Raw genomic sequence first — 72,089 nt, 5'->3', positions numbered from 1 at the left:
AACTTCAATAGGTGGAAGCTCCCTCTTAGTTTACTAGGGCTGCTAAAAGTGCCACAGACTACACAACAGAAATTAATTTTCTCCCAGATTTGGAGGCTAGAAGTCTACCATCAAGTTGTGGCAGGTTTGGTTTCTCTGGAGGCCCCTCTCCTTGCCTGGCAGATGGCTGCTTTCTCACTATGTCCTCACATGACATGGTCTTTCCTTTGTTGGTGCACATCTCTGGGGTCTTCCTGTCCATCCAGATGTCTCCAGTAGGATTGGATTAGGGCCCACCTAATGGCCTCATTCTAACTTTATTGCCCCTTTAAAGGTTCCGTCTTTAATACAGTCACATCCGAGGTACTAGACGTTAGGGCTTCAACATCTGAATTGGAGAGGGGTCAAGGGAGAAGATACAATTCAGCTCATAACAGGACTCATGAAATATTCTTGGTGGGAGGCATGGTTAAACACATGGGCCCAGAGGCCATATTACTTGGGTTTAAATATTGAATTCTGTCCTTAGGTAAGTTACTTGACCTCTCTGCTCCTCAGTTTCCTCACCTGTCAAATGAGGATGTTCAGAATAGTCCCTACCTTATATGGTGAGGGGTAAACAAAATAATATATACGAAGTGTTCAGAACAGTGCCTGGTACCCAGCAAACTCTATATGAGGGCTTTCTTCAATTACCATGACTGTGGGCAGCGTGCTGGCAGCTCTGAAAGTCAATCCCACCCTGGGCTCAGGTGGATACTGGCCAGTGAGTTGCATGGCCTGAACTTCTGTCCGAAGCATTCCTGCTGCTTCCACAAAGTCAGTCTCTTAAATCAGTGGTCCTCAGTCTTGGCTGCACATTAGAAATCAGAATCTGAGGAGATGGGGCCCAGCCCTCAGTGAATTTTTACACTTTCAGGTGATTCTTCCATGTAGCCAGGATTGGAAATTGTTGCCTTACATCCTTTGTTCCTTGGGGAAACTTGGAAACTAGGCTTAATGAGGTGGTTGCATAATCTTACTTCTCACCACTAGCACCAGCATCACTGTGAGCACGTGTCTCAGGCTGCAGTTTAATAATTGCCCAGGTAGTTTGCATGCACAGGAAGGTTTGAGGATTCTGGGAAGTACTTTGGTATTCACAGGTGCTTTTTAGGGCCCTTTCTTCTGTGGAAGGAGGTCAAAATGTGGCTGCTAACACTCATCGCAATGGAGGATTTTTAGTGATGCACCTGTTTGTGAAGGTAATAATATATGTAAGCACAGGAGGTGGAAAGACCAGTGCCTTTAGAGTTAGTATATTCAAACTGAGGTCTCACAGCAGTCTGAAGTAGCTTGGCAACCTTGGGCAAGCCATCTAGCCCCTCTGAGCCTCTGCTTCTTCAAGCAGCATTTAATGCTGCTTACACACTAAGTCTGTGCGAGGTGCCCAAAACAGAATGAAACAAACCAAATACTACTCCTGCTACTACTACTACACACACATGCACATTCACACAGCCAACAGCAATCAAGGCTCTCAGGGACTTCACAATTTAGGAGAAATGACACAAAAATTGTTATACACAATAGACAAGCAACATCAAAGGCCCTTGGGATCCAAAAGGAGGGGAAAAAAATTCTGTCTGAACTTCACAAAGAACATGACATTGGAGTTGCATCTTAATTAGTAGGTGGATTCATTTTCAGAAAGGACAAAAGTCTGCATGGGCAAAGGCAAGAGTGGGAGAAGGTTAAGGGCATATTTGAGGGAGCAGAGGGATAGGTTTTAACTGAAAATTAGGTACTTAGGAATAAAAGGGTGGGAAATTAATAAATTCATTTGACATTCTTATTATTGAACATCAATTATGTACCAGGTACTCTTCTAGGTACACTCCGGCAGCTGTGAAAATATAACCCCAAATACTAGTCAGGGAGACATTATAAACAGCATAAGTAAGTAAATATTAAAGTATAATAAAACAGAATCCAACAGAAGAGCAGCCCAGGCAGAGAGAATAGCAAGTCAAATCCTCCAGGCACAAGCAAGCTGTAGTACTCAGAGCAGGAAGGTGGACACTGACTATGGTGAAGTTGCAGGTTAGGAGATTAGTTACAGATTGAATCAGAGATGTGTTATCAGGCCCCCCCCCCCCCCCCCCGTGCTATAAGGATTGTTGGCTTCTACTAGTATTCTGAGTGAGAAGGGAGTGACTGGAGGGTTTTGAGCAGAAGAGTGATATGATCTGCCTTAAGTTTTAGTGGATTACTCTGGCTGCTGTGCAGAGAAGAGGCATTAGGAAGATCAGGGTGGAAGCATAGAGACCAGTTAGGAGACTACTGTAATAATTCAACAACCAATAATGGTGGGTTGGACCTGGTCACATGCTAAAGCTCTGATAGGATGTATTGCATATCAGAAAAGGAGTGAACCATGGCAGAATCCAGTTGGAAGGAGTCTGAGCATTTGGAAGGAAGGTCCTACCATTAACTGAGATGGGAAAGATGACAGGTGGGTTAGATTAGGCATCCAGATTTGAAAATGTTAAGTTTCAGATGCCTTTCTTTAGGACAGCCAAGAGGAGCAATTGAGTAGGAATCTGGTGTCTGGAGATATGAATTTCAACATTTCAGACAAGATTCCCAAGGGAATATGTGTAGAGAAAAGAGGACTGAGCACTGAGCCCTAAGAGATTCCCATGAAAAGAGGTCAGTGAGACTAGGAGCAGCCAATGAGAGGCATGGCCAAAGAGGATGGAGGTGAACAAGGAGCTGTGGTGTCCGGGAAGCCAAATGAACAAAGTGAAGGTGATGGGGAAAATAAGACATTTTTGGGGGAGCTAGCAATCTGAATCTGTGCCAGTAACCTGCCTTCTAAGGCACACTCTTGCTTGCTGATAATTAACTCCATTTGTGAAAAAATGTAGAAGGCTAGCAGCCTGACTCTGTACCTAGTTAGTCAGTATCCCTAATGCACATCTTGTTAGCCTATAGTCAAGTGACTGCCCCTTCCTTAATTATCTGGTCTTGCAAGACCTATTTACCTAAATACTCCCATTTTTCAGAGGCCTTAAACCATGAACCATACACAATCCCTGGAGGGGGTTATCCATGCTGGCACCAGGCCAGGCCTTTAGGTGTGATCTCACAGCCCCCATCCAAACACACAGGGATTTTTGAAAAGCCTGTGAAAGGTCCGGAAGTCTAATCCATATTTGGGGGACAAAGAAACCAGAGTATAAAGAGAAAGCTTCCTCCATATTCGGTTACTCAGGATTTGGAAACAGGCTCCCCTGAGTCACTGTACCAATACATGTGAAACATCTAAAAATAAATGGGTTTATCCTGAATCTCCGAGTACTCTTGTGTATTGTTTGGTCGCCTGGTAAATTCTGTAACAAAGGAGGAAGCAGAAGACAAGTTACACGCTCCTAATTGGCCAACTACAATGAGGCCTGAGATCAAAAAACTGGATTTAGCAACATGGGAGCTATGGTTGCCTTCAAGGGGCAGCTTCAGTAGGATGTGGGTTGAAAGCCTGGTTGTAGTGGATTTCAGAGAGAGTGGGAGAAGAGGAATTGTACACAGCAGCTAAAGATGATTCTTCTGAAGAGCTTTGTTGGAAAGGGGAACAGAAAATTGGAGTAGTACTTGGAGGTGAAGTGTTGTTTTGGTTCCCCCAGAAGCTGATCTTGAGATAAGCATTAAGTGGAAGCAGTTTAATTGGGAGGCTTAAGGAACATCAGCAGGGGAATGAGAAGTTAGAGGAGGAGGAAGCCCAGAAGGATGACTTCTCAAGCCAGCTTTCAGTGTGGGATAGAACTCAGTCCTGTGGGGAAGCTTTGGGATACACACATATAAGCCAGAATTAGCCCACCTGAGGGCTAATGGAGATGCAGTATTTATATACCAACTCTTACCAATCATTAGTTGAAAACTGTCCCAGGGAGTGTTAATTTACTGGCACTTCTGTTTGGTATAGGTAAGTGGGGGGCAAAACTGAGGCAGGAGAAAGCAAGGCCTTAGTTGAAGAACAGGTGCTGACAGGTGAAGTAGGGCCTGTGTATCTTGGAAAGGTAATGGCAGATATAACAGAAATGGGGAGAGGGACAAGCGTCAGCGGTTTCAAGCCCAGAGACATTTTAAAAAAAGATGGGATGAGTAAAAGATACTTTGTTGATGTGAATGATTGTGTGTGTGTGTGTGTGCCCAGGGACTGGCTCTGGATAGCAGCATGGAGAGTCCACCTGCAGGAAGAAAGCAGGAAGGCAGCACATGTGTGTGCAGACAGAGCTGGGGATTTGTGCTCACCCTCCCTGATTACTGCAATTTTCTGAGTGAATAGTTAAGAAGGCCATGAGTGGAGAGTGAAGATGGACTAGGATGAGTTGGAGGGTTCTAGAGAAAGGAGAAGGGGTACAATTCCATGTAGCAGAGTGGGCAGGGAATGGACTTGGGTCTGTAGTATGATTCATTGGCAAGCTCAAAGGGGCCACCTTCTAGACTGTAGCCTCTTAGCAGATTGCAGAGGTCCTTGGATATGTGTTAGAAGGCGAAGTGTCATTGGTTTTCTGAGTGCTTTAGTCAAACAGGGAAGTGCTTGCTCAGAGTCAAGCTTCAAAGCTGGGTTTTAGAAATGGAGTTGAGCTGGGGAAGATGTGAGAGCAGAAATCAGTTAGGGTGCTTCCTCATTAGCCTGATGAAAGATGGGGAGCTCTTGTACTGGGGATGGAAAATGAGGAGCAGATCGGGCCTGTCCCAGCCTTAGGCCTCAAGTGTAGTGAAATGTTAATGTTACATCTTATTAGTTGCATGTGCTTGCCTGATTAAAATTATCTGTAATTCTTGGTTTCTTTTCAAGTATTTTTAAGCTTCATTATGTGTGTGAATTCATTTAGCTACAATTAAATAATAAGGTGTATTAAACCACTTAACTGGGCACTAAAATGCTAAAAGCAAAGAAGTGGTGTGAATTCCACTCTTCTCTCAAGAGACTCAGGGTCTTTTCTGACATATGGAGCCAGCATCAACCCACATACTAAGTATTAGTAAAGCAAAATTATCTCTTCATTTTTCCAAACACATTTTTCGTAAAACAAACAAACAACAGAAACCCTCACTCTATTCCTAAGCCACTGGCATTACAAAAACTTCTTTGGAAGTGGAAGGGGGCAGCAACAGAATGATGGGGAACCAGCTACTATTGTGAGAAATATGAATCATGCTCTGTGTAGCATGATAGTTTTATTCTGATTAAAGAAGGCACATTCTACCCTGGCTGGAGCTGACCTGGAGATGCAGTCCTTCCTCCCCATTTGGAGCTGCCTGTTATCATGGAAAGATTACAAAGATTTGTTACAGAAACCAGAATCGGCAGCCCTTTGAAGGTCCCCAGCCCTTTCTGCACACTTGCAGGCCTTTGCAGACCTCCAGCCTCCTTGCCTGTTAATTCTGGCACTCCCTTTGGCTATTTCCCCTGTAACCCCAGCCCTTGCTTATCACTAAGCCCTTTAAAGACCCCCAGTCCTTTTGCATATCTGTAAACTGCTCTTTTGCCTACTTTTCCTTTGTAGTTCTACCTATATAAACATGGTGGGCTGCAGAGCCGATTTTTGTGGATAACCTACTGCTCTCTCATACTGCCTGCAATATTGGAATAATCCCTCATATATGATTCAACCCTGTGTCTGCTTAATTGGCTCGACTAGTGACAGGCAGCATGGACCCATTGTTTGTCCAGTTACAAAAGGTTCATTGGCTTTGTACAGCTGTGGGCAAACTACGGCCCGCGGGCCGGATCCGGCCCATTCGGCTGTTCTATCCAGCCCGCGGAGCCGAAAGAGTGGAGGGTTCTCTTGCTCTCCCCTCCGCTCCTTCACCAGCAGCAGTGTTAACATGGCAACGTCGGGAAACACGGCCGCAGCTCCTTCTTCTGAGTGGGCGGATTTATATCCGCCCATTCAGTAGAAGGAACAACCTCTCAATCTTCCAGAGGCTCCTTGTAATGCCCGCAGACGCGTCCCCCGACATCACCCTGGGAATGCGTAGACACGTTATCGTGGTGTTGTAGGGAGACATGCCCCTGGAGAGCACAGTATCAGAGTATTAGCTAAAAAGGAGACCAACAACATTGTTCCCACTGAAGTTGATGTTTTAAAGACCAAAAACCTTTCAACCCAATCTACATTGCCATCTACATCTACGTCCCGGGCATAATTTGAAAGTTGCACTAAAGAAAATGTTTAATTTACTGTTTACACATTTTGTTCTTTTCTATTTGTTTTAGTTTTAAATTATTTTATTATATTTAAGTTTAATTTGAAAGGCTTTTGTACCTTTCCTTTGTTAGGCAATTTTATTTTGCCTTTGCCATCTTCAATATAAGGTATGTTATTGTGCTATGATTCCTCCATTTTTTGAAGTTTCAAATTATAATAGTGTTTACATTCTTCTTGTTAAAATGTTTGAAATGAATAAAACTATTGAAATAATAAAAAAAAAGACTGTACCCTTTTATGTAATGATGTTTACTTTGAATTTATATTAGTTCACACAAACACTCCATCCATGCTTTTGTTCCGGCCCTCCGGTCCAGTTTAAGAACCCATTGTGGCCCTCGAGTCAAAAAGTTTGCCCACCCCTGGCTTAGTATTAGGTTCTAATGTAGTAGCATCAGTCACAGTACTGGGCATCTTCCAAGACAATTATACCAGCAAAATGTGGTGCAAGACAGACATTAACAGCACAGAACTGGTGAAATTTTTCATTCTCACCCACTGTAATTATGCCAACATGTAAGAGTCAGGCTTCCACATGTAAAACAAAAAAAACATGCATATGGAAACTTCTTTTTCATTGAATATAATTGACATATATAATTACACTAGAGGCCCAGTACACGAAAATTCTTGCACTGGGGGGAGAGGGGAGGGTGTCCCTCAGCCCGGCCTGCCCCCTCTCACAGCCTGGGAGCCCTCAGGGAATGTCCTACTTCAGGGGGTGACTGGGCCTATCAGGGGATGGTGCCGCCCCCATCACCCCACTGCTGCTGCGGCTGCCAGTCACTATGGCTGCCTGCCCTCCACCTTCGCAGCTGCGGCAGCTTTGTCCTGAAGGATGTCTGGAAGGACGTTTAGCTGTTTGGTCTAATTAGCATAATATGCTTTTATTATTATAGATTATTCAGATGTATGACACAATAACTTGATATGTGTATATATTGTGAAATGGTGACTATAGGTCTAGTTAACATGCATCATCACACACAGGTACAATTCTTTTTTTCCTGTGATGAGAATTTTTAAGATCTGCTCCCTTCAAAACCACAACACAATATTATTAACTGCAGTCACCGTGGTACACAACAGCCAGGACTTATTTTATAATTGGAACTTTCTGATTTTGTGATAAGAATAAGTTCAGACATAAGTTCTGCTCTGTTGTTTCCATGGCACATTGGATTGCAAATCTTATGCCCTTTGGAGATTCACTGCTCTAGACCAGTGGTCTTCAAACTGGGATATGCATCCCTCTGGGATGTGCACAGACTTTTCATGAGATAGATTTAAGGAAATCAATTTCCCCATATTCAACTTCCATAGGTTCTAAAATTGATACCTGATATTTATTTGCAAGAAAAGATACTTCTGGTGGAGTGTCTGCTTTCCTACTTCCACTTTCATAATCACCCTTCTTCCCCTTGCAAAGATTCCATCCAGAATCTCACCATGGGGCATTGTTACAGCCTATAAATCTGCCTGGCAATCAAATGCAAAGACAATTCAGTAACTCCTTTGCAATTCAGTCACCATTCTCTCGACAACCCGTGAAAGCGTCCATTTGTCTTTGTGAGGGTGAACTATGGAGACAAGGTGTATTGAGGGAAGGGGGTGAGGGTGGGTATGCCTCAGTGTGGTCAACCCCTTCCATGGCCCTCTTCCTCCTGGAAGCCAAAGCAGGCACTCGGGAAGACCAAACCCCCGTCCCTTCTCTTCCCCCGCAGGGCACAGACAGAGGCCACCAGCTCTCATTGCAAAAATCATATATTTTGGAAACAAATTTGTGCTAGGAAGAAGGCATTAGTGCATAGAGCGTGTGCTAAGGAGAAAAAAAGCAGGTTTTCTCTCTATGAACTGAAATTTTTGAAATTTCTTTTTATCAGGAAAAGCATGAGAAGCACATTGCGGTTGACCAGAGGAGAGAAAGTTTTAAAAATTTTATTATCATTTTTCCCATCACTATTTATCTCTTCTATGTCCTCCACCTGCCCACCCCACCGTCACCACTGTTGTCCTTGTCCGTGAGAGGAGAAGCAATGATTCTGGTGTTGAGCGCACACAGGAGGAAAGGGTTTCCCTGTACAGAGCAAATGTGCTTTCTTGTACATAAGTCCCATCAGGAAAGACATGCGCAGCACGCTCCTGCCGACCCCAGGACTCAGATCTTGCCTTGGGACAGGGCCTTGGGCAGTGGCAGGGTCGGCCTGAGGGCCGTGCCACCCTCGGCCCATACTGGCAGTGTCTGCCTGGGGCCTCTGGCTCCCTGGGTCGGAAGGCCCTCTTGCTGTCCCTAGTTGTGCTCCACCCGCTCTTGTTGTGGCCACTGCGGGTGGCGCGGTGATCACGGGCCACCTCTCCGTGGCAGAGAACCCCGAGGCGGCAGAGATGGGGACCTGCTGGAGCCTGGAGTTCTCCTTTGCGCCCATGTACCTCTGGGGCATGAAGTCCCGGGTGAAGTGCTGTTCCCGCCTCTGGGCCAGCAGCTGTCTGGAGCACGTGAGCCTCCGCAGCTCCACTGTCCATCACTGATCTGCTTCTGGCTGGCCCCCAGCTGCGGGCAGTGGCTGCTGCAGGCGGGCCTCTGTGCAGGGGACCTCCCCGTCCTTTGCCTTTCCTGGGGAGCACCCCCTGCAGAAAGTACCTCATCCTCTTCTTGAACAGGCTTTCTGCAGGGGCCCGTCCCTCCCACAAGCCCTGGCAGGACTGGCTTCTGACTGGCTCTGCTGATTTCTGATCCTGGGCAGTGCTCATCCCACTGGCTTGTGAGGCCCTCGGTGCTGCCGACCCCCCTCTGTGCTTCCCCGTATTGGGCCTCCTGTTGCCCTCCCTCTCCTCAGTGGGGACACACTTCTTGCTCTGTCTGCGACATGGGTCCTGCGGTCTGTGGGGCTCCTGCTGGCAGCACCCTCCACTTGAACTGCGGTCATGGAGCTCCTGGGAAGCTGACTTGTCTTGATGGGAGCGCTGACGAAAGCCGCACTGGTCAGGGGGCCTCCCCAGGTGGCTGCAGGAGACAGAGGCACAGGCTGCAGCCAGGGAAAGGCAGACAGCTGGGCAGGGCAGGCACCTGGAGCCCAGGGTGGGCACCTGGAGCCCAGGGTCCTCCATGGCCCTGACACTGAGTACCCAGTGCTCCTGTAGTTCCTCACCCCAAGGCCATAGCCACACCCCACCCCATGGCTCCTCCCAGGTCAGCTTCCTGCAAGGCGGCCTGTAGCCCTGGGGTCACATCTAGATTTGGGACAAAAGAGAACCTAGGAGAGAAGGGCAAGATTCTTTACCTTCGCAGAAGACAAATCAATTCCCGAGCCTTTTCCAGTTCTTGCAGGCACTCTCTGTAGCCTGGAAATCAGGAGACTGCGTCACATGGTGGACCAGGGCCAGGGGGTCTTACAGGAGGCTGAGTGCCATGGCCCTTTAAGAGTGACACCCTGGAGAGCTGACTCAGGAGCCCAAGCATCAGGGTCAAGGCCACATGACCCCTGACAGTGATGGCAAGGCTCAGGACAGGTAGTGCTTTGACATTTACAAAGTGTTTCCACATCCACTACCCGCTGCGGCCCTCCCTACGTCCCTGTGGGGGAGAAAGGGCAGGGGCACCTGGGAGGAGTCTGAGGAAAGGTAAACAGCACACCCACAGCTGGACCTGGGGGTCCCAGCTCCCAGTCTGGCACTACTGGTCCACAACAGCCCATTGCCCCTCCTGGGACCCCCTGCTAGGGAAGCACCCACTTCCAGGCCCCGAGGCTTCGTTCCCAGCGCGGGATCTGGGAAGCATCTGCCTTCTGCCTCCTTCCAGGAGCCTCCCGAGGGCTCTGCTTCCTGAGAGACAGCTCTGCCGCTGGCATCCTCGGGGACCTGCCTGGCCTCAGGGACAGTGCAGATGGAGGCAAAGTCTCAGGCAGGGCTGAGTGAGGGCAGAAGCTCACCTTTCAAAGCTCCACTTTTCCTCCTGCTCCTGCTCCTGCTGCTCCTCCTGGGCTCCACTGAACGCTGAGACAAGAAAAACGAGGGGCTGGGACCCCATGTCACTATCCTCTCTAGACAAGCGGCAGACACTCAGGGTTCGTGAACAATATGACTTTCTACAGTTACCTACCAGGCTCTCTGGTTCTTCCCCTTTTATTTTTGAAGTGCATAAAAATTATTTCACATTTTTCTTCTTTGAAAAAGGTAAGGGAATATTTCTATTGGAGACCAACCAGAGATTTCTTCCATCACTGTTCCTCAGCTCGAGAAAAACACACACATCCTCAGACCTGCAGGCCCGCCTGGAGCTCCCTCAGGTAGGACTCTGCTTCCTGAGGCCACAGCCCACCCCAGCCCCTGCTCAGCGGCCCCCAGGAGCTCCCTCAGGCCACTGCCCTGGGGTCAGCCCCACAGAGGGAAGGCTCGCCTGAGACACCTGCCAAGGAAGGTGGTGGGGAACCAAGGCTCTGGGCCTGTCCCCCACAGAGGCCCAGCCCTTAGAATTCCGTCCTTGGCCACTGGTCACTGTGTTTGGGGCTGTGCCCTAGAGGCCCCACCACACCTGGCCTCCTGGTGAGAGAGCTCTGCATAGAAATCCTCTGGCCTGCTCTAACCCCTCCCCGCCTGGCTGGTTCCCAGCAGGATGAGGTTCTATCCTTTCCTGAGAGCAGCTGCTCTCTCCTCCCATCGCAGGAGTCTCCCTAGGTCATTCAGGGAAGTGGGAATAAGAATAGAAAAAGGATCATCTCTGTTGGGTCTGCGCCAATGGATCCTTACCTTCCTGGTGTTTCTATGCTCCCTCGGTGGTGGTGAGGGTCCAACACTCTCGGAGCAGTAGACAAACACAAGGAAGAGCAGCGCCCCACACACGATGCCCACGATGGCATTGATCGCCCAGCAAGGATTGGAGCACTGCCAGGGAGCAATAGCGCTTTTCAGAGGAAAGAGAGGGTTCTCTATCATCTGAATCGCACTGCTGCTGTCCTCAGGCAACGGAGCGCTGGCAGCCATGGAGGCCTAGAGGCCCAGGCTCACATCACAGCTGTGCTAGGTCACAAAGGGCTCCTGAGGCAAAGAGAGGGCAATGAGAGGGGAGGCTGAACACTGCCCCTCCCTCCCCGCCCAGCAGGCCCCATCCCTGTGCTCTCCTGGACCTTCTAGGCATTCATCAGTTTTCCATTGATTCCTCCTAGAAGCCAGGTATTACCTGGTGTCTGAATCTCTTGGAGATCTTGCCTTGAATCCACCAATCTCCAATGTTGTTGCTGTTGAAAGTCTGAAGTGCTCTCAGGGATTTTGGATATTTCACAGGGATTGATCCTCTCAGAATCTCCTCTGTCTTCAACTCTGTTTTTTTTGTGTGTGTGTGTGTGTGTGTTTTTCACCGCACTTATTTACTTTTATTTCTTTTCTTGTGGGAACATTTAAGTTCTACTGTAGCAAATTCAGGAATACCAAATTTCAATGTTATCAGCTGTTAGAGCCTCAGGCCTCGTCTTATAACTGGAAGTTGTCCCTGTGTTAGACCTGGCTCCACCATTTCTGCCAACCCCAGTCCTGGCAGACACCTTTGTTTCTCTTTAGAGTCCCATGTACGTGACAATATGCAGTCTCTGTCTTTCTCTGGCTTATTTCACTTAGCATAATGCCCTTCAGTTTCACCCATGTTGTTGCACATCTCAACCTATTTTCTGCATGCAGTAAGTTTTTTACTTTCATCAATGCAGAAGTAGAAGTTAATATTTATTTAAATTTTACTATTTAATTTGTTCTTGTTTTCATTAACCTTTGCTGTGTAAACTCAGAACAAGTGACACAAAACTTAAATTCATGATTTAATTTTGACATTTAACTAATAAAAATTAAAAACAGAACTGCCATTTGACCCAGTGATCCCACTTCTAGAAAGATACCCTAAGAAGCCTGAAACACCAATGAGAAAGCATACACGCACCCCTACGTTCACAGCAGCATAATTTACAATAGCAAGGATCTGGAAACAACTCAAAAGCCCATCAGTAGAGAAATGGATAAAAAAGCTGTGGCACATTTACACAATGGAATGCTACGCATCTGTAAAAAAGAAGAATCTCTTAACCTTTGAGACAGCATGGAGGAACCTGGGGAGTATTATACTAAGTGAAATAGGCCAGTCAGAGAAAGACAAGTATCACATGATCTCACTCCTATAAGAATCTAATCAACAGAATAATCTGACAAACAATAGATCCAGAGACATGGAAGCTTGCAACGGATTGAGGATTCTTAGAAGGAAGGGAGGGTGGGAAAGATCAACCAAAAAACTTATATGCCTTTATACATAACCCATGGACACAGAAAACACTGGGGTGAAGGCCTGGGAGCGGGTAAGAGTGGGGAGGAGAGGGTTAATGGAGGCGAAGGGGAAAGAAGGACATCTGTAATATTTTCAACAATAAATTGAAAAAATTAATTAATGATTTAATTTAAAATTCATCAGCTAGAGGGCTCTAACAAAAATACCATGGACTGGGTTGCTTATAAACAAGAGCAATTTGCCCTGACCGGTTTGGCTCAGTGGATAGAGCGTCGGCTTGCGGACTGAAGGGTCCCAGGTTCGATTCCGGTCAAGGGCATATACCTTGGTTGCGGGCACATCCCCAGTGGGGGCTGTGCAGGAGGCAGCTGATCGATGTTTCTCTCTCATCGATGTTTATAGCTCTCTATCCCTCTCCCTTCCTCTCTGTAAAAAATAAATAAAATATATTAAAAAAAAAAAAAAAAAAAAACAAGAGCAATTTGTTTATCACCATTCCAGAGGCTGGAAGTCCATGATAAGGGTGCCTGCATGGTCAGGTTCTGGTGTCTGGTAAAGGCCTCCTTCCTGGCTCATGGACAACCTTCTCCTTTGCATGTGTGCTCACATGGTGGAAGGGGTAAGAGAGGTCTTGTTTATAAGGGCATTAATCCCATTGGTAAGATAGTGAATGATCCACATGACTGAATGACTCTGATGTCCTAACTAGAGGCCTGATGCATGAAATTCGTGCAAGGGGCTCGGCCCTCGTAGCCGTGGCAGCTGCTTCAGCCCTCGCAGCCCCGGCTTCATCTGGAAGGTCATCCAGAAGGGCATCCAGAAGGTCGTTCGGCTGTCCAGTCTAATTAGCATATTATGCTTTTATTATTATAGATCATCCCAAAGGCCCCACCTCCAAATACCATAACATTGGAGATTAGAATCAACATATGAATTTTGCAAGGGATAGTCAGTCTATGACAGGGACCATGCTCACCGACTCAGCACTTTTACCTCCAGCCACCTGTCCTACAAAAATAACTGACACAGAAAACATTTATTGTGAAGCTACTGAAGCTTCAGGCTACTCACTTGTTTGGACCCCTGAAGCTTTATACTTTTTATTTCATAATCATATTTCTAAAGAGGTCTCCAATATTACATAAGCTGAAGCAACCACAGACTTGCACAGTGTACACAAAGATGTCAAGTACAGGTATGATAACTATTTAACAAAGTCTAAATACGTAGAAATAGTAGGAATTTTAAGTATCAGCCAAGGTTTTCTGGCCTCAGCACTATTAACTTTTGAGCTCAATAATGAGGTTCAAAGTTTTTGGAAGCAGGATCTGTGTTTTGCATTATAAGATGTTCAGTGGCATCCCTGGCCTCTACCAATTAAATGTCAGTAGCACACACACCCCTCCAGCTGTGACATTTATATATGTTTCTAGACATTCCTAGATACACCCCAGGGGGCAAAATGTCCCCTTTCCCTAGACTATAGCCATACTAAGACAGACTATGCAGCCATTTAAAAGGAATGCCATCATCATTTAAGTCTTGATGTGGAAAGAAAAACATAAACATACATATTAAGTGGAAAAGCAAGTTAAAGATTTATATAATGGTATGAGTCCACTCAATAAGAAGAATACATCCGTGTGTGAGCACACACATTTGCATGCATATGATTGACAAGCACTGGAAAGATGCACAACAAAAGGTTAACAGTGGGCACTTAGGAGAAGAGTGAGATGGGGCAGGGTGTGAGGACATGGTGGTGGAGAGAAAACTTTCATGTCTAAACACATCTCTAATGACATGGGTGCTCTTTCAGTCTTTTAAGCCAGTAAAGTCTTTAAGTCAATCCTTTACTCCTTATAAAATTAAAGCAACTTATTTCCAAAAATGAATAAAATTATGGTACATACTTTTTAATTTATGCTCCCACCAACAGAGTATAAGGGTTCCGGTTTCCACAATACTCACAAACATTGGCTGTCATCACTCTCCATCATCAAATACCTGAAAACAATTTTATTATTATTTGCTTTGTATTTCTTTAATAATCAGGTTGGTTAGAATTTCAAATAGCTATTCACTATCTGAATTTCTTCTAAAAGCTGCCTATTCAGTCCTTTGCCCATTTATATTGCCCATTGTTCTTTGTTTACTTATATTTTGCTGATTGACATTAACCTTTCATTGGTCACATATGTGACATACATATTGTCAACCAAAGGTCACAGTCACCAATTCAATGCCAACAGGAATCCCCAATTTGGAATGCAGTTGAACAAGTCTTGTAAACAAATGACATTTATATCAGAAAAATAATTTCAAGAAAGGCAATGAGCAATGGATCTTGTAATGAAAAATGATATATGCTCTAAGGGGAAAATCTAATAGAAGCAAAGAAATGAAAATAATAAGTTATCTGGATTTGAAAGAAGGATGTTTGTGGCTAGGGAGGAGAAAGCATTCGCAGTTCTTGTCTTGGTGGAGGAAGGGAGGGAATTGGCAAGGAAAAGGGCAGTGAGGGCTCCAAGTCAGTGGAGAAGGAGTGGGAGGAGGCAGTGATGCTTGAAAATGGCTGAGGAGAGCAAGCTGTGTATCTGATGCAGGGCCATATGTGGGCCCTGCCTCTACTACACACAGCTCTTCCTGTCGCTGTCCCACCTTCCAGCAGGAGGAGTCTTGCAGGGTCTCTGACCTGAGCACATAGTCTATGTATTTATTTATTTACTTACTTACTTACTTACTTACTTATTTGTTTTCCTTTCCCCCCTTCTTTATCAGTAGGGGAATGAATGGTGGGAGCACGTTGGGCTTAGGGCAGAGTCACACACTTCCTTGAAACTGAACATCTCTTTTGAGTAAGAGGTGAAGAGTTGAACAGTTTAGGTTCAAACCCAAATCTTCCACTTCCTAGCCATGTGACTTTACCTCTTCATGCCCCTATTCTCCCAATCCGGTTAAATAGAAAAGAAACACCAAAATTTAAACATCCAAATACTTTGAGATTAAAACTTCAGTAGAATTAAATTTGCACAATTAATGATTTGGGACACTTCAGCAAGTTATTAATTATGCAAAATTCCATGTTAGTAGCTTAAGTATTTATAGAATTGCTATACCAAGTAGCATAACACCATGTAAGAAGTATTTGGATAACCTTTCTCTTGTAATCTTGCTAATGGTTTAAACTAAGACTGAAGAATCCCATGTAACAGAAATAACCTTCAAGGCTTTGGGAATATCAGTGATAAACAGAGAGGGGAGGGAGGGAGAGGGGGAGAGAGAGGGATGGATCAGTGGGGGAAGGGGAGCTAAAAACAGAGGGGAGGGGTGAGGAGAGAGAAGAGGAGAAGGATAGGGAGGGGAGGGGAAAGAAAAGGAACTCTCATGTAGTAATCTGTCATCTGCTAGTTATTCAGTTTCACTCTATTTTCTTAGCAGGATACATGTGTATACTGTATATGAAATTTCACTTCTATTGCTTTTGTTGTAGGACATACCCTGCAATATGGTTTCAGAATTAATTCCTCCCTTTTGCTATAAAAAAGAAAAATTGTCGCCCTGGCCAGTGTGGCTCAGTCGGTCGGAGCATCATCCCATGCACCAAAAGGTGGCAGGTTCCATTCCTGGTCAGGGCACCTACCCAGGTGGCGTGTTCGGGTTCCATCCCTCATTGAGGCGCTTGTGGGAAGCAAGCAATTGATGTTTCTCTCTCATAACACACACGCACACTCTCTCACTCGCTCTTGCTCTCGCTCTTACTCTCGCTCTTACTCTCCCTCTCAAATCAAAGAAACATATATCCTATGATGAGGATAAAAGAAAATCTCATCTGTAGAATTTGGTTCTATTATTAAAGTAGGAATACAGTTTAAAGTGAACACGCTTATTAAACTACTTTTATACATTCAATATTAAATATTAACACTTCAACAAGATAAACTCTGAGCATTAATATTAGATGAGCTGTCATGTGTACCATAAGTTATAAACTTACAACCCACTAAACCAAGTGATGGGTATGCAACTAGCAGAATAGGAGAAGTATTTGATGAAAAGCAGAGCTATTGTTGTTATCAGAGGAGTGAGTATTCTAAGTGTTTTTCCTAAGAAGGAAATGTCCTCCTCTGCAATAGGGTAAGGGCCACTCTAAAATGAGAAGTTGATCTCACTTGGATGCATTTTATTGAAAACCACTCATTAAAGGCCAACGCCTGCTCCAGCTGGGAGAGGACTAAGCAGACCGTGATATGTCATCACCAGATCCCTTCAAGGATTAATGGCTCCAAAGAACAAGATGCCTTTCTAAGTCTCCCTGTAATGTTACACCCAAGAGTGACTTGTCCCACCATTCCAGTCCCACCAAGGGGCAGACAGTGGCTTTTCACAAGTGTCAGATGAGCAGGGCGCATGTATAATCCCGGCATGTTCTAAATCATCTCTCTTGTGTCAGGCCAAGTCATAGCACTCATGGGACCTGCCAAACAGAAGCTGGCCTGCCCTGGGGCAGGCGGGGCAGCAAAAGATGCTTAGAGCATCTCTCACCACCAGGGAAGGCTGCAATGTCCCTGGAAAGGTATTGTCTGATTCTGCTACTAATTTGGTTCAAATCACCTTGAAAGGTCGAGGGATTCCTGTGAGTCCTCCGCTCCGCATATAAAGGGCTGCCACAGTGAGATTTCAGGACGGCGCCAGTGGCCTTCACAAGTCAGAGCTGAGGAGTGAGGAGTGGGGCTGGGAGACGGGCCTCCTTTGCACCAAGCAGGATATTAGTTCACCTGCCAATTCATCTTTAAGGTACAGTCTGTTGAGTTTGTGTTGTCAGGAGTGTGAACAGCTCATTGGGGGCTGAACGCTGAGACACGCTTCTTATTCCTGTGCCTTTGGTGCCCACTTGGACTCATTTTCTCCTCCTTTGGAGCGGCCCAGCCTCACCAGTTTGGGAAGTGATTTCACAGGCCCAGAGAGCTTTTCCCTCTCTGACTTACAGGTGTCAGTAATGCATGAATTTCAAGTTGCAGAGTGTAACAAAACAGAAGTTAGTGTTGATCTCACTGAACAAGGCTCTCTTAAGATGAAATAAAACACAGAATGTATCTCATCTTGATTGATTAATAATTGAGTCCCAAGGAAACACTCACTAGTGGTGTCAGAATTATGGAGGCTTCTCAGAAAGCTGATGGTCAGGAGGTTTAAACGTTCATTGGGGATTTTACCTGACAGAGTAACCTGGAACTTGGCAATTTAAACTGGAATTTCCTTTTGTTTTAGTTTATACATTTAACCATTATCTAATCCCTTATTAGACATAAGTGCGTGAGCCAACACAAAGTCAATGTTCAACAAATGTTATTTGATTAATATTTATTAAAAGGGAGTTCTAGTACTCTTTAAGTGTTACTTAATCAGTAAAGTAAATTTAAGATTTGCCATTGGAATTGTGACTTTTCCAAATTAGTAATGAGTTACTGCAAATAAAACTCATTCTCTCAATAGATATAAAGGCTAGTAAACATGCCTTTGCTGTTGGGACTACAGAGAAATAGAATTGTTTATTTATCAAAGACCAGTCCCCTTTTCCTAAAAGCCTGTCTAATTACTGATATTGCCCTTCACATATGGGTAGGGCAACCAGATATTCTCATTTGGACTGAAATAACTAAAATACAAAGCCCCTCTCATCTTTAACTTGATGTTGATGGATTTACTGGCCTGTTAGAGCCAGGGGGCCTCGATGAACCTCTAAATCAAACACCTGAATTCACAGATGAGGACACTGAAGCGAAGAATCTGCCAAATTCTACAAAATAAGCTTTCCTAACAGTCAATGAAATGCATGAAATAAAAGGCAATTAAACATGTACTAAGTAGTAACTATGTGTTAATAATAATATGGTTGAAATAACTATAAGTCAAACATTATTTTTTAAAAAAGGAGAGAGAAACAGGAATTGGAATTGGCCAGGTAGATATCTGTAGACTGTTAGAACGTGACCATTTGTTTACTTACCTCAAAGTGTGTGTTTTTCCTATCAGCAAAAGAATGCAATGAAACTGAAGTTAATGTTTATTTGTTTAAACACTGAGTTTGTATGTTTGAAGTGTAACAGAATTAATACACATACTGTCTCCGTCTCAGCACAGCATGGCTTGTTTATTCATTAATCCAATAGATGTTTGAGTGCCAGCTGCTTCCAGGGTCTGTCTGGGGGTGCCATTCAGGTGTGGTCTCCTGAGTCCAAGACCAGAAGCTGTGCTTGAGCCTTTTCACCAAGAGCCACATGAGCTGACAGCCTGGTCTTTGCTGCCCTAGCGGAGATGGGGCATTCCTCATAGAAGAGGGTTTTCTGTCCACAAATGTTCCAACACTCATGGAATTGCAGAGGTCGATATGCAATTACACACTCAACATTTAAAGACACGTGGCCTTTGACCTGCAATTATACTTCTAGGAGTCTGCGCTATATATACGCTTATATATGTGAACAACATGAATGATTCACTCTGTCTGGGTTTTTGTGTAGTAGACCCAAACAGGAATGAATTTAAATGTCCATCAGTGTAAGACTGGTTGAATGAATTACGGCATACCCACACCATGGAGGCTATGAAACCCATGTGGGCTGGCCGGGAGATACTTTCTTAAGTGAAAACATCAGAATGCAGAACAGTACATGTAGCATGGTTCTGCGTGCAGAAATGAAAATGTCACGTACTCACAGGGTGGGGCAAAAGTGGGTTTACAGTTGTGCATACGCGAAACAGTTTATTCTTCTATTATTATTTATTAATTATTGGATTGTTTTCAGTATGAACAACTGTAAACCTATTTTGCCCCACTCTGTATATACACACACATGCTTTCATTAAAAGGGAAAGATAAATGAGACCCTTAACTGGGTATCTTAGGGAAGTGTAGCTGGTTGCAGCAAGAAAGGAGGTAAAGGACTGTTACTACTAGGTTTCGATGCTTCAGTACTCTGAAGTGTTTTGCTGTGTCCAAGTATTACATTTACATGTTTCCCGATGTAGCCTTAAAGGAGCATCATTGCTAATGGTGTAAAACTTTGAAACCCGTTGACCAAATTATTGTGGGGATTTTCTGAAGAGCCATTGGGGTGAATTATGGCGTGCAATAATTTTCACGTGTGTGTCTCCAAATACGCAAACCAAAGACCTCCTGCAGCACTTGGGGAGGGAAGGGACAGTGAAGGTGAGTCTGTCTCATTTCTGTGGCTCTCAGTGTCTGATTCCCCTCAGCACCAGCAGCAAGTGTGCAGCTGTGCTGCTCCTCTGGGCAGCCGTGCTGCCCCTCACACCACTTGGGTTTCTGAGGAATTACGCTCTGTTGATCAGAGTCATCCAGCTTGTTTAGAAAGCACACCCTATGCGATAGGAATGTGGGGCGACCACCACCGTCATTTAATTCTCACTCAACAGGGAAATAGAGATGATTGAGGAGCCTGCCATCCAGATATTCGATGACCTAAAAGAAAAAATGTTTCTGGAAACTCAGTTATTTTTGCAGACTCTAGCTCATGCCCACTCTTTTAAAAGAAATACACAGCCCATTTTCCATTTAGAAAGAAATAACACTGGCTAGGGTTCATGTTTCTTTAATTTCTTTCAATCTTTGACCATTTTTTCAGTCTTTCTTTAACTTACATGCCTAGCATGGCAAGTGACCTTGACATGTTTAACGGGTGGTAGTCAGTTATTTTGTATAATTGCTTGAATTTGAGTTTGTTTACAGTTTTCTCATGAATAGACTGAAGTTTGTGGAGTTAGGGGAAGGATACCACAGAGGCAATGTCCCAGCTGTCACATGGTGGCAGGGGCTATGTGATATCAACATAGATTATTCCCAGTGATGTGAACCTTGATCACATGGTTGAGGTGCTGTTTGTTTCTCCACTGCAGTTATCATTTTCTCATCAGTCACCAAGTCACAACAGATGCAAGGAGAAGGAGTTCATCTCCCCCTTGAGGGAAGTGGAGGGTGAGCAATCAAGGAATTTGTGGTCATCTTTAAAAACACCACAATAATTAGCAATTTTTTGGAGGGATATTTTGAGGATATGTAAATACCCTGCTTTTCCTTAAAGTTTCATCCACTAATTTTATTATTCACTAGAGGCCCGGTGCATGAAATTCGTGCACAAGCGGGCACGGGGGGAGGAGCGGGAGGATCCCTCAGCCCAACATGCACACTCTCTAATCTGGGATCCCCCTTGCAATCCAGGACCACTGGCTCCTAACTGCTCACCTGCCTGCCTGCCTGATTGACCCTAACTGCCTCTACCTGCCTGCTTGATTGCCCATAGCCACGCTGCCTGCCTGCCTGATTACCCCTAACTGCTCCCCTGCCAGCCTGTTCGCCCCTAACCGCCTCTGCCTCAGCCCCCACCACTGTGGCTTTGTCTGGAAGGAGGACCGGACAACTGGAAGATTTCTGGTCTATCTGGTCTAATTAGCATATTACCCTTTTATTAGTATAGATTAATGGATCCTGTCTGTAGCAATTATTACTGTGATATTCTCATGGAGATTTTTTATCCCTTCATTTCTTCTGCATTTATTCATCAGAATAGTTCTGAAAACAATAGTTGCTCCTCCCTCATTTATTTATTTCAATAATTTATATTAGTTTGCATTCATTCTTTTGTTTGTAACTGATATCATGTTACTTATTTTGCTGCTCAAATTGTTTGCAGTTTTGGCAATCGGGAGCTCTTTCAAGGTGGTTCCTCTGTGTTTTTGCAATGCCCCCACTTGTGTCTTAAGCCCTTGCTTACTCTTGGCATTAAGAATGATCAATTAAAGAATGTTAAAAGGTAAAATTGTCCGGGGTTTATCTACAGAGGTTTGTGTATTGCACAAGAGTTTGGGGTGGGGAGGGGGGTAAATTTGAGAGAAGCAAGCCAAATAATCATTTTTCTCTTGAAAAAAGAGAAAAGTAATTTTTATTTATTTCATTTTTATTTGGAGATAATTTTAAGGCTGCGAAACATTACCAGAATAAAGAATTATCATATACTGTTAACCCAAGTACACCCTCCACCACCCGCTTTGCTTTAAGATTTGCTTTATCTTTCTACATAGTTTGACTATTTGAGAATAAGTTGACTCATCATGAGCCTTCACCTCAAAATACCTCATTGTGAACGTCCTAAGAACACAGTCATTTTCTTTCATAATCAGAGCACAGTTGTCAACATCAGGAAGTTTAATGTACATACAATCCTGTTATGGTCCATATTCCAGTTTGTACATGGACTCAATTTTGAGCTATATAGCAGTTTGAAATTTAATTTTTGAGCCAATCAACTAACTAGATGGATATTTATGATCTTACTGGTCCTCAGTCCCAGCTGGGTGCCCAGAGCTTCTGCCTTCTACAAGGGTGCTGTCTGATCTAGTGACCAAGACCCCAGATCAAGCTCACAGGACTGACAGCACCGGTTAGATGTGGGTGGGTCTAAGCAATGCCCTGGCAGGGCTTTTGTGGTGATTATCCTTTTTGATGACAGACACTAACACGTCTTTTTTTCTAAGGCAGGTACTCGTTCCCTCAAATGGGTGTGGAAGGTGGTTCAAACTGTGGGAGGTGATGACAGGACCTTTGGAAGCAGACAGCGTAGGTTCAGAGCTCAGCACCAGCGTTTACTGGTTCTGTGATACTGACAAGCACTTAGAACTTCTCAACCTGGCTTCTCGTCTGGTAACTGCGGAAATGATAAGACATGCTTCCCAGAGCTACTGTTATCATGAAGACAATTCTCAGTATCTCACTGGCATCTGCAGAGGAGGATGTGCGGCTCACTGTTACTTAGGTGTCACATCAGCACCCAGTGAGTGGACAGACCCGGGTCTGTGAGGGCAGCAGGTTTGGGTTAGACTCCTGGCTCTGAGACTGAGGGACGGTCACTCACTTCCCAGATTCACGTCCTCACCCACAAATATGGGAATAGAAACTAACACAATATGTTGAGAATTAAATGAGATAGCATTTAAGGCTGTACTCAATGCAGTTTGCTATGAGCGTTGATGATGATGATGATGATGAGCATTTACAGTGGGCCAGATTCTATTCTATGTCAGGCACTTTGGCTGCTAATCTACAGGTAATTCACAGAAAAAGTCATTTTTTCCCAATATGAGATATTTAAGCTGTAGAAAGGATATACTATATTTCTCAAGGTCACTCTTACAGCCCCAGGTGGCCTTTTATTTCACTTGCACCTTTTTTTAAGTCTCAAATATCAAATTGTTGGCAAAGTCTGAAATGGCTTTGAAGGATATTAATTGGAGGGCAAACTGTGGACAGGGACTCAAGTCTTAAATTCAAAGAGCTTGACTGAATTGTGGAGGAGAGGTTAAAAAGAAAGTGTTTTCTAAAAAGGTGCTGACCAGAGGAGAAGCACTCTCATACATTGCTCCCACTTCTATCTGTGAAGGAGAAAAGGGGACGAAAGAAATCTCATCTTAATCTCTGTCCAGTGGGGCCCAAAGAGGGATGCGAGAAGACACCTAGCAAATCCTACCAAACTGTCCTCATCTTAGCACCTGGACCTAGGAGCATGATTTCTTAAAGTGTTTTCATCCCAAGTGACAAGGTCCACCTGAGAAGAAATGAGGTGGCAGCCACAGCCTTGGCACCTGTAGAGGCAGAATTGCTGGGTGATGGAAGGGGTGTTTGTGCAGGATGGTGAGGGGTACATTTTACAAAGTGCTGGTGTAGGAAGAGTCAGCGTCCCATGAGCATTGTGTTTGTGTGTGTCTGTGTGTTTGTCCTTACCATGAAACACATAAAACTGCTTGCAGTGTGCTCCTCTGACAAAAGGTATTAAAGAGAGAAAAGGAAGTCTGTCTCACTGTAATAACATGGACTAATCTTGAAAAAAGTTCATCTACTCCAGCCTTGATAAAGAATTAATGATCTTCACATTGCTCAGAACAATTTAACCAGGAGGTATGCTTCTAGAGCCGCCCAGCTCTTTCCACGAGTGCCATCTTTGTGGCTGATTGCCAAGTCGCGTGCCAGTGATGAGCACAGGTGTTGGAGTTGGGCAGGGCTTGAATCCCAACTCCATCCCCTTCAATGGGGTGACCTTAGGCAGTGGCCTGCCTTTTTGCACCTCCTCTGCAAATGTGGCCAAGAGTGGGCTTGTGAGAAATGAATGAGGACTGTATAGCACTTTGAGGACTGAAGGCATTCAACATGTGCTAAATGAAGAGCATAACAATAAGCCAGAGGTCATAGACCAGCAGCCCACCAGCCAGTAGGTGAGGGCCTGTCAGCAGGTTTTATCTGGCCACTAGTGAGAACAGTCTTGCTTCATCCCTAAATCACTGTTACTCCTTGTTGTCACCCCAGGACTGGGCATCATTGCCAATACCAATGCCTTTATCCTATTGTCTATCTTAAAAAAGAGAAATATGTCTCAAAACAGGCAGTTAGGCTGAGCAATAACCTGGGGGATTGAATCTTTAGCAGAATGGCAACTGTCAACTGTAGTAACATAACCACTTCTTAGGCGTGTCGGGCATCCCTCAGTGACTGTTCACAGTGATTCCCAAATGTACATCCTAAACGGTGTAAGGGTGAAACTCACCACCAAGAGCTTTTGCTAAAGGCTTCTCTGGACACAGCCCAACACTGGACCTTGGACAAGAAAGGAAGCATCTTGCCCCTGAGATTGAAGAATTTTTAGTCTTGTCAGCCCAGCAATAGAGATAGATAAACTTTAATTATAGGCTGATTCAATAAGGAGCAAAGCATTTAATATAATACGTAAACTAGAGACAGTGAGAACATAGGTGGTGATTCCCTGGAAGGGACAGGACATAGACTGTGAGCTCCCAAGAGCAAGCATTTGCTGTTGGGTAGATGAATGTTGGGGAGTGAATGGCAGTGTGTTGGCCATGTTTATATCAAAATTGGGGACACAAAAAGCAATCTCAGTGATCCTGATAGATATTCTTAAAGGGGGAAGCAGCTACTATTCCTAAGCGTTTATTATGAAGATAACCAGAATGACTCACTCATGCAAACTTCTAGCCGTTATAGTTATTTACACTTGCTGCTGCTGAGTTTTGTGCCATTGAGGGTGAAGGAAAACACAGTTATCTGGGTATCAATTTAAAAAATCCTATGTTCTTAGAGGATCTCAGGAGAGGTCACCTGTGAAGTCTATTTCCCTACCATCTGCATACACCATGGGATGAAAGTAGCAAATTGAAATTTAGACGAATGACTGCAAAAATATAAACGTGGGTTTATTTAAAAAGTTGCTTAAGAACAGAATGGAGATACCTCATTTTGAAAAATTCCTCAGGAAAAAATAAGACTTATATCTCGAAGATCTTTAAGTGATTCGGGAGGTTTCAGGTACCTGATAGGTTACATGTCTACACACTCCTTAGGATTTATTTCTGTGACTAGAAAAGCACCACCGATCTATCTCAAGGAGATCACAGTGTTCTCCCTTCTCCCTGGTCCCACTGAGAGAACGACTTGGGAAAGTGATGCCTTGTTGCTCTCCTCAGAGCCCTCTGCAGGTGCAGAGAATAGCAGTCAGGACCCACAGGGAAAACTGGACACCATTCATTCCCTGCTCCCTGCTTTATCTTGATGTTTTTCTAAAATTGCTATCAATTTTGTTTCTTGACAGTATAAAGCAGGTGATCCCAGCTACTAACGTGCTTCTCACACTAAGCATAGTAAATGGAGCAACAAATCCAAAACAAGTGAAAAAGGGGGGCGGGGGAGATGTTACAAGCCATCTAAAACAGAATGCATTTCCCCTTGTAGCAGTTCTTACAAGTCGGCATGATCTTAGATGCTGAAGGTTCCCAGCAGTTCCCAGCAAAACAGGCAGTTAGGCTGAGCAATAACCTGGGGGATTGAATCTTTAGCAGAATGGCAACTGTCAACTGTAGTAACATAACCACTTCTTAGGCGTGTCGGGCATCCCTCAGTGACTGTTCACAGTGATTCCCAAATGTACATCCTAAACGGTGTAAGGGTGAAACTCACCACCAAGAGCTTTTGCTAAAGGCTTCTCTGGACACAGCCCAACACTGGACCTTGGACAAGAAAGGAAGCATCTTGCCCCTGAGATTGAAGAATTTTTAGTCTTGTCAGCCCAGCAATAGAGATAGATAAACTTTAATTATAGGCTGATTCAATAAGGAGCAAAGCATTTAATATAATACGTAAACTAGAGACAGTGAGAACATAGGTGGTGATTCCCTGGAAGGGACAGGACATAGACTGTGAGCTCCCAAGAGCAAGCATTTGCTGTTGGGTAGATGAATGTTGGGGAGTGAATGGCAGTGTGTTGGGCAGTTTCCTCTATATGATCACGTTTAATCTCCACTTCATGGATAAGGAAACTTGGGCTCAGAGCACAGGACGGGTTTTGGACCAAAGTCATAATAATGGCAACAGTCATCTGTGAGGAGAGCATCTACTTTGAAGATAGACAAACCTAGGTTCAAATTCCCATTCCTTCATGTTCAGTAATGAGACGACAGGCAAATTCTCTCAGTTTTCTCATCAGTCCAATGAGTGTGAAATCACCCATCTCCGAGTTGTAGTGAGGATCAAATGAACCCGTGTGTGTAAAATGCCCATCTCACACTATGTGCTCAATAAACCATATATGTTATTGTTATTCTCTGAGGAAGGATGGAAAGAGCATAACATTTGTTGAGTGCCTATTTATTATTTGCATAGGTTATCCATTTCACATGGAACTGTAAAGCAACTGTTAAATGATAATTTTTAAACAAAGTTAAAATCATGACTCTCTTAAAATGTAAAATAAACATTTCAAGTATTGTACCAAGCTTAATAATTAATTAATGAGGTAACTAGTAAGATATTACAATGTATTTAAAGGAGAATTTTAGAAAACACATATAGGCAATAAAGAATACTGAGATGAATTTACAAGTTTATGAAAAACTGGTTGGTATCCATAAGGATATAAATTACATTCCACTGGACAAAATTTATTTGAATTTCTATGTTCAAGAACGACTGGTACTACCATATTTTTCCTACAATTTACAGAGTTGTAAACCAGCTCAAGGACAATGAAAGTGCCCGGCCTATATATAACCAGATAATCTGGAACAGTTACTCAACACCTTTTTGTTCATTTCAAATCTTTTTGCAGTATTTTCTTTTTATTACCCACATTTACAGCTCTGAAAACAGGCTCATAGTGGCTGTGTGACTTGTTCAGACTCACTAAAAGTATGAAAGGCAATGTCTGGATTCAAACCCATCTTTCACTGCTCCCAAATTAGAGTGGCTTTATTTGAGGGGCTGAGATTTGTTATTCTCTTTTTGTTTAATTTTAGGGGATGAACAATCAATACATCCGTCGGGAAGTCTTTTGCTGTGAAACTTGTCACGAGCTCAAAAGCTTCTGGGAAAAAGAAATTAGCAAACAGACTTACTATCGGGAGCTGGAGGAAGAGCGTCAGGGAAGGAGCGCCCTGAGGAAGTATGTGGGGTGTTTCTCTACTACTTTTGAAAAGTAGGGTTCCCCAGAAACAGACCAGATGTGAAGATGGGGAGACGGGATGTTTTCATGACCCATGGTTCTGAGAGTGCGAATGCTGGCTGTGGTGTGGTGAAGTCCCTGCCGCCAAGAAGAAGGAAGAATGAGGTGTCAGGGCGGGGCACCACGGGCCATGCAGAGCCACAGCAGAAGCACCAGCTTCTCATCAGATGGCAGAGACAGAACCAAAGGGAAAGTCTAAGCCAGAGCCTTTCCTGGGGTCTCCATGGAAAAGGCGAGGAAAGGCGAGGAAGGGCAGGTACACAGGTTAGGACTGTTAGTTTGAATAATTCCAGTGGATTTGTTTAGTCTATAGATGTGGTCCCTAGCTGCCTGGTCCCTTGCCATGGGATGATTTAGGACAGAGGAAATATGGCTTCATGTGGGACTATTAGGTAAGTAAGTAGTTGGGGTCACAGGAGGAGGATTGATCTAGATGCTTAGCAGCCAAGCTTTTTGCTATCCCTAAGAGAGGGCAAGTCCTGGGATGGATAGTCCTTCAGTGGCCAACATGCATTTCACGATGTCAGAATATCATGAAGTATCGAAAATTAAAGACATGTTAAACTCACCTACCCGTTCAGTCTTACCACAATCTATACCAGAGTTTCTCAACCTCAGCACAATTGACATTTAGGGCCAGATAATTCTTGTTAACTATCTCCCGACATTAACAAATGTGCCCTGGAAGGCATAGTCACCCCACTGAGAACCAATGACTTGTAGACAAAATAAGCATTTTTATATAAACAACAATGAGATTCTGTTGTTTATATCTAGATGAACTACAAAATATCTTCCCCACCCCACCTCTTTTACCATCCCCAGCACATGAGATTATAATAAATTTCAAGATTAGGTCAACAGGTATGTGTAAGTGCGAAAGACCCCCACGTCTGGGGTTATACATATTAAGATCTGTGGGGGAAGGCTAATGTGGCCTTTTTCTCATTGGCAAATGAACTTGTGTTCTAGCTAAAGGAGGAGTTTGCTCAGAGGGGGACACTTACTTACGTGAGAAGACATGTGTCAACATTGCTCTGAGTACAAGGAGCAGCACCTGCCTGCACATGTGCAGGGCCTTGCAGCACACAAATCAGCTCAGTTTTTCAGGGACGGTCTATGTTTTCGGCCCCTAAAATAGGAATAGCCCAGCCAAGTGATCTGTTTGCCGAGATCTCCACACGCAACTGGAGTGGCAGCTGGGCTTTCTGCTAGTCAGCAAGGCACCGTGCCTCCATGTTTCTGAGCATGCTGAGCTGAAAACAAGTGTAATTCACATGTGCTGAATCAACATTCACTTATAAAAACCTTCCTTTGCTCCTGAGGGGAAATAACCTGTGTCCACACCCAGACATGAGCTCTGCCACCAAGCCAGCTCCATTCCCGTGTAATGTAAAAACCAGGCTCTTCTGCATGTTAGAGCCCACATGTTAGAGTATGCAGTCCTGGCGATTCCAGGAGAGCAAGAAGAGTCAGTGGTGGGGTCCCGGCCATCTTCCTCTGCTCAGTCCTGGTCCACAAGCTCGTGGAACCAGATGCCAGTAAGAACCCTGCATTGCAGCTTCCCTTCCAGAAGCCCTGGGTGCAATATTAAAAGCAAAACTTGCAATATGATCTGATTTGGTCAAAATATTTGTGCATATGCACACATACAAAGTCTACCTGTATGTATTGGGAAAAGGTTAGAAGAAAATACACTGAGATATTAAGAGTGGTAATATTTGACTCTTGGAATGGCAGAGTTTGTGTGTGTGCTCTATTATCTCCAAAGTTCCTATAACAATACTGTGCCATTTTGTAATTAAAGAAAAAATATATAGAAAAGGCCACCAAATGCAAATGGTGCATAAAACAAATGCATTAATTCTCCAGGCTCCCATGTGCCACCAAAATGACCTAGTCAAAGTTTGGGTTAGTTTGCTCTTCTTCTGTAGGCAAAATAATAAATCTTTAAAATGTGAACTTTGATTAAAAATGGCGGTGGAGTAAGTGGAGGCTACACATACACGCTCCTAGGACCAACCTGGAAATACAACTAAAATAAAAATAAAAAACCATCCTGAATAACCAGCTGAAGACTAGCTGGAGAGAACCCTGATAACCAAGGATGGAAAGTGGAGACCACATAGAGACTGGTAGGAAGGGCAGAGGTGGGAAAGGGCTGGCCAGGCTCCTACAGAGAGCAGCTGAAGTTCTGGAAAGACATCTCAGCTGTGGGGGGTTTCCCACTGAGAACTCTGGGGTCTAATGCCCAACCTGGGCTCCCCAGCACAGAGCACCAGAACTGAGAAAGGTACCACGTAACATCTGGCTGTGAAAAGCAGTAGGGTTGTTGTTGCCAGGGAGAGTCAACTAGAAATGTCTACACACAAAATTTCATGTGCAGCCACTCACCTTGGGCTACAGCAGAGGGAGGGCAGAGTGGACTGAAGCTGTGTAAGCATAAGCCAGGGTTGAGGGCTCTGGGATTTCTTGTTCTGAGTCATTCCCTCACACCAGAAAATACTAGAATTAATAAATTAATTTAGTAAAATAGCAGGATACAAAATTAACCTCCAGAAATCGATGGCATTTTTATACACTAATTAGAGGCTCGGTGCACAAATTTGTGCATGGATGGGGTCCCTCTGGGTGGCCTGCAGGGATCAGGATGAAACCCGCAGTCCAATGCCGCCTGCAACTCCGACCTGCTGCTCCTACTCATCCTGGTCCCACTGTGCCTGCCCTGTGCTCACGCCCAATCAGTTCCCATTGGGAGAGGCTTGCGCTGCCGCAGCAGTGCTTACAAGCCATGAGCCCTGTGTCTGCCGCCCTCCCAATGGGAGTGGCCCACGGGATCGGGCTGAAACCGGCTCTCCGACATCCGCTGAGGGGTCCCAGATTGCGAGAGGGCACAGGCCAGGCTGAGGGACCTCACCGGTGCACGATCAGTCTAGGGAGGGGCCACGGGAGGTCTCCAGGGCGTGTCTGGCCCATCTCGCTCACTCCCGATTGCCGGACCCCAGCAGCAAGCTAACCTACTGGTTGGAGCATCTGCCCCTGGTGGTCAGCGCACCTCATAGCGACTGGTTGATCAGTTGACTGTCTGCCCCCTGGTGGTCAGTGCATGTCATAGCGAGCAGTTGAGCAGCCTTAGCACATCATTAGCATATTATGCTTTGATTGGATGTTCTGTCGTTCAGTCTATTTGCATATTACCCTTTTATTATATAGGATAATGAATTCTCAGAAAGAGAAACTAAAGAAGGTATCCCAATTGCCATTGCAATTAAAAAAATGTAAGTTATTAAGATACCTAGGAATAAACTTAACCAAGGAAGTAAAAGACCTATTCTTGGAAAACTATAGGACATTGAAAAAAGAAATAGAAGATGATACAAATAAATGGAAGCATATACCATGTTTATTAATTAGAAGAATTAACATCATTAAAATATCTATCTACCCAAAGCAATCTATAGATTGAACACAATCTCTATGAAAATACTAATAGCATACTTCACAGAGCTGGAACAAACACTACAAAAATTTATATGGAATCATAAAAGATCCCAAATAGCTTCAGCAATCTTGAGAAAGAAGAACAAAGTAGAAGGGATCACAATACCGGATATCAAGCTATACTACAAAGCCATTATAACCCCAACAGCTTGGTACTGTCACAAGAACAGGCATATAGACCAATGGATCAGAACAGAGACCCATAAGTTGGCCGACACCATTACATCAATTAATATTTGACAAAGGAGGCAAGAACATACAACGAAGTAAAGACAACATCTTTAACAAATGGTATTGGAAAAACTGGACAGACACATGCAAAAAGATGAAAGTAGACCACCAACTTATAGCATACACAAGAATAAACTCAAAATGAATAAAAGACTTAACTGTAAGGCGTGAAACCATAAAATGTTAGAGGAGAACATAGGCAAGTAAAATCTCAGACATCTCACATAACAATATGTTTACAGATACATCTTGGAAGGCAAAGGAGACTATGGAGAAAATAAATATATGGGACTACATCAAAATAAAAAGCTTCTGCACAGCAAAAGAAACCAGCATCAAAATGAAAAGGGAACCCACTGTATGGGAGAACATATTGCCAATGATACACCTGATAAGGGGTTAATATCCAAAATACATAAAGTACTTATACAACTCAACAAAAGGAAGACAAACAATCCAATTAAAAAATGGACAGAAGACCTAAATAGACATTTCTGCAAGAGGACATACAAATGGCCAAGAGACATATGAAAAAATGCTTAAAGTCACTATCATCAAAGAAATGCAAATTAAAACTTCAATGAGATATCACCTCACACCTGTCAGAATAACTATCATTAAAAAATCAACAAACAACAAGTGCTGGGGAGGATGTGGAAAAAGGGAATACTAGTTCACTGCTGGTGGGAATGCAGATTGGTGCAGCCACTATGGAAAACAGAATGGAGTTTCCTCAAAAAATTAAAAATGGAACTTGTTTGACCCAGTGATCCCACTTCTGGGAATATATCCTAAAAACCCCAAAACACCAATCAGGAAGAATATATGCACCCCTATGCTCATAGCAGTGTGATTTATAATAGCTAAGATTTGAAAACAGCCCAAGTGCCCATTGTAGATGAATGCATCAAAAAACTGTGGGACATTTACACTATGGAACACTATGCAGTTGTAAAAAAAAAAAAAAAAAAAAAAAAAAATGAGAGACCTCTTACCCTTTGGGACAGCAGGATGGACCTGGAAAATATTATGCTAAGTGAACTAAGCCAATCTCAGGGGAAAAAAAATCACATGATCTCACTTATTTGTGGAATCTAATGAACAAAATTAATTGAACAACAAAATAGGACCTGAAGCATGGAGGCATGGAATAGAGTGACGTAACGTACCTCGATGTGGGGTTAGGGAGGAGTGCGAGAAGAGATAAACCAAAGAACTTAGATACTTATATACATAGCTCATGGACACAGCCAATAGGGTGGTGAAGACCTGGAAGTGGGGGCGGGGGAGGGACTGGGAGGAGGGAGGTAAAGGGAGCGGGGAATGGGAGATATCTGTAATAATATCAACAATAAAAATATATTTAAAAAAACAAAATGTGTTCTTCCTGAAAGACGTCATCACTCTGTCCCCCAAATAAAAGTTTAAAGACTTGGCAGAGCCGAAACGGGTTTGGCTCAGTAGATAGAGCGTCAGCCTGTGGACAGAAGGGTCCCAGGTTCGATTCCGGTCAAGGGCATGTACCTTGGTTGCGGGCACATCCCCAGTAGGGGGTGTGCAGGAGGCAGCTGATCGATGTTTCTCTCTCATCGATGTTTCTAACTCTCTATCCCTCTCCCTTCCTCTCTGTAAAAAATCAATAAAATATATTTAAAAAATTAAAAGACTTGGCAGAGCCGCTGCATTGCGTGGAGCAGAGGAAGGTCTAAGGAGAGGGGAGTGGAGGCAGCTTCCTGTGTCCCCTCCTCTGTGCTGGAGTCTCACTCACCAGCACTGTTACCTTATGAACGGTGAACAAAATCCAACCCTTCCTAATTTGGTAAATAATGAATGACAACTTAGTGGTTTTATCATTATTTTTGCTAAAACTTAAAAAAACGCACACCCACATATATCTCTCATGAACCAGGTTGCACCAAAAAGAAAAAGAAAATGTTTTCAAACCAAAAAGGGAACTAAGAACATTTTTTTTAACTCAGCAAATCCAAGTCCTTGTGCCATGAAGAAATGTTCTAGTGAACAAGGAAGACAAAAACCTTAAAACTTTCCTCAAACCCGTTTGCTGATAGAACAAGGTCAATATTACTTTGTTCCTCTCACTTTGCTGAGCTGACCAGCAAGGACTTGTGGTGGAAGGGAAATAGGTGTTCTGTCACGGACATGCCGGTAAACACATGCCTGCAGGGTCACAGATGCGAAGGATGCTGGGGAGCTATTTACCTGGTGGAGGTTGCATCTGGCAGAGGCCCTGGAGCTGAGATCACAAGGCAAAGTGTCCAGCACCAGAACTGGACACACCCATACTCTCTCCCAGTACAGCTACAAAGAAACAACACGGCATAAGTGGGAGAAGGTGAAAACTGCATGCAAATCACTGATGAAGGCAACCTGATAAAGTCAAGTGCAGCGTTTGCCTGGTTTGCTGGGACAGTCCAGGTGTACACTTATCATTCTGCGGTAATTGTGGATTGCACTTCCTTTATTTCCAACAGCCTGTCAGTTTAGAGGACAAATTAAATGGACACCTAAGTCTACGTAACCAGCCTGGAATTTTAACTGAGAAACATGCCGTGCTTCTACGCAAGAAGGAGTCTTCGAAATACCTCTTTGGGATTTAGCAGAACTCACAGTGTCAGGGAGACATCACATCTGGTGGACCTGAGTGGGCAGAGGGGTTTAGCAAGCCTCAACGCAAGACCACTCACCTCCTCTGCTCAGATTCCTGCTTATCAACTGTGTCCGTCAGAATGCTGTCAGCTGCAGGTACCAAAATGTTCAACTCGTAGCTCTTAGCTAGGTGAAATCATTATTTCAACCTTTTTATAAAATAAGAGTTCATCGACAAGCAACAACCAGTGAGAAAAAAATTAGTTAGATTTTTTCGTTCAAACTGAGTGTGTGAGGAAAGTGGCTGGTAAATTGGGTTGGTCAGTGGGGTGCGCCGGGGCTGCCAGCCTGAGCTGACCGTGGACATGATTTGCCCTATGACCAGACCCACCGGGGAGCTGCAGATCACAGGAAATCCAAAATCAGGCCCATCTGTCCTCGCTAAGGACAGACAACTGCGAGGCATGTTCATTACTGTGCTGGAGTAGGAGAGGCAAAACCATCATCTGACCTTTCATATTAAAACAAAAGTGCAGAGGTTCTGATTGGATGACTGAGATCTGAAAGGAGAGCCCAAGAACTCCGTAACTATCAATTCCTTGGCGGCAGGGATTACTATTTTACTACCTTCTCTCCATTGGGGCGGCCACAGAAGTGCTCCTCGGAGCTCCTTCAAGGTCACTTGCAATGGGGAGCACAGCCGCATGGAGCTCCGGGTGCCACCTTTCTGGATCTGCATTGCGTTTGAGCTGAGGCCACACTTACCCCAACTGCTCCTAGACAATGACTGGTCATGGCACGGGTGACTAGTCCTGGGCGATTCCTACATGGCAGGGCTCCTCTGGTGGGCGACCTTTGCCCAGGGACAAGCTCTCTCAGAGCTGTGCTGGTGTGGGTCTCTTCCCAGCTCAGCACTCCTTCCTTCTCGCTGTCCTTTCCCAGCATGGCAGTCTGAAGGCTTTCCCTACCACCTCTGTTCCCTCCCCCGTTTATCTTTTGTGGGTGAATCCTCCTAATCTGCTACTTGGAGGACTCAGACTGATGCATATACACAGTGGCGAGCACATGAGAGAAAGTATCTAATTATGTGCCCAATTGATCTTCACCGGTTCCCAGTGAGAACAGCAAGATTCTGGTTCAGGAATCTCATGAACACCATCCTACTTTCTAGCCAAACCCCTTATTTATCAAGGGTAATTAGTGTTCCTAGATATTAACTACAATTCCCCCACAAAGCAGATAAATGTAGAACAATAAGTAGGAAACATCATTTGGTCTCCATTTGAAAGTGAGCTCAGTGTTTCTAGGCATATGGAAAAAGTTCTCTTCAAGCTGTCATGTCCGTTGTATTGCTCTTCTACTGTCCGTATCTGTCCATATACATGTGATTTTATAGCTGGGCTCTCTATTCTGTTCCATTGATTTGTGTGTCTGTTTCTCTGCCAATACCATACTGTTTTGATTATTGTAGCTCTATAGTATAATTTGAAGTCAGGTTGCGTAATACCTCCTGCCGGGGCTGACCAGTAGCTCCTGAACAACAGATGAGTAGATTACTCAGACACAGTTTTACTGTGCAAGAGAGAGCTAAGGAGCCCCTGGCTTTAGTAGCCAGAGCAGCCTCTATTGCCTGCCTCGTTAGGCCTTTACAGGCAGTCCTTAGGTTACGTCGGACTCCAAGTACATCGTTTCGTGGTTACGTCGCCATCTCCCATTTATTTATAAAAAAAAAAAAAAAAAAAGTTCCGTCATTTCGACGTATGTACATATGTGCTTTTTGTTTTTTATTATTTATTTACCACAAGTAAAGGTCAGAAATTGTTACCTGTCTTTTAATTTCTTTTTTACTGTTTCACTTCATTACTGCTGTGTATGTGCTCCATGTGAGTGACGTAGGTGCTTATGTAGGTGGGTTCCGACTTGCGGCGAAAATCGCATTACATCGCGCCGTAAGAACGATCGCCTATGTAACCCGAGGACCTACTGTATTGGAATTATTATCTTCAGATACAATCAGTAGGGTGAGTAATCTTGGGGGGACACATGTTTACATTGTCCTCTAGGCAAGGGCATCCAGGGATTGAGCATAGTGATTCCAGTAAACACCTGGGGGTCTGCACATACACAGACTTGTTTGGAAAGGTCAAGGAATAATCAGGGACACCGCCTTCAACACTCCCCTAAGTCTCCTCTAAGTCAGAATTCCAATAAACAGGGCAGGCAGCCTTCCACACACTTCCCTTTTCTCAGAATGTCCTCCTTACAATTTTCCATCCAAGTCTCTTGTGCTCCCCAACAGCCTCCAGTTTTATTCTTTTTGCTCAGGATTGCTTTGGCTATTCAGGGTCTTTTGTGGTTCCATAAAAACCTGATGATTTCTCATTCTATTTCTTTAAAAAATGACCTTGGGATTTTGATGTTGATTGCGCTAAACCTGTGTAATGCTTTGGGTAATATGGCCATTTTGACTACATTGATTCTTCCAATCCATGAACACAAATTTTTCCATCTTGTGTATTTTTCAATCTTTTTTAATAATGCTTTGTAATTTTCAGTATATAGGTGTTTCACATTCTTTGTTAAGTTTATTCTTAGGTATTTTATTCTTTTGGTTGCAATTACAAAAGAAATTGTGCTATTTTTCTGGAGTTTTGTTGTTAGTATACAGAATGGCAATGGATTTTGTATCCTGCAACTTGACTGTATTTGTTAATTGTTTCTAATAGTTTTTAGTGATGTCTTAGGGTTTTCTATATACAGCATCATGTCATGTGTAAAAAGGCACCCTGCTTGAATGCCTTTTAATTCTTTCTGTTGCCTTATTGCTCTGGCTAGGACTCCCAGCTCTATGCGGAATAAGAGTGATGAGAGTGGACAACCTTATCTTATTCCTGATCTTGGAGGAAAGACTTTTAGTGTTTTCACCACTGAGTATGATATTGACTGAGGGTTTATCATATATGGCCTTTATTATGTTGAGGTGCTTTCCTTCTACTCCTATGTTACTGAGTGTTTTAATCATAAATCGATGTTGTATCTTATCAAAATCTTTTTGTGCATCCATTGATAAGATCATATGAATTTCATCCTTTCTTTTGTTAATGTGGTGCATTATGTTAATTGATTTGTGTGTGTTGAACCATCCTTGTGCCCTGGAATGAGCTCCACTTGATTGTGATGTATTATTTTTTGGATTTAGTGTTGTATTCAATTTGCTAGTATTTTGTTTAGGATTTCTACACCTGTATTCATCAGAGATATTGGTCTATAGTTTTCTCTTTTTTTTGTGATATCTTTGCCAGGATTTGGTATCAGGGTTATATTGACGTCATAAAATATGGTAGAAGTATTACTTCTTCTTTAATTTTTTGGAAAAGTTTGAGAAGGATAGATTTTAAATCTTCTGTGAATACTTGGTAGAATTCACTGGTGATGCCATCTGGTCCTGGACTTCTGTTTTTTGGCAGGTTTTTGATGGTTGTTTCAATTTCCTCACTGTTGATTGGTCTATTTAGATTTTCCAGTTCTTCATGATTTAGTCTAGGAAGGTTATATATTTCTAGAAACTTATCCATTTCTTCTTGTTAATTGAATTTGGTGGCATATAGTCTTTCATAATTCTAGTATGATCCTTTGTATATCTACGATGTCTGTGGTGAGTTCTCTTTCATTTATGATTTTGTTTATATGGGTCTTTTCCCTTTTTTCCCTTAGTGAGTCTAGCCAGTGGCTTGTCAAATTTTTTAATTTAAATTCTTTATTGTTTAAAGTATTACCTAAGTCTTGTTTTACCCCCATTGACCTCTCCCTGCCCCCCCAGCACATGCCCTCAACCCCCCTCCCCCATATGTGTTTATTGGTTATGCTCATATGCATGCATACAAGTCCTTTGGTTGATCTCTTAATTTTATTAAACTTTCCAAAGAACCAGCTCTTTGTTTTATTGCTTTTTGCATAGTCTTTTTATTCTCTATTTCATTTCATTCTGCTCTAATTTTTATTATTTCTTTTCTTCAGCTGACTTTGGGTTGCTTTTGTTCTCTCTTTCTAGTACCTTACGATGTGATGTTAGATTATTTACTTGGGGTTTTTCTTGTTTCTTGAGCTAGGCCTGTAATGATATAAACTTCCCTCTTATTACTGCCTACACTGAATTCCAGAGGTTTTGATAGGTTGTATTGTCCTTCTCATTTGGCTCTATATATCTTTTGATATCATCTTTTATTTCTTCTTTGACCCAGTCAATTTTTAGTAGTATATTGCTTAATCTCCACGTATTTGTGGGTTTCTTTACGTCCTTTTTGCAGTTCATTTCTAATTTCAAGGCATTGTGGTCAGAGAATATGCTTGGTATAATTTCAATCTTCTTGAATTAGTTGATGCTAATTTTGTGACCAACATATGGTCTATCCCATGTACATGTATCCCATGAGAATGTCCCATGTGCACTGGTAAAGAATGCATAATCTGATTTTATGAGATGCAAGGTTCTGTAAACGTTAATTATGTCCATTTGGTCTAGTGTTTCATTTAAGGCCAATATTTATTAATTGATTTTCTGTTTGGTTGATCTGTCTAGAGCTGTCAATAGAGTAGTAAGTTCCCCAATTATCATTGTGCTTTGATCTGTTTCTCCCTTTAGCTCTGTGAGTAGTTGTTTTATATATTTTGGTGCTCCCTGGTTGTGTGCGTATATATTAAGAAGTGTTATGTCTTATTGATGTAGTGTTCCCTTTGTCATTATAAAGTATCCATCCTTGTCACATGTTATCTTTGTTATCTTGAAATCTATTTTGTCAGATGTAAGGATGGTCACACCTGTTTCTGTGTGGATGTTGTTTGCTTGGAGAATCCTGTTCCACCCTTTTACTTTGAATCTACCTTTGTCTTTGCAGCTTAGATATGTCTCTTGTAGGCAGCATATGGTTGAGTTTTGTTTTTTGATCCATTCTGCTACTCTGTGTCTCTTCATTGGTGAATTCAGACCATTTCCTTTTATGATAATTATTGATGTATGACGATTTCCTATAGCCCGTTTATCTTTTGTTTTATGATAGTTCTGTGCCTTCATTGGTTCTTTTCCTTTATGTTTCTGGTATTTTTGTTTGATGGTATTCCATACATCTTTCTTTTTTTTCCTCTGTTTTTAAGCTATATGTCCTGGTTTGGGGATTTCTGTGTGTGGTTACCATCCTACATAATAAAAGCCTAATATGCTAAATGTCCGGTTGTCCGTTCAACCAATCAAAGCATAATATGTTAATGATATGCTAAGGCTACTCAACTGCTCGCTATGATGTGCACTGAACACCAGGGAGCAGACTCTCCAACCAGTAGGTTAGCTTGCTGCTGGGGTCTGGCCGATTGGGACTGAGTGAGATGGGCCAGACACACCCTGGCGCCCTCCTGCATCCCCTCCCTGGTTGGCTAACCTCCCCAGCCCTGATCGTGCACCAGTGGGTCCCTTGACCTAGTCTGTGCCCTCTCATAATCCGGGACCCCTCAGGGGATGTCAGAGAGCTGGTTTCAGCCCAATCCCATAGGCCAGGCCGAGAGACCCCCCTGGTGCATGAATTCGTGCACCAGGCCTCTAGTTAGGTTTATAAAAAATGAAGTTGCATATACACCATAGTTTGTTTTCTTATTTTCATTTTGTAGTGCATCTGATCTTCATCTTTCTTTGCCACTTCAGACTTTTCCCCTCCCTTTTTATATTTTTATTGTCACAAACTCTCCCTGTTTATGCTGTAAGTTTTGTTTTATTTTGTTTTTGTTTTTGTGTTTTTTTGTTTGTCATCTTACTAATAGTATTGTGACTTTATGGTCTTTGTTTCAAGTAGAATAACTCCCTTGAGTATTTCCTGCAATTGAGCTTTTCTGATGATAAAATCCCTCAGCTTCTGTATGTCTGGGAATATTTTTATTTCTCCTTCATATTTAAAGGATAATTTTGCTGGATATATTATTTGAGGCTGGTAATTTCTCTCTTTCAGACTTTTGAATAGTTGGTTCTACTTTCTTGTGGCCTATAGAGTTTCTGCTGAGAATTCGGATGAAATTCTGATGGGTTTTCCTTTGTAGGTCAACTTCATTCTTTTCCATGGTTGCCTTGATAATTTTTTCTTTGTCATTAATTTTGACAGCTTTAATACCAACTGCCTTGGAGAGGGCCTGTTTGGATTGACATAACTAGGTGTTCTGATTACTTCTTAGATTCAAGGATCTAGTATTTCCATAGTTTTGGGAAATTCTCACCCACTATTTGTTTTAATAGACTCCCATTCCATGCTCCCTCTCTTCTTCCTCCACAATGCCTATAATTCTAATATTGCCTTTTCTGATGGCGTCAGATCGCTCTTATAGAGCTCTTTCATTTTTCTTTATGCTCAGGTCTCTCTCTTCTTCCCTCTGCATCATTTCTTGTTCTTATCTTCGATATCACTAATTATTTCCTCCATCTTGTTGGTTCTGTTTTCTATACTTTGTAGTTTACTCTCCATCTCCTTAATTGCACTCTTCATTTCCAGATTTTTCTGATTGATTCTTTTTTAAAATTCCAGTCTCTTTGGAAAAGTACTCATTTGATTCTTTGATTTGTTTTCTGAGTGCACTGAATTCTCTGTTGGTATTTTCTTGCATCTTGTTGAGTATTTTCAGAACTGCAATCTTGAAATCTCTGTCATTTATATCACATATTTCCATGTGTTCCAGTTTGCTTTCTGGCGATTTTTCACTTCCTTTATGGTCATCTTCGTTACTGTAGTTCTTCATGATACTTGCTATCCTCCTTTGCTTACACATTTATCTCTGAAAGGTCTTTCTACTATTTTCCAACAGTTGGCACTGGATTGGAAGATTTCTACCTCTGTGATCTTCCAGTCTTGAATCTCTGCAGCTTCCATAGGCAGTACAGCTGCACTGCTTGGGGTGGGGTTTGTTTTGCCCTCATCATAGAGGCAACCCCTCACCTTCCTGGGATCCTGCCAAGACCTGTTTTGGCTTTCATTGTGACAGAGAGAGAGACAACAATGTGAGAGAGTCACATCAATTGGTTGCCTCCCACACTCGCCCCAACCAGGGTACATGCCCTTGAGTGGAATCAATCCCATTACCCTTCATTCCAAGGGCCAATGCTCTAACCCAGTGGTCGGCAAACTCATTAGTCAACAGAGCCAAATATCAACAGTACAACGATTGAAATTTCTTTTGAGAGCCGAAAACCGACTTCTGCGCATGGGCCACGAAGTTTCAATCACGCTGAATGTGCACGCCCACACGTGGTATTCTGTGGAAAAGCCACACTCAAGGGGCCGAAGAGCCGCATGTGGCTTGCGAGCCGCAGTTTGCCGACCACTGCTCTAACCACTGAGTGAAATCTGTTAGGGCAAGGTTTTTTTGTTTTTGTTTTTATATTTCTCTTTTTTGTGTGTTTTTCTTGGTGGGTTTTTGGTATCTGGTTTGTTTGTTTGTTTGTTTTGATCAAACTGGGTGGTACCTCATTGTGGTTTTAATTTGCATTTTTCTAATTATGTTGATCATCTTATATAGGCTTATTTGTTATCCATACAACTTCTTTGGTAAAATGTCTGTTCAAATTTTTACCAGCTATTTTTTTATCATTGAGTTTGAAATTTTATGTATTCTGGAACTAAGTCCATGAATATGTGATTTTTAAATATCTTTTCTCTTTGTCTTTTATTTTACTTGCAGTATCTTTCACAGAGCAAATTTAAGTCCCAAATCTTCCCTTTTTTAATGAATCATGCCTTTTGTGTTGTATCTAAGAATTCTTCCTTATCCCAAGGAGTATAATAAAGACATCATTTTGTGGGTGTTTTCCTAAAAGTCTTAGTCTTAGTCTTAATCATTAGGTCTATGCTTAATTTTGTATAAGATGTGGAATGTGGGTCAAAGTCCATCTTTTCTTTTGAATATGGATGTATGATGTCCTAGCCCCATTTGTTAAAACATATGTATACTACTATATATATATATATATATATATATATATATATATATATATATATACCTTCCTCCAATGAACTGTCTTTGCCCCTTGTCAAAAGCAATTGGCCATATTTGTGTATATTTATTTCTGGGCTATTTAAACCCAGTGATCTATTTGGAATAGATCTTCACCAACGCCACACTGTGTTGATGGTGGTAGCCTTAATTTAAGTCTCAAAAACATTCAGTGTGACTTCTCCAACTTTGTTTTTCTTCAAAATTGTTTTCGCTAATCTATTTCCTTTGCCTTTCCACATAAAATTTAGAGTCCACTTATTCTTATCTACAAAAGATGGGACATTGATTGAGATTACATTGAATCCACATAGGAAGGAATAAACTTTGGGGGGAAATTACATATTCAGAGGCTTTGCTCATTTGTCTATGCATGTTTTTCTTCACTAATTTGTAAAAGTCATATATTTCTCTTAATGATGTTCTTTTACAAGGAAAAAAAACACCTTCGTGGGACCAGCAGACACGGAGGCAAATGCACTAAGCCCAGTGTACTGTTTCTCCCCCTCAGGCTCAGAGAAGGATGGAAACGGAGACTGGAGGAAAGACTGCGGATGCTGGACAATCCTGAGGAGAAGCCCCAGGAGGCAAACACTGTGGGCTGATGGCCTCCTGCCTCCTCCACTTCACAGATAACAAGCCAAGGGCACTTTCCTAGGAGATACAACAAATGCTTCCATTATGCCCACTTACTGAGCAGGACACTGTTTCCTCTCCCATTTACATGCGAATCCTTCCTGTGCTCCTGGAAGTTACTACCCAAGGCATTCCTCCCTGCAGGAGAAGGATGACTGCCAATGGGATATGAAGCTCAGGTGACTTACTATAAAAGCTCCTGGAACAGCAATCCCCCAGCTTCACGGATCCATGCAGGGTAGCTTATTTCCGCCTTTTCTTTCCTTGTGAAAGCTGAATGCCTTATCTAAGCTGACAGAGGGCAATGATCTTGTTGGGAACCTGGCTTCCTCAGTCTTTTGGGAAAACAGTCATATAATCGTTGCTTCCTGTCACCCCTGTGTGTGAAGACAAAAATGCAACCACTTACAGAAATAAAGCAATTACTATAAAGAGAAGATGTGGTTTGAAAATAAACAAAACTAATTTCTTTTCTCTTCATATGATTTGGATTACTTTTTTTCATAAACTTGCTTAATTAGAAATAAGCAGTGACAACAGGTAATGCTTAGTACACGTGGCTGCGGTGGCCTTCCTGGGATGTGCCTTGTGTTAATTCCCCGTCTTGGTCAGTTCTCAGGTGCAATAGCAATTCCAGCTCCAGTTGTGCCCAGACATGCTCTGGAATTTCAAGCCACCCTCACTGCAGCTCCTCTCAGGCCCAGATCATGATCACAGGGCAGGAGGGATTCCATCAGCAACTAGGGCTCCTCTGCCCAGGGATTCCTCTCTAGGGGAAAGGAGCAGAGTGGGGAGCCCTGAGCAGGCAAGGAACCAGGGGGTGAGGTGGCAGATACTCTGAGATAGTGCTAGGGGTGCCTTCTGGTGGCATAAACTGCTGCCCCTGGAAAACTAGAAGAGCTCATCATGGCTGAGAGAGCAATGGGGTGCCACGAGGGCTGGAGAGGTGGTTGTTGGTCACCACAGTTACCAGAGCCAGGGTGCAACGCTCAGGACCTGCTGTGGGCTCTTATCCAATCTGGATACAATAGAGAAACAGTAAACAGTAAACACCAGCTGGGAAAATGTGTGCAAAGTTTTAAAAAACGTGGCTAATAGTAAAATGGAGTACTGGTAAGGACAAAGAATCATTGGGAATATACTGTATATCAGGGTCCTGAGGAAATGTGGGCCCATGACACAGAGGGAGGAGGGGGGCTGCTCTAGAGGAGGGTGGGGAGCTGAGCAGGGGCTTCCGGAGCCCAGGCTGAGATCCTGGATTGACCCACGTGGGCACACGAAACCATGACATGTTTTAGGAAGAATGAGCTGATTACATCTGCATTTCTAAACTTTTCAGATTTTGTAATACACATACATACATGTATAGAATTTATAGAAGTTCATAAGTATGATCATATCATACGTGCTGATGTGATTTTGTTACAGTTTACTATTAACCTTTTCTCCTTGTCTTTGCTGGCTCCCTCCCTTTCTTCCCTATCATCAGCAACCGGCATCCCCTAACCCATGTTAATAGCCCAGTGTGGGTCCTCAGGCAGTTCTCTCTGTGCTCACATAGCCATGTGCAGACACTCACACTCACACTCACACTCACACATCACATAAACTGTGCATCTAAAGGGCTTCGTGTGGATGTGTGTGTGGAAGCATTTTACAAAGTAGGGTCAGCGTAGCACACGCTCTGCACCTTGGTTTCCTCACTCAGCTGCACCTCCTCCAGCCTCCAGGTCAGTGCGGCTGTGCCTCCCATTTCTCACGGGTCTTACTATGTCACTCTGCTCTGGGTGTTTCCTAATAAAGTCAGAGTTCTTCTGAGACAGACAGGCACCCAATGCCCAGGTGTTTGCTATGGGGACAATTCAGCAGTAAATAGTCTTGTTCGCAGGTCCTTCACGCTAGTGGTTTGTGCTGGGAAATAGAACCCAGGAATGGAGGATGAGAACAAACAGCATTGTCGTTTCTACTTTTAAATGTTTCTGGAATGCTTTCCAGAAAGGCTGGTGAAAGTCCCACTGGAACCAGCAGTTTAAGAGAGTTCCCTTCTCCCTGCCTCACGGCCAGCGGTGAGGGTGACAGCGTTCTCAATTTCTTCTAGTCGAAGGGATGTAGACAGCACTTGTTTTTTTTGACCTCCTGTGATGAGCTTTCTTTTCATTTGTTTGTTCATTAGTTTAATTTCCTCATCTGTGAATTGCTTATGAAGACGTAGTGCCCATTTGTCTAAGTTAGTCTTTCTCTGTCAGTGTGTACAAACTCTTTACACATTGTAAGTTTAACCCCTGGATTGCCATTTGCATTAGAAGTCTAGAGGGCAGGGAAGGCCTGCCTAGACACCCACTATACGTCTGAGAACCTCAAAGACATAAAGGAAAGAGAGACATGGCTGTCAGTGTAAAAAAGAAAGCCTTATATGTGACCACAGGTACCATAAGGAGAATGGCTTTGGCAGACTTTCAAGTTTAAATGATCACTTGTCAGCAGTTGGGAAAGCAGATTAGAGACGACATGGCCCAAGATGGGGAGAGATGAAGGAGGAGGTGGTTTCCCAGAAAGTTGAGCAGAGAGGCAGGTGGACTGAATGCAGGAGAGTTCCTAAAACAAGATGTCAATTTATTTTAACTAATATTTAATTAACATGGATTCAGTAAAAAGAATAGGGCCTGACCAGTGTAGCTCAGTAGTTGAACACTGAACCATGATCCAGGAGGTCACAATTTGATTCCTGGTGAGGGCACATGCCCGGATTGATGGCTTGGGAGGCAGGGGGGCATGCAGGTAGCAGCCGATCAATGATTCTCTCTCATCATTGATGCTTCTAACTCTCTCTCCATCTCCCTTCCTCTCTGAAATCAATAGAAATATATTTTAAAAAAAGAATAGGAGCCTAAAGAGACGGCAGAACTGGTCCTGTTACCTGGGACCCGAGCTCTGGCTTCCTCATCTGTGGTTTCCTGTCTGTGGTAATGGGCATCCTGTCATCTCTCTTCCCCATGGCTGAGATTAAGTAGCAGATGTAAGAGCTTCCTAGAGCAGGACCTGGCCTGCAGCGAGGCCTCCACATTCCTCAGCTCTGCCTCCTTCCATCCCCGCTGTCTCTCGGCTGGGACCACCGGACATGAGGGCTCGTCCTGGACAGTGGTTACCTAGCCTGCCTGCTGACCACAGTCACCTGGAACACTTTTTAAATATATGCATCCCTGGGCTCCACTCCCACGGGTTCTAATTCTGTGGGCCTGGTGTGAGGGTCAGAAATGTTGTGTTTGTATCAAGCTGCCCAGCAGATCTAGATGCTTAGCCAGATGTGGGAGCTGATCCCCAGAGGGTGCAGCAGCCAGTGGAGAAGCAATTAAACTGATTGGTCACCAGGCTGCACATCAGATCGCTAGGAGTTAGTCGTTCTGAATGAATGAAATTGTGACATCTCCCCACTACCCTGCCCCCAGCCCCTAGCAGCCACTATAACTAATAATACTGTGTTGTAGACTCAAAATTTGCTAAGACAGTAGATTGGGTGTTCTTACCACACACACAAAAGAGTAATTAAGCTGATGGAAATGTTAAATAGCTTGATTTTGTTAAGCATTTCACAAAGAATATGTGCATCAAAACATCACATTCTATGCCTTAAATATATAGGGTTTTTACTTGTCAATTACACTTCAATAAAGGGGGAGAGACTGAGTCAGCGTGGTAAGAAGAGCATGCCTGCTGCTCTGGGGGTCAGGCCCGGGGGTGGGGGATGTGTAGGTCTCCCAGACAGAGTGAGGAGTCAGCTATGCTGTCAGCTAGAGGAGTCCAGGGAGGAAAGGAGAGGGAGGTTGTGGTTAAATGGGAAGCCCTTGAAATGCTGACTAAGGAGTTTGGACTTTATCACAAAAAGCAATGGAGACTCATCAGAGGTTTCTAAGCAGGGCAGTGACTTGCTAAGATCTGGTCTTAGTGGCTGAGTGAGAGCACCCTGGCAGCGGGTGGGGAATGCACTCTACAGATGTTAGGGATTGTCTTTGCTAAAACTGCGATTACCCAATCAGCCCAACTGGAAAATGTACTCCTTATGTGACCTCCACTCTGTTCAAGGTGAGTGACAGTGCACATAAGAGGGCGGTCTAAATGGTGGAGTTTAGGGGGAAACGTGGCAAATATGCCTCATGCTGAGACTCAAGGTAAACACCCTTGTACTTCCAGCTTTTATTTGAAAATTAATTCGCACTTTTCCTTTAATAACCTTGTTGACATGTAGGCTGGAAAATGACAAAATCTTGGAATGTACCAACTGAGAAGTGAGCTCAGCTGCTCAGGAAGGCTTTACTGAATTTAAGCCACAGCTTTACTTATGTTTGACTGATGCGTAGCAACGAAGGTCCTCTTGACTTGGGGACAAATGAGTCAGTAACAGTGACAGAAGAAATGAAAGCAGAACAAGTCTGACTTCACAAAGCAATTCACTGGTAAAATTAAGAAGAACTCTTGCTTCCAGACCACAGCCCAGGCCCTCAGGCCGCTTCTGGTGCAGACAAGCTGAACATAGGTGCCCAGCTCAGAGAGCAGCAGGCAGAGGCTTTGCTTCGGGAGACAGGGAGCAGGGGAGAGAGGGAGGGAGACACTGGTCAAAGAAGATTTCCTGTCCAGCATTCAGAGAGATGGTCAGCACCCAAAGATTGGAGGGCAAATCAGAGGATAACTAGTAATGCTGGGCCACCTCACCCATACTCCACGAGCATGGGATGCTGGGAAAGTGTAAGCCAGGACCAAAGCCAGGCCTCCCAGGTGACCGTGACAAAGACAGGAGGCAGTACCTTAGGGACAAGGCGCTCCAGGCCATGCCCTCAGACCCCGCTGGCCAACTTGTTCCTTGAGAACATACAGATTCTAAAGGCAGAAGCAGGATTGCCCATGCCCAGAATCTTTCATTAGATTAGAGTTCTCTAAAAAGAATAAATAATTGTACTTTTTCCAACTGTAAACATATGCATGTGTGTGCTAAAGATTCAGGAAAGTAAAAGGCTTGTAAAAATTACCCAAAGTCCACCATGCAGCAATGAACACTGCTAATGCAGTATTTAGAAAAGTATTGAGCAGCTCTTTATCCATGCAGAATAAAAAGATAAATAACTTTTCAAAATTATGATCTTACCACAAATGATTTTTGTAACCTGTGTTTTCAGTCACCAATATGTCTGGAAATCTCAAAATTAATGATTACAGACTACATCATCGTTTTGATGGTTGCATAGTATTTGGGTGTCAATAATTTATTTAAACAATTCCCTTTTTAAAGACTTTTTCATTTCTCACTATGATAAGCAACATTTCAATGAACATCATACATACACATACATGTTTTGCATGTCTGTCCAATTATCTGCTTAGGATAAATTCTAACAACCAGATCTGCTCTGAGAGGTGAATAGACAACTCTTTGCTCACAACACCTCCCCTCATACTGGAGCTATTGGCTTTGCCTGACTGGCGTCAATCCCCCTTCCCTTTCAGCAGAGTGAAACAGGTGCTATAGGGAAGATGCTCATCTTTAACTCACCTTCCTGCGGTAAAGGGAGGCTAACCGCCCCTCCCCCCCCCCCAGGCCTGTGACACAGCCTGCCCCATCAGAGAAGTGCCAGAGATTGGCTCATGGATGGCCCAGGGCCTGGACTAGAACTGTAGGAAGGGATAGTAGTAATGATGGAGCCTGGAACTGCTGTCGTTCACTGTGGGGAGAGTGTTGTCCAAGCATGAAGTCAACACATGGGGAGGGAAAGCTGGGAGAAGGGGGTGGGTGCCGAGAGTTCCTAAACTCAGACAGATCTGGAACAAGCTTTATACCCGGGATTTCTGTCTGGTGGAAATCGTGTTCTTTCTCAGAATCCCAAGAAAAGCATGCCAGGGACCCATGTATGGGAGACTGGGGCATGGTAAGATTTATTTTGGGTGGAAAGAGAGGGCGGCTCCTAGGTACCCAATGTCACATCTTTGTTCATCCCACTGTGGCAAAAGTGCAACCTTCTCTTCATCAGGCCCCGAGGAAAGACCAGTGCCCAGAGATTCTGTGGGACTCGAAAGCTGAGCTCTTTGTAGCCAGTGTGGTCCACTGCAGGCCCCAGGCAGCTGTTGGACCCGCATGGCTACTGCAAAATGGCAAAGTAATGGGGCAACTGCATGTCACCAGCAAGAGACGGGGGGGGGGGGGAAGGGGGGAGAGAGAGAGAGAGTGAACATGCCTGTTAGTTTGATTATATTATCTCAGGCTTGGAATTGACCAGGTGCTCCTTCAAACTAACCAATCAACTTTCCAAACTTTCATGAGCTTGGGCTGGTTCCACCAATCCATTTCCTAGATCTTCTGGGGTTCTGTGTCCCTTATCCAATCCGATCCTTTTCCCAGGCTGGACTGACAGGCCTCTGTGGTCACCATCTTGACTTGTGCTGAGCATGTGCCCAGCAGAGGAATTTCTATCCCCCTGCCCCATGATCCTTGCTGAGGACTTGGGGGCATTATGTCCTCAGGCCAGGATGCCCTGGGGAGTGTGTGAAGCTGTAGCTTCCTAGTGAAACAAGCCTATGCTCCCTAGTTGATTATAATTAAGAATATGATCCCCTTTGCTCTCTTCCTTTATTAATATCTAGCTATCTGCACTAGCAGAGCCTGTGGTTTCTTGAGCAGATGTGTACAAAAACTCCCTCCATTTTTTCTCCCTTAAATCACTGGAATTGTCTTTTTCTTATAGTTAGAAAATGTCCTGAATAAGGGAAAAAAGTCCTTTTCTGGGTGGGTCCCCAGTAAACAGGCACGGATTCCAGGGCCTAGACCAGGGGGCACCCAGTGATCCCTTCTGGCCGTCTGGCCAGAGTGACCGATCCCAGGGTGGACAGAGACAGAGTGCTGGAGGAGAGGCCCACCAGCAGCTGAGCTGGGAGGGGAAGCTCTTCCCACAGCTGCTCAGAGGGCCCTCAGAGGCCTGGCTCACTCCCTTCTATTTTCGGGGAATATTAACTCCATTCAAAAAGGCCTGGTGCAGCCCTAACCGGTTTGGCTCAGTGGATAGAGCGTTGGCCTGCGGACTCAAGTGTCCCAGGTTCGATTCCGGTCAAAAGCATGTGGTCAAGGGCATGTACCTTGGTTGTGGGCACATACCCAGTAGGAAGTGTACGGGAGGCGGCTGATCGATGTTTCTCTCTCATCGATGTTTCTAACTCTCTATCCCTTCCCTTCCTCTCTGTAAAAAATCAATAAAATATATTTTTTAAAAAAAGGCCTGGTGCAAGAGAACCCATTGTGAACTAAGTGTGAGAAACTCCAGACTGAAGAACAGTAATGCTTCATTTTTAAGTGTTTACTGCTGACCTTCTCAGACTCATTACATGCTGATAGGCATCAGGACTCTCCAGAGGCCCCCTGTGCTCCAGGCCTGAGGGGGAACTCTGGGGCAAGCAGCCCTGGGCTGCCAGGTGAGAGTCCTGGGGCTGCACCTCTGGCCTCTCTGAACCTCAGGGCTGCTGTGAAGGTTGCACAGCACCTTACACACAAAAGTCTGCAAGAAAGGTTAGCACAAAGTCTACCATGTACTTCTCCCCTTATTGCCTCACCTGAGGACTCATTTTCTTGACCAGAAAGCAAACTTCCTGCATTCTATTGTACTTGTGTTTTCGCCCCAATACTAGTACAACCAGCAGAGGGCAGGGAGCAGGTCCTTCCCTACTGTCACGTGACCTGGCAGGAGGCTGGTTGAAAGGAGATGATAGTAGAAGGTGCAGTAAAGGAGCCATTTGGGAATCAAGGTCACCTTGACTTTTGGCTTCTGAACTGGCTTTAGTGTCCACTGAGCTTCTTCATGTCTAAATTGTGGTCACAGTGCATCTTGGGAGGTGGGGCAGGAGGCAACCTCCTGCCAAGGTTGCTCTTCGTGGCTGTTTGTTCAGGGCTGAGTTTCAGTATTTCCTTTCCTTTTTTTTTTTGGCTGGTACAAAAATGTGTTATAATTCCTCCCAGGGAGAAAATTCTCAACCCTTCAGATACCTCCTTGATGCCAGGATGTCACTCCAGGGCCATAAATACAGGCTGACCCCTGAAAAGGCCCATCTGTCCCCAAGGAGGTGGTGTAGCCTCTCAGAAGCCTGGGGCTGGGGGACCCCTCCTTTACTTCATCCCAACTGTTAAGTTTTTTCAGTCTTTTCTCACCACCAATTCCTCCTACTATGTGCCGATCAGACCAATGCAGTGAAAGGTTTTTAAAAATGCTTAATAGATGTGAATGCACATTCATATAATATTGGGTAAAGCCTGATTGAGACCTATAAAGGTTTTTTAAAAAAAAAACACATTTACTTGCCTTGGCTGGTGTGGCTCAGTTGGTTGGGTGTCGTCCTGTGCACTGAAAGTTTGCTGTTGGGGCCCATGCCAGGGTTTTGTGCTCAGTGCCCGGTAGGGAGCAAGGAGGAGGTGGCTGATGGAGGTTTTGCTCTCACATTGATGTTTCTGTCTCTTTCCCTCTCCCTTCCTTTCTCTCTAGAAAGCAATCTTAAAAATATAAATAAATAACAACACATTTACTTATGCAAAAGAAAGTGAGCATATTTTTAAATATTAAGCAAATAAGACAGATGGTGCACAGATAAGTCAAAACTTGTGCCAATGGTATTCCAGAGGGGGTTCGGGGCCCCTGGCCCACAGCAAAGACAGGAGGGGAGTTTCCCCTTGCTTGGGCTGATAGATGTGTGTGAAAGTGTCCTAGTCACCCCACAGCACTAAATAGGTGCTGGGCAGTTGCATGTTTATATCAGTATATTAAAAGTTCAAATATCATATAGCCATGGTAAGAGAAAAATTCAAAGTATACTGGAAAACACAGTGCAAAGGAAGGCCCCTCCTGTCCCCTCCCCTGAGACCCCCATAGCATAGGAAGTTGAGTGTGCTGCCAGGGGAGGCTGAGTCCTGGAGACTGACCAAACTCCTTCCAAGGACCAGCTTTTTACACATTGATTCGTTCCGTCCCTGGCTCTCTCCCATGACTCTGTTTGGTGTTCTGTACGAACTCTTCTCCACCTCTTTCTCTAGTTTATATAAAAGGAAGAGGAGAAGCAGCTTGAACTTTTTAAGACCAAGCAATCAACTTTCTTTCTGTCAAGTTCACCTCTTTGCTGGCACCATGTCCCTTGGAGATTCTGCTAAGAGAGGCCCTGCAACGCCACCTCCTGGATAACTTCTATTCATCAGCCCATGTCTTTCCAGGTGAAGCAACACATGCTGCTCCTTCCTCCCACCGTTCATTTAACACACAAGGTCTGACAGGTGAGAATAGAGCCAGGACTCAAGAGAAACTAGACTTGGTGCAAATTTGCAGAATCAATGGCGACACCTCCAGGTCAGGTGAAAGTTGAACCTTCCTCTGGTGGACCTCACACTAGAAGTGTGTTCAGGTCATGACTGGGCATTGCCTCCCTTTACCCAGAATCAGTAGTGAAGAGCCTTAAGCTTTCTTATAAGATCATTTGATAACAAACAGAATGGGAGGACTGCCCCTCTACATGAGTGCCAAAGGCTGGGCAATGTAGCTGACGAGTTGGGGGAGGAGGGGGATGTGTGTGTGCAACAAAGACATCATAGAGATTATAGTTGTTCTAATATTAATATTTCTACCCCAGCTTTCTTTGGTTGGCACTTGTTGGATATTCCTTTTCTGTCCCTCTATTTCCCATTGTCCTGTATCTGACACACATCGCCATAGGATGAAACATTGTGAGTTGACATTATTCTTGTCCTTTCTTCCTGCCAACTCAGCCAAGTGCAGTCAAGTGCTCCCAAATGCAGCACAGGGCAGGATCCCGTGGTGCAATGGACGTGGGAATCCAGAAGATGTCGCTTGAATTCTCATGTTTGATTTTTCCCCTGTGGAGTCTTCTTTTGGGAGGACCTTGCCAAGTGGTTGAGTTTAGGTGTTAAAACTTGGATAAAAGCTAAAAGAGACTTACTAGAGCAAGTGTGGCCTGATAATATTTCTCTTCCAAGACCTTTCGCAGGATTAAAGTCACAGTATTTTAAGTAAATATTTAATAAATATCAGGGACCAGTTAATGTGCAACTATCCTGTGTGGAACAGTGGCTGGGAGAGTAATGAACAAAGAAACAGAAATCTACAAATGTGTTGCTTGCTGGGACTGTGAGCCTAGGAATGAGTGCATGGGCTTTGGAGTCAGACGGGCCTGGGAGCTAATCTCAGGTCTGCCACTTGCGAGGCAAGTTAGCTAAACTCCTTAAGCACCGGTTTCCTCACCCTCAGGATGGTGACAATCATTCTATTCCACAAGAATTGTGGAGGGATCACATGAGGAAAAGTACACGGTCTATTTTAAAATTGGAATCTCGGTTCATCTGGATCCACCATTGGTGAGGATGCGGAGTCAGGCCTTGGAGTGAATGGGGGCTTTGACACAGATAACAGAGAAGCTTGGAAACAGCTCATGTGAGGACAACCGGCAGTACTGCTGTTGGTGGTGGGATGGAGCGTGAATTGATGCAGCCACTTTGGAAAGGGCTCAGCACAATCTACTACAGGGAAGATGAGCGAGCCCCTGGCCCAGCACTTCCTGTGTGAGCAGGAGATGAATGCAGGAATGTGCATAACAGCACTGTTACAGTGGCCACAACCTGGAATTGGCTCAGATGTGAACAATAGAGTGGATAAGTGTATGTTTTTTTCATGCAATGAAATGTTACATCACAAGGAAGATGGATGAATCCCAGCTACATAAAGCAATGTGCATAAATCACAACTGTGATATTGAGCAAAAGAAGCTGGACACGAAAGAACACATACTGTGAGGTTCAGTGTATGTGAAACCGACAAATGGCAAGACAAAACCCAACTTTGGAAATGCATATTTTGCGGCAGACGATTAAAAATAAAAAAATAAAAACAATGGGCAAGTGATTACCTGAATGTCAGGGTGAAGGCTGTCTTTGATGGAGAATGAGGGGTCAGTGAAAAGGAGGACAGGGTGGTTTCTGAGGTGTTAGCTGTTTTATTTCTTCTTTAATCTAAGCATTGGCTAATTGAGTGTTTGTGATAATTCTCTCAGATGTATATTTTTGTTTTCTAAACTCTTTTTGTGTGTGTGTATCATATTTCACAATAAAAATGCCAAGAAAATGGAAATGCATGGAAAACCTTTAGCACAATGTAAGTTCTCATTGAAGAAGGTAGTTGTTGGTTCTGTTCATATCAGTTTTGGAGATGCCTAATTGGATCGGCTAAACTAGATGAAGCATTTCAAACTGACAACTAGATTTCTAGTTGTGTAAGCTAAGAGGGAGACAGAATGGGCCAGACCCAAGAGTGAGTTAGGAGACACAGCCAAGGAGATACCTTTTCTTGGTGTTAGTGGAGCCAGCCAGCTGCCAGCAAGCAGAGGGCACAGTGCCTTGAGAGGCTGTGCCCAGCAGAGCTCAGGAGAATGACCTAGCCTAGGTAAGCAAGTATTTCTCAAGCTGAGGACAGCTATGGGCATGTTATCAAACCTCCCTGGTGATGCAGACTCAGGCAGGGGGAGGAGCCTGCACCAATGCTGAAGTGGAGGATGGCAACTGCTGCTGAAGGCCTGGGCTGCTATCAAGGAGAACAGATGCCCGAGGTGCAGCGAATGGCTCTCAGCGGACCCCGTGCCAAGGGATCTTAGGTCACAGGCTGAGATCAGTAGCCGTGTGAGTGGCTGATCCCCAAAACTGCCTCTCTGCATTTGTTTCTTAGGGCATCAGAGCCTCTATGTTCATGAGTATCCCCTTTTTATCCCCTGCAAATGCTTACGCCTGAAATTAGTGTTTCAGAGAAGGACACCACTATCATTGGGCTCAACATCATCCTGAATAACAGCCCATGCACTGGATGCACTGGAACCAGTTGTTAAAAATAGGATTTTCTCAGACCGCCTGAGAAAATCTGACTACTTAAAAAAAGAAAAGTTACAGCTGTTTCAACAATAACTAAACACTTATCCATGTATGAGTCTTTCCTAAGACACATGTGCCACTAAAGAAAAAATACATGGAATGATATAAAGTTAAGGGGAAAAAATCTTATCTGGGAGATGTGACCCTACAAAAATCCTAGGGACACCGGGGCAGGGCAGACACTCCTTCTCCCCAGCCATCAGTACAGCCTTTGTATGTGGCAACACAATTCTATTCTGATGGAAACACCCCAAGTTAGCATCAGACTCCACAGGTTAAAGTGCATGGTCCCCAACAAGACTTTCCCCATCTGAGATGACAGCCACAAGTTTGGGGATCTCCAGGACACCTGTACTTCTCATCAAATGGCGACAAGTCCAGGAGATCCCTGAGACCCTTCTTGGTTTCAATAATTCACTACAATGCCTCATAGAACTCAGGAAAGGCTATATTACACAGTTTTATTATAAAGGATTCTAATCAGGACCAGTCAAATGAAGATGCCCATAGGACAAGGTCTGGAAGAGTCATGAACACGGAGCTCCCACCCCCTCCCCCATGAGAGCAAGGTGCCTCACCCTCTCAGCACATCCATGTGATCACTACCAGGAAGCGCCACCATCTTCAGTGTCCAGAGATTTTATTGGGGTTTCCTTTTGCATCTATGACAGGTGGAATCATTGGTCACAGGGTTGAACGAAATCTCCAGCTCCTCTGCCCTCTCTGGAAGCTAGGCTGGTCTTCCTGGTGACCAGCCTCCATTCTGATCATCTTGTCTGGGGCAAGGGGCTCATGAATAACAAATATACTCCTATCAACCCAGGAATTTCCTAAGATCTATTCTCCCTCCTGGAAACCAGAGACAAAGGCCAATCAAATTTTTTATTAAACAATAAGCTTCATACTCTGTGTTACCATGTTGGAGAGGAAAAGGAGACATCTCAAAGGGTGTGATTTTGTCCAAGAGAAGATTTAAACCAGCCCTGATATAAAATGGGACTTTAAACCAAATGCTCAGAATCAAAATGTTCTGTTTAAAGCAAAATGCTGTTAATCGCACGCCTAAAGTGACTGCCACCCTTCAGATGGTGGGCTTCTGAGGAAGGTCAAAGCAGTTTAGAGGCTGTGGAACTGACCAGCACTGCCAAACTTACCCAAGAATTTATACAAATCTGAGTAACAGTGTAGCCATTACAATAAGGAATATTTTGATTAGGTGATTCAAAATCATTGTACCAGCTGGTTGGTACCTTCTTCCACCAATAGCAGAGCCAAAATCCAGAGCCAAGTTAATAAGAAGTTGGTGCTCGGTGACTGTGGGCTCAGAGCAGTGAAACACCGCATACATTTGTACATTTTGACCACTTTCCCACAGCTGAATGCCACCCTTCTGCTTTCACAGTGCAATGCTTTCCTTAGATTTGCATGTGACACTTACTTATTCATATTCAGTCTTACTTATATCGCATTGTATTTTCTTGAAGACACATCAAGGTCATCATGGTTGACTTTTTTTTTTAATTTAAGAAATCTTTATTGTTCAGATTATTACAATTATTCCTCTTTTTGCCCCCATAGCTTCCCTCCACCGGTTCCCACCCCACCCTCTGCCCTTCCCCCGACCCCCTGCACTGTCCTCATCCATAGGTGTACAATTTTTGTCCAGTCTCTTCCTGCACCCTTATACCCCTTTCCCCCTGAGAATTGTCAGTCCACTCCCTTTCTATTATATTCACCAGTTTATTCTGTTCATCAGATTTTTTTATTCACTTGATTTTTAGATTCACTTGTTGATAGATATGTATTTGTTGTTCATAATTTTTATCTTTACCTTTTTCTTCTTCTTCCTCTTCTTAAAGAATACCTTTCAGCATTTCATATAATACTGGTTTGGTGGTGATGTACTCTAGCTTTTTCTTGTCTGTGAAGGTCTTTATCTGACCTTCAGTTCTGAATGATAGCTTTGCTGGGTAGAGTAATCTTGGTTGTAGGTTCTTGCTATTCATCACTTTGAATATTTCTTGCCACTCCCTTCTGGCCTGCATAGTTTCTGTTGAGAAATCAGCTGACAATCATATGGGTGCTCCCTTGTAGGTAACTAACTGTTTTTCTCTTGCTGCTTTTAATATTCTCTCTTTGTCTTTTGTCCTTAGCATTTTAATTATGATGTGTCTTGGTGTGGTCCTCTTTGGATTCCTTTTGTTTGGGGTTCTGTGTGCTTCCTGGACTTGTAAGTCTATTTCTTTCACCAGGTGGGGGAAGTTTTCTGTCATTATTTCTTCAAATAGGTTTTCAGTATCTTGCTCTCTCTCTTCTTCTGGCACCCCCATAATTCTGATGTTGGTATGCTTGAAGTTGTCCCAGAGGCTCCTTACACTATCTTCATATTTTTGGATTCTTTTTTCTTTTTTCTTTCCTGGTTGAGTGTTTTTTGCTTCTTGTATTTCAAATCTTTGACTTGATTCTTGCAATCCCCTAGTCTGCTGTTAGATCTCTGTATAATATTTTTTATTTCAGTCAGTGTATGCTTAATTTCTAGTTGGTCCTTTTTCATATCCTCGAGGGTCTCGCTAAATTTATCGGCCTTTCCTAGAAAATTCTTTTAAAACCTTATAACCGTGGTTTTGGACTCTATATCCAGTCATTTGCTTTCCTCCATTTCTTTCATTTGTGAACTGTTTCTTTGTCTCCACATTTTGGCTGCTTCCCTGAGTTGATAGAGTGGCTTTGTGTGCTAGGCGTCCTATAGGGCCCAGTGGCTCAGCCTCCCCAGTTACCTGAGGTGGACACTCTTGGTGCACACCTTTGTGGGCTGTGTGCTCAGTCTTGTTGTAGTTAAGCCTTGATTGTTGTTGGTATCACTGGGAGGAATTGACCTCCAGGTCAATTGGCTGTGAGGATCAGCTGTGTCTACGCTGGGAGAACTTCTGTGCTGGAGACACCCTTATGAGACAAGACTTGCAAAAAGCCTCTGTGCTCAGCTTGGATGGGGCGGAGTCTCAGGGCAGAGCAGACAGCATTGGTTTCCCATCAGCCCTGCCCTAATAGGCCCCTGTGTCTCAGTGTCCTGTGGTAATTGCTGCAAGCACCTCTGAGAAAGCCGCCCTCAAGTCCCACCCGCTGCCAGACAGTCCAGTTTCTCCCTGAATGAGTCTGGGTCCCTGAAACTGGAGTTCAGTGCAGTCGGGAGCTTTTGTCTCCCTCCCGCTTGAGAAGGCCAGCCACACACTCAGTTGCCTGCCTGCTCTGTGCGCACGCCTCGGTACCTCTGCCTTCTGCAGCTCCTCTGAGTCTCAGTGTGCTTTTCTCTTTCCTTCTATTTGTAGAATTTCCACTCATCCAGCCTTCCTGTGGTTCTGGATGATGTCCATTTTGTCTTTTAGTTGTAGTTTTGAAATTGTTGTGCGAGGCAGCAGTTTAGGTGTTTACCTATGCCGCCATCTTGGTTTCTCCATGGTTGACCTTTTTAGGTTAACAAATTTCCCTCAGTCCAATTACCCTCAAATCAGAGGGTTTACTTCATACTGTTCTCCACTGTTAAACTGGTGATGACCAGCCACTTGCTGGGCATTACATTTCAGAGGTTGGCCCAGAATTTGTCCTGTATACCTTTATCCACTGTGAGAGAATTCAGTCAGTGAGCAGGATTAAAAATAGCCATTCAGTCCATTACTCCCTGTCACCCCCTTGTTCCAACCTTCCCCCCACCCCCCTCCACTTTCAGTCACCCATTGAGAGAGAGGATGCTCCTCCTGCAGGAGGCCCAGAGGGGACAGCCTGCCCCTGAGGCCCAGCCTTTCCCTCTCGGGTGAGGCCTCAGTCTGGCCTTGGGAGCAGAAGTGGTGGGAGGGGTCCCTGGGGATTAGAGAGCTGTGTGCTCCCAGGAGCAGTCGGAAGAGGTCCCTGTCAATCAGGAAGGAGGGACTGAGAGTCCCCTGTGGATGCAGAGGGCCCAGGACCTCCCACATCCTCCCTTCCTCTCAGGTCCCCTCTCCAAGGAGCAGCGCAGACCCGAGTATGGACACAGCAGCCCTGAGAGCATTTTCAAACAAAATTATCTTTATTCATAACTGACCCACAATGCCCCAAAGGTGCTGCTCTTACCCCCACCCCAGGCCCACTCCCACCCTAAAGGTCCTGCCCTCCCTCCTACCCCACCCCAGGCCCACCCCACCCTAACAGTCCTGCCCTCCCTCCTACCCCCACCCCAGGCCCACCCCTGCCCTAAGGGTCCTGCCCTCCCTCCACCCCACCCCAGGCCCACCCCCATCCTAATGGTCCTGTCCTCCATTCCTGCCTCCCATCCTCCCATGTCAGTGGAACAGCGGGATCTTGACCCCCAGCTGGGGACTGTGGTCACCCCTCTGGGCATCTTGCTGGTCACAGACTCAGAAGGACTTGAGTCCCACAGGGGAGCACCATGACTCGGGGGTGCCTGCACACCCCCCTCCTTAAAGTCCAGGAGTCGCTTCTCTGACAGCTGTGAGGAAGAAGGGGACAATGACTGGTGCTGCACATGTGTGTGAGAGGAGGAGGAGTGTGTGAGAGAGGAGGAGGAGCATGAGAGGACAATAGCACTGGGGGGAGGAGGGGAGGAGGTGAAACCGTGACTCAAATCCACGACAGTCATGAGGCTCTCCTCCGTCCCCTGTGCCATATTCCCAGCTTTGTGCCCCTCCTCTTCTGGGCTCCTATCCCCTCCTCCGCTCTGTAGCCCTCTCCTTGTCATCCCACACTGCTCCCCACCCAGGGCTGGCCCCTTGGCATGCGCTGCCTGCAGGCAGGGGTGGTGTGGACACAGGCTTGTGTGTCCTGGTTCTGGGTTGCTTACTGCCCTGGTTTACCTGGGTGCACCCTCCCCTGGTTCCCTAAGCCCCCCCCCCCCCCCCCCCCGTCTACCTGGATCCCTCCCTCCCTGACTCACTAGGGCCTGTCCCTCCTCTAACTCCCCTGGGGTCCCTGGGTCCTATGGCTCACTTGGGGTCCCCCTCCCATCTCTCTAAGGTCCCACCCTCCCCTGGCTCACCTGGGCAGCAGTGAGCCCTTCTTCCTGCTCCAACTCCTCAGCTAGGGCCAGGGGGTCCTGCTGTGCGTCTGGGGAATTCATTTGCTTCAGGAATTGGGGGTGAATGACCGCCTCCACCTGGGACAGAAGGAAGCGGCTGTGAGCCCCTTGGCAGGGAGGACACTGGGAGTCAGCGAGGCCTGGAGGACAAGTGGGAAAGCCAAGACCCACCCCGTCCTCCTGCACAGGTGGGTGTTTCACTCCATCATAGTCATCAGGTACACACACACACACACACACACACACACACACACACACAGAAACACATACATGCACATACACACACAAGGGCACACCCACATGAACACAGCACATACCACACCCACACAAAGCACACACATGCACACACAGACACACACACTCTCACGCGCCCAGCTCAGGAGCAAAGAGCAGGGCCCAATCCCATCAGCCTGGGAGAACCCGGGTCTGGGTGCTGCAGCACCACCCTCTGGGATCTTGTAGGCCTGGAGCTGCAAGCCAGCCCACCTGGGTGACAAAGTCTTCCTGGGAGCACAGCTGGTCCAGGTAGCTCAGGAGACCCTCATCCTGCAGCCACTCCTTTACTTCATCTTCCCATCCTCCACCTGGCGCCCCCATGGGCAGCTCATCCGTGATGTCCATGTCCTCTTGCTCGGCCTCAGGGGGGATCCCATCGCGTGACTTGGTCTCCCAGGGCAGCTGGGGTGTGTGGGCGCACTGGGTGCTGGGTACAGCCTTCCTGGGAGTGGGCGCTGGGCAGAGAGGGAAGAGGAGGGAGCGTGAGGGGATAAAGCTCCCACCTCCAGGGCATGCGATGCTGAGGGCAGTGTTGGGGCATTAATAAGCGTGCAGCTGGGTCGGGGCCACTGAAGCCTTGTGACTGTGTGAGGGGAGGCCAGAGGGGAGCACCCAAGAGAGTCATGTGTGAGCACGTGTGGAGCCACCGACTCTCCAAGGGGCCCCGCAGCCAGCCCGCTTCTCAGCAGACTTCATGTGGGCCCTTGAGAGGGAGCGGGAAGAGGGGATGAGAAAGTGGACCAGGTCCAGACCCCATGGGGACACAGGGCCGCTGAGGCCCGGCTCTCAGGCTGTTTCCCTTGAAAAACCAAAGCCCCCCTGAAGGAGAAGGGCCGATGTGGGGGGGACAGTGGCCTGCGCTAGGCCCTGTTGCCTTTGGCCATGGGCTCCTTAGATTTGCTTATAATATTTATTTATTTATTTATATTTAGACTTACTTACATCACATTGTGTTTTCTTTCCTTTTTAAAATTTAAATTCTTTAATGTTTAAAGTATTACATATGTCTCCTTTTCCCCCCATTGACCTCTCCCCGGCCGCTCCCACCCTCCAGCACATGCCCTTGCCCCCCTACTGTCTGTGTCCATTGGTTATGCTTATATGCGTGCATACAAGTCCTTTTGGTTGGTCTCTTACCCGCTCCCAACCCTCCCTGCAATGTTGATGGGCCCGGTACAGAAGGTCACCAGGGCAGAAAGCCCAAGTGCCCAGCAATGGGCAAAACCTGTGAAATCAAGGACTTCACCTCCAGGTTAACCTTTCCTCCCTAGGCATATCACTGATCATGCAGTTTAGGCCCCCTGACCTTTTCTTCACTAAGGATAACACTAGGCCTCACTTGTATTTCAGCTACAGACCCAGAAAAGCAGCAAAATGAGACAAGTGACACCCTGGCTGCCTCAGGACCAGATGCACTGACTAATGATTCCTGTGCTTATGCTGACCAATCAGCAGGGACCATGACCCTGGAAGACCGCACCTGGAAAGCTGCTGAATATTCTACTGAGACCCTCCCATGAGACCTCCCCTAAGATTCCCCACCTGCAAGAGAGAGATAAACAACCTCAAAGCTCAGGACCCAGCACATGCTCTCCTTCCAGGATGATTCTCCCTCTCCTCCCCCCACAGGTGTGCATCTCCTAACTCTGTGGGAGCAATGGGCAGTGGCAGTTCGTCCCAGGCTTACCCGCTGAACCTGTCTCCAAGGCCCCCTTTTCTCTGACTTCTATGCCCTTCCTGTTTCACTGTCCTAAGTGTGTTTTTGCTGCAGCCCATCAATTCTTGATTGCTCTCCTGCACATTGTCCCTTGATTGAAATCTTTCCCTCAGGAAGAAAAGAACCATGGTCTTGCTGACAATTTAGGGCCAGAAATAGAATAGTAGAGCCTAGATATATGTATAAGAAATATTGATCATGCTCTGTTAACTGTGATTGTTTTGCTCTGATTAAAGAAAGCATATTCAGATCTGGCTAGAAGTTGTAAGGCCCAGGAACCTGGGAGTTAACCTGGAATGTAGTCCATTCTCCTTATCCCAAAACTGCCTAGTATCATGGAAAGATTAAGAGCCTTGTTGCTGAAACGATAGAGTCCAGAGGCACCTGCTCTTTGCAACACCCCAGCCTGCATTACCTGTAACCTGTAACCATTATACCCATTCTTATTCTTTTTGCCTACTTCCCCATGGAATCATTGTCCTTCTACCCCATATAAGCATCTGGTTTATGGGGGTGGGGGGAGAGCAGATTTTTATGGATGACCTGCTGCTATCCCATACTCCCAGCATTAGAATAAATGCTCATATGTGATTCAGCCCTGTCTCTGCTTAATTGGCTCAGGTAGTGGCAAGTAGCCCAAATCCACTGGTTGTCAGGTTTCATTTTCTGGCGACTCTGATGGACAACAAGCAGGGACTCCTCTGGGGTGAGCACCAGGAATCCCACTTGCTTCCTGGACTGGAGATTCCAGGGGCTGAGGCCTGGACTCTTTATTTGCAGCGCTGCCAGGAAATTTCCTGTTTTGAATCCTAGTCACCGCCTCAGCAAGCCCCGTCATCTCACCTAAAACCTAAGTTGAATCAAATGTCCTGTAACTCTGTAATGAGGGGTGTCTGTTGTCTGCACCCCCCAGCCCCCAAATCTGGTGTGAGTCTGATCAGCTCCTGGTTGCAAGCAGCCTCTCATGGTCCTTGCCTAGTCTCCACACCCCAGCCTGATCAGCTTAGGGTCAAGACAAGGTGTGTGTGGCACAGGGCAGTCTGTCTGGTATTCTGTCTTGCTGTGGGGAAGCCACAAACGGTTGTCTATCTGTTGTGTGCACATGTAAATATTGTATTGTTAACATAAAAACATTCAAACCTGTAAAGATTTTTTGTGAGTTTTTTTGAGCCAAACTGTCGACAATTGCCAGGAAGCAGAACCTCAACGGGTTGAGATAATGCTCCAGAGCAGGGGTCCTCAAACTACGGCTCGTGGGCCACATGCGGCCCACTGAGGACATTTATCCAGCCCGCCGGGTGCTGCTGCCTGTCCTGCTTAGCAGCCGACTCGTCCCGGGCCCACAGTGCACATAGGAATTTGTTCATAGTTTTTTTTTTAAACTATAGTCCGGCCCTCCAATGGTCTGAGGGACAGTGAACTGGCCCCCTGTTTAAAAAGTTTGAGGACCCCTGCTCCAGAGAATGGCGGTTTCTCATCTATTTTTATACATTGCAATCAAAGGAGGGGACATAGGTGGGTTACATGAAATCCATTGGTGATAGACTAGAAAGGCGGGAGAAAGCAAAGCCAGGAAACCTCTGGGATTGGATAAGAAGTAAAATGATAGACACATACTTAGGCGGGTGCAGGAACAATTAACATGATAACAATGAAGGAATTTGTGGTATCTGTCCTGGCGCCCAGCACATTAGATTGTGCCTCAAGAGGTCCGGGAAAAGGGAAGTTACAAGTTACCCAGACATTTCAAGGGTATGTTATTATAGATGCAAAAAGACAGATAGGCTCAATTAAGGTAAAGGTTGACCTTGTCAGCGAAGATACCGGCCTAAGAGGTGATTACCCACCATAACTGCTTTTAGTTAAAGTTTAATTTCAGACCATCCTTTGTGGTTACTTTAGGTCTCCGAGTCTGCAAGACTGCCATGCAGGCCTCCCCTGAGCCTGTCAGGTTAGCATGTGGCCCCTTTTGCCCACAGTATATAAGAGTGTCTCTGTTGATTATTGTTTTATGTCTCTTTGTTGTTTGGTTTAATTTGTTTAAAGATGAGGGCATATCCTACTTTGCTGGGGGCCCAGCTGCTTATGGCATGCTGAACCCATGGCAGGGATTGCAGGAACTTCCCAGCAGTTGCAAGAGCTCTTAATCTTGGGGACCCTCCCTGCTCTCCCTCTCAAGGCATCAGCTGCCCCAAACACTTTGCTGGTGAGTTTTGTGTGTCTGTAATGTAACTTTGGTTACAGGTGTTCTGTGCTCGCTTTCTTATCTTTTGGGGACTTAGTTTGCTCATCGCCATTTTATGAAACAGGGAATCCCCTGTCTCTGCTGTTTGGGCTTTGTGCCACCCTGACCAAAGGTCCTTGCTGTTCTGGGTTACTGTGAGGTAAGATTCTAGGCTAATGTCCCAGTCCCTCCTTTTGGGAGTACTCATTTATTTACCTTAGAGGTTGTTTTTGTTTCTGTTTTGAAATAGGATAAGATCTCTACTTATATGCAAGATTTCATGTTGTTACAGTCTTCTCAGAAAGAAAAATATGGGAAATAAACCTTCTAAACCCCCAAGTTTTTCTCCAAGATGGGTCGGCGCTGCAGAAGTGCCCTCAAGGAGGCTGCAGAAGCTGCAGCAGGGGGCCACTCCCATTTTTGTAAGGGAAAAAATATTGTATTTTTGCATTAAAGCTGCTGGACATCTCATAAAGTTATGACATAATAGATACAACTAAAATGAAGGGTTTTTGATAAAGCTTTTCAGTAATGATTATATACCTAAACATAGTTTTCCAAAATCTTTGGTAACTTAAAGCTTTGGAGTTCTGCTGGGTTAAATAGTAAAAATCATTAAATATCTAGGTGTTTTGAAATAACAGGATACTGAAATGTTAATTAATCTGAGTGTGCCTACTTTGGGCTTCTTATTGCAGAGAATCTAGAGCAGCCGTGGGCAAACTACGGCCCGCCGGCCGGATCCGGCTCATTCGGCTGTTCTATCTGGCCCGTGGAGCTGAAAGAGCGGAGGGTTCTCTTGCTCTCCCCTCCGCTCCTTTACTTTGAATTTATATTAGTTCACACAAACACTCCATCCATGCTTTTGTTCCGGCCCTCCGGTCCAGTTTAAGAACCCACTGTGGCCCTCGAGTCAAAAAGTTTGCCCCCCCCCTGAGAGGATAAATTTGAATCTGTTCATGAATACATCTTGTATTTTATTTGAAATATACCTCTTAAAATGTGAATGTATTGCTGAGGAATGTTAATTACTTACTTGTCACCTAAGAATTAAGGGTTCTAAGAGTTAAGAATACTAACTAATTTGAAAGAAATTGTATGGTTTTGGTAATAGAAAGCAAGAGGTATGGTGATGCATTTTGAAGGGGGCAAAAAGAGAGTTCTGAAGCTGGTTATTTCTGAATGGTAAGAAGGTTTCTGAAAGTTGTAGAAAAGTTTGTGAAAATTATAGAAGGGTTGTAAGACTTTACCTCTCGTAATAGAGGTAATCTTTAAATAGTATGTTTTCCTTTGATTCTATTAATCAAGTTTTCAACATGACTGATGCTAGACTCAGACTTCTGCAGCAGTTTGAAACTTTCAAAAACTGATGTCAAGTAGAGCTCATTTTACATAAGCCTGCAAGGCGTTCAGCTGGGTCCTGCCCACCATGGGTGCAGAGAAACCTACCACCTGTCTGGGCTGACAGTGATGGCTTTCCCTGAATCGGAGCTATATCTGCACCCACCAAGTTCATGGAGAACTTGTTATGCCTGACTCCAGCAAGTCCTGCTATGGGCCCGACGGGGTGTGTCTGGGCTTCATGGGACCAAGGACTCCCCACCTGAGTTAGAGTAGGAACAGCTGACATTCAGGTGACCCTTCACACTTGATGGCTATTCATAGCACTAGGAGCTAGGGATCAACATCATCAACAGCATCCTAATTTCACAGATGAAGGGAAGACACGCAGAGGCCAAGCAGCTGACCCAAGATCCCTCAGCCAGGAGCCGAGTCAGATTTGGCATCTGCCTTGGATGCCAAAACCCTGCTCTTTTTACTCCACTTTGCTCCCTATGTCATTAACCATTGTATTTTTAGAGGCACCTTCTATTAGATCGTTGCCCTTGAAGTGGTATCAATGGAGAGCTCCTGCCATTTTGCCTCATGAGTGAAGCCATGGAAAGTAGAAAGAAATGTGGCCGGTGATCCTATGTCCTTTAATGTGAACAGAACACTTAGCACCTGACTGCACATTCTGTGGTTACTTGGTGAGTGTGTTGACTCACTGGCTCATCAAACATCTGAGAGGAGGTATTGCATGATGGCCTAGATTGCCTGGTAACACTCAACAACCTAAAAGCCCTGGGCCCAAGCTGCCCCCAAGTTCTGTCTTCCCTGAAGGGGGTGTCCTCATAAAGACACAGCCTGGGAGCTGGCTCTTGCCCTGGGTTTTTGAAAAGTTTCACTTAATCTTGGGGGGAAAGCTAGGATGCCCTCTGCCGCTGAGCATAGACTCTGGTAGGCTAGGTCCCTCGGGTTTTCTCTAAATCCTGCCTGTCCCCAACCTCTTCATTGAGAACAGGAGGGAGAACACACTAATCTCTTGGATCAAAAGGAGAATGAAATGCCTAATCCTCCAGCGCAGGATCAGAGCGTGCTCACATAGCTCTGAGGGCTCTTGGCTGAGGAGGCGCCTGCATGAGGTCATGGACAAAACCTTCTGACACCTGTCCCCTTGCCAATACTGTTGTGTCCAGCCTTGAACCCCATGAGCCAAAGGATCCAGGGACCAAAAATGTCCCTCAGACATGCATTTCCCATCTCTTCACTAGGGTTTCCTTTTTTTGTATCTACGAATCTGCCTTTCATCACACCTCCCACGTGCTCCCCTCACCATCTCTTCCCTCGGTCACAGCTCATTCTTTTCATGTCACCTGTCAAAACCCCAGCTGGAGCAGAATGTAGGTGGCTTAGCTGTAGTCACACAGCCAGGCATGCACACATCTCCTAAACTTTTACTACCTACTTCCTTCTTGGCTTTTCCAAAGTTCCTTTGTTTAAAAAAGAAATCTTCTCAGGGTTTCTTCCTCTTAATTAATTGCTCTCATCTTTCACCCAATTCTAAAAGGACTTCAAGTTATTCAGGAGGAGAAAAAAGGGTTATGTTATTTTCAAGATTTTAAAAATAATCATCATCATTATTTAGCATTTATTTCCACTCTGATCCTTACTTACAAAATTCTCTCTCCTGACAGTAAAAACCGTCTGCTTCTGTATCCTTATAACCTAACAGTTCTTTGTTGAGTCTTCACTTTGCCGGGTTAAGAACAGTTTCAACTGAGACCTGCATTTTCCCATCAGAACCTGCTTATCTTTCCTCAGATGTTTGTGTTTAGAGGCTTCATACACAGACACCCGGGGGTTGTGAAAGGCATCAAGGCCACTGCGGGCAGAGATAACAGTGCCCACAGGCACAGGACAAGCTGGTTGTCCAGGTAGTTATTCTTGTCCTATAGTTTTTCTTGCTTTTCTGAGAAAATTGATACCCTAATAAACCACCAGTAGTTGCAGAGTAAGACTGATTTTTTGAGGGAAAATTCTTACATATCAGATGCTTACTTATTTCCAGCACTTACAGTTTAAATCACTTTCCTCTTAAAATTATTCATGAGCATATATTTTAAAGGGCGCATTTAACAAACTGCTGTTGAGGTCATGGAACGGATGGGAGGCCTGAATGCGGCATGAGGAAGAACAGCCCCCGAGTGGAGAGCAGCAGTAGAAGCAGCTTGCTCTCTGTCACCCTGAAAGGGCTTCCCTTCCTGAGGCTAGAAAGGATGGCATTTTGTTGGGAATGAAATCTCTCTTAGAGCACTGAGCTCTAAGCCAAAGGGAAGACAGCTGTGCTTTTCTACGTATGATCATTCAGTGTGTGTAGGAGAATTTGAGTCTTATAAGAACAACAAGCTGTACCCTTTCCAAAAGCTGAAGGTGCCGTGGCCCCCTGAGCACAGGCAGCCAGCAGGGAGGGCAGCCGTCATGTCAGGACACCGTCCTAACCAGACACTCGTCACTGGGGGAGTAGCAGCCTGACTTCTTGGTGCTTCAAAAGCATGAACAAGAAGATGCTTTACAGAAACTTGAACTCTAGTTTAGAAGAACAGAATTGGTATAGCGAGACCAACACGCAAATGGTTAGAGGCTAAGAACTGTCCCTGGAGAAGGGGCATTTTCCTTCTTGTTCTTTCTCACACTGTCACTTTGACAAGGGGGGTGCTCAGTCTTGGTACCTTGGTTTGTTACTATGGAAAAATTCCTCAGGGAGTGGCTTTACTGTGATTCTGTCACTCTTTCTCAGAAGTTTGCTCCAACCTCACCCACCATGGCTATAGAATATGTACAGACTGTATTCACATGGGGTCCAAAAATGGAAACAACTAGAAAATTAATAATGTAATATTACTTGCATGTTTTATTTTCAGACCTAGATATGTTCTAATTTAAATAATGCCTTCTACACAGCACTCAAACCTGGGTTTCCAAATTAGAATCTAAAATATAAGGAACCTCAAACATTTCAACCATTTACAGTTGTGAAGTATCCTAGTCAAAGAGAACCCTAATGCCCAGCTGGCGTGGCTCAGTGGTTGAACGTCGACCTATGAACCGGGAGGTCACAGTTCAATTCCTAGTCAGGGCATATGCCCAGATTGTGGGCTCGATCCCCAGTGTGGGGTGTGCAGGAGGCAGCCAATCGATGATTCTTCTCTCATCATTGATGTTTCTATCTCTCTAGCCCTCTCCCTTCCTCTCTGAAATCAATAAAAATATATTTAAGAAAAAAGAGAACCCTAACCCTGCAGACAAATCTTATCTATTGCTGTGCAACAATCACCCCCAAACTTACTGGCTTAAAACAAAAAGAAATATTTAGTATCTCTGGCAGTGTTTGTGGGACTAGGACTTGGGAGCAGCTTGACCGTGTAAATCTGGCTCCAGATCTCTTATGAGTTTAGTCAAAGTGTTGGTGACGGCTGCAGGGATCCGAGGGCGTCATGGACAGAGGACCTATGTGTCCATTGGCCGACTCACATGACTGCAGGTTGCTGCAGGTTGCTGTTGGTGTGAGGCCTCAGTTCCTCTCCATGAATGCTTCTCCACAAGGCTGCCCAAAAGTCTCCCTGACATGGTGCTGGCTTCCCAAAGAACAAACGTTTTGAGAGACAGGAGCCAGGTGGAAGCTACATGCTTGCTAGGACCCTGCCTCAAAAGTCACATAGCATCACTTCCATTCATTCAAGGGGAGGGGAATTAAGCTCTACATGGTGAAGGGAGGAGTATCAAAGGATTTGCAGACATGCTTTGAAACCATCAGTGGTTTACAGGTAAATGCAAATTATTTTAAATTTTTACAGCTTATTTGAAGTACTATTTATATAAAGTAAAATTCACAAACCTTCAGTGTGCAGCTCAGTGGGCTTTTACGTGAATATATTCCTGTGTAACCACCACCTAGATTAGATAAAAATATATAACATATCCAGCTGCTCAGGAAGTTTCTTCATGTGAATCGGAGAATGTGTGTGAACCACATGCTGTCGCGGTAACTCACTGACATCCAGGGGCTTAAGCAACCCTTCCAGAGATCCCAGAACTGAGTTTACCCCCAAGGGGGAGAAGGTCCATCTTCCTCCTGTTAGAAATCGGTGAGCTCTTAACAGGTGACACTGGTGCCAGGCGCACAGCTACACACAGTGGCATCACGCTGTGGAGCTCCAGCCAGAGGGCAGCCAGAGCCAGGGGTGGACACTGGGAAGACTTTCTTGAGGCCTCCCAAGATCGCCTTGGGAAGGGAGTTCCAGTGCAAACACCTGGCTCAAGCCACTGAGATCTCGGTGTTGACAGGCATGTAACTCTATTTGTGGCCACTGAGGGTGCAGGATATTTGGGAAATGCCAGAATTGGAAAGAATTTGCACTGAACCTTTTGAATGGCACCTGATCCATACTGGACATGCACTGGATGGGAGCTTTCCCACTTTCTCAGGGGTTCTGAAGGCTGGGTTAGGAGCATTGTGAGGCCTGCTGGGGTCCTCATGGCTGCACCAGTGCCTGTGTCAGGCTGATTGGTGGAAAGGATGGCCTAGGCCCTAGGCCCTAGGGCATTGCCTCAAGGCTTATTGCCGGCCACTAAGTCCTGGGTTAGCCAAGTAAAAAAGGTGACACCAGGGTCCAACTGCGGGAAGTGTGTGGACACCTCGGGGCAGGCTAGAGGGAGCAGTTTCACATGGGGTTGGGGGCCATGGAGGTGGGAAGTCGGTTGGGTCCCTTCAGATTAGGAGAGTAGGGCCATGGGGACAGGTGAGGAGGTCTGAGGACTGCCGGCCTGAACCTAAGCTTTCAGTCTGGCTTTTGGCCTCCTCTGTCTGCTCCTGACTCACTCTCCCAGGCCTCTTCCCACATCTGAGAGCCCACGATACCACAGGATGGAGCCCCCTTCCTCCTGGTTGGGATCATGGACCCTAGTCTAGCTCAATTGTCCTGGGAACGTCCCTCCACCTCCACTGTGAGTTGGTCCTCCTCCTCCAAACCCCAGGACTGATGTTTCTCTACTTTCAGGAAGACCCTTGTTCCCTTGCACTGCACACACCTGGCAAAATGTCTTACTTCCTGTTATGGGCTGAACTATGTTTCCTAAAATCCATCTGTTGGAGTTCTGGCCCAGAACCTCAGAATGGAGATAAGGTCTTCACTGGGGTGATTACATTAAAATGAGGTCACTAGGGTGTGCTCTAATCCAATCTGACTGGATGTTAGGACACAGACACACACAGAGGAAGGATTATACAAGGACACAGAGAGAAGATGGCCATCCACAAGTCAAGGAGAGAGGCCTCAGGAGAAACCAATTCTGCTCACACCTTGACCTTGAACTTCCAGCCTCCAGAACTGAGAGATGATAAATTCCTGTTGTTTAAGCTGTCCACATGTCCTTTATCTATTACTAGAAGCCCGGTGCAAAAATTCGTGCACAGGTGGGGTCCCTCAGGGTGGCCTGCAGAGATCGGGCCCCAGCTCGCATCCCCAGCCTTACAGTCCTGCAGCCCCACCTGACACCCTGCCTTGACCTGGCACTGCCCCCTCACCTACTCCACCATCCTGCTGCAGTCCCGCTCTCATCGGGGACCATCGGGACTGGCAGCACCTCCACTGCCGCCTGCTGCCAGCACTGTGTCACCGATGCCCCCATGTTCCACACTGCCCCCTGGTGGTCAGCACACATCATAGAGAGCAGTCTAACTCCCTGTCTCCTGGTCGAATGACCACCAGAGGGGACAATTTGCATATTAGGCTTCTATTACATAGGATTTGTGGTATTTGTACCAGCAGCCCACACTGACTGATATGCTGCCTTTGAAGGCCTGCATGCTCCCCCAGCAGGAGCAGCACCTGAGTGCAGACACCCTGCTCTCTCCCCAGCTCAGGACTGGCTCCCTCAGCGTTGCACCCCTATCTTCCTCCTGGGACAGTATCCTTGCCCCGCCCCCTCCTTGCGCATGGAGTCAGATGACTGACCCCAAGGGAAGAATGAGTACTAAGGTGCAGGAGAGAAAACTGGGTCCTGATACAGGAGGAAAATGACTGTTTTATTTGTTTTTATTTTTTCAGGCTTGGTTTGGGGGGTGGCAGTTGAGGCACAGGAAAGCCAAGGAGAAGGAAGCACACACTGAGAGCTGGGGGTGTGGGTTGGGGAGACATGGAGCCTGGGGCCTGAGGCAGACAGCAGGGGCAGAGGGGCTGGGCCAGTCACTGCAGGGCCTGCCACAGGACCCTGAGCACAGACAGCAGTAGGAGCCAGGTCTGGGGAGGCAAGAGGGCCATGCCAGGCCCCGGAGAGCCCGCAGCCTGCAGAGGCCGGTAGGGAAGTTCGGTCTGAGGAAGAGCAGCTGTGGGATCAGGAGGAGGTGTGAGCCTCTGGATCTCGCGGATCCAGTCAGCAAAGTAGGTGACATTGGTGAACACGCTGGGGTAGATGGGTTGCCGGCAGTCCAAGCCCCAGCTGGCCAGCCCTACCAGAACCCAGGCATTGAGGAGGTCACAGATGAGGGGGCTCCCGGAATCACCCTAAGAAAGAGAGGAGAGTTAGTGCAACAACAGAGACTAAGACACCAAGTGGCCAGATGGGGCTTGTGAGTCTCCACTGTCCAGGCTACCCTAGGGTGGGCCTCTGTGAAAGTCCAGACACCAGTGTCCCACTGCAGACAACCACCAAAGTCACCTTGGTGGGCACTGGAATCAGCTCAAAGAGCTTCTGATTGACCTTCAAGAAGATCCTGGATCTAAATCTATCAACACAAGGACCCCACCCTCTGCTCGTGGACCTACAAACGGCCCAGAGGCCCAGGAGAGCATGGCCAACAGGAGACAGCTGCGTGCACAGGGCCCGGGAAGGCTGACCTGTGAGCAGAGCCCGGAAGCTGAAGCCTCCACAGACCCTCGCACCTGCTGCACCCTGGGCTGCAGTAGCATATCCCCATTTGGGTCCTCTCCCCCCACCTTTTTTTATTGTTGATAAAAAAATCCACCAAGCCCCTGCCCCCTCTCCCATATATGTTCTTTTGCTAATCTTTTTAGCTTCTTTTATCCAGTACCCCAGCCCCTTCCCTCTGACATTTGTCAGTCTGTTCCATGTATCCAAGCCTGTTTCAATTTTGTTCGTCAGTTTACTTTGTTCATTAGATTCCACATATTAGTGAGATCATATGGTATTTGTCTTTCTCTGACTGGCTTATTTCACTTAGCATAATAATCTCCAGGTCCATCCATGGTGTGCAAAGAGTAAGAGTTCCTTCTTTTTACTGCCATGTAGTATTCCATTGTGTAAATGGACCACGGCTTTATTATCCTCTCATCTACTGATGGGCAGTTGGGTTGTTTTCAGATCTTGGCTATTGTAAATAAAGCTGCAATGGACATAAGGGTGTATATATTCTTTTTGATTGGTGTTTCAGGATTCTTAGT

At 45.1% G+C, this 72,089-nt stretch overlaps 1 protein-coding gene across 1 annotated transcript; it reads left to right on the top strand.

The window, feature by feature from the left end:
- Window positions 1-17,122: 17,122 nt before the first annotated feature.
- On the top strand, window positions 17,123-42,049 carry LOC308248631 (protein FAM240B-like; the record flags this gene model as incomplete). The annotated part of the gene is made up of 3 exons (XM_080668765.1): window positions 17,123-17,140; window positions 26,878-27,023; window positions 41,956-42,049. The coding sequence occupies exons 2-3, from the start codon at window positions 26,881-26,883 to the stop codon at window positions 42,047-42,049; spliced, it is 237 nt and encodes a 78-aa protein (XP_080524891.1). The 5' UTR covers window positions 17,123-17,140; window positions 26,878-26,880.
- Between the last annotated feature and the right edge of the window lie 30,040 nt (window positions 42,050-72,089).

This window comes from Plecotus auritus, assembly GCF_963455305.1.
Source record: "Plecotus auritus genome assembly, chromosome: 5".
In the NCBI taxonomy this organism is placed as follows: domain Eukaryota; kingdom Metazoa; phylum Chordata; class Mammalia; order Chiroptera; family Vespertilionidae; genus Plecotus; species Plecotus auritus.
Note: the sequence above shows the minus strand (reverse complement) of the source record. Positions and strands in the feature narration are given on the sequence as shown.